This window comes from Setaria viridis, chromosome 9 (genome assembly GCF_005286985.2).
Source record: "Setaria viridis chromosome 9, Setaria_viridis_v4.0, whole genome shotgun sequence".
NCBI lineage: Eukaryota > Viridiplantae > Streptophyta > Magnoliopsida > Poales > Poaceae > Setaria > Setaria viridis.
The window spans coordinates 31717916-31789609 of NC_048271.2; the positions used below are offsets into that span (position 1 = coordinate 31717916).

At 49.2% G+C, this 71694-nt stretch overlaps 2 protein-coding genes and 1 pseudogene across 3 annotated transcripts; 2 read left to right on the forward strand and 1 right to left on the reverse strand.

Annotated features, from left to right (window-relative positions):
* Positions 1 to 33524: 33524 nt before the first annotated feature.
* LOC117835004 (psbP domain-containing protein 1, chloroplastic-like) lies at positions 33525 to 34519 on the forward strand (annotated as a pseudogene).
* A 5794-nt stretch (positions 34520 to 40313) lies between these two features.
* Positions 40314 to 47222, forward strand: LOC117837220 (uncharacterized; the record flags this gene model as incomplete). The annotated part of the gene is made up of 6 exons (XM_072290493.1): positions 40314 to 40992; positions 45787 to 45844; positions 45967 to 46126; positions 46728 to 46895; positions 47015 to 47051; positions 47203 to 47222. Coding segments are annotated over 6 exons (1122 nt in total), but the record flags the coding sequence as incomplete, so codon positions are not given.
* A 6358-nt stretch (positions 47223 to 53580) lies between these two features.
* Positions 53581 to 56867, reverse strand: LOC117837219 (WAT1-related protein At5g64700). 2 transcript variants are annotated; one of them, XM_034716806.2, is made up of 7 exons: positions 56484 to 56867; positions 55444 to 55506; positions 55201 to 55314; positions 54896 to 55136; positions 54517 to 54675; positions 54278 to 54429; positions 53581 to 53947 (listed from the first exon to the last, which is right to left on the reverse strand). In XM_034716806.2, the coding sequence occupies exons 1-7, from the start codon at positions 56669 to 56671 to the stop codon at positions 53797 to 53799; spliced, it is 1068 nt and encodes a 355-aa protein (XP_034572697.1). In that variant the 5' UTR covers positions 56672 to 56867; the 3' UTR covers positions 53581 to 53796. The 2 variants fall into 2 exon arrangements, with proteins under 2 accessions (XP_034572697.1, XP_072146953.1); XM_072290852.1 differs by lacking the exon at positions 56484 to 56867 and adding an exon at positions 55830 to 56118.
* Between the last annotated feature and the right edge of the window lie 14827 nt (positions 56868 to 71694).

Below are 71694 nucleotides of genomic sequence, written 5' to 3' on the forward strand. Positions count from 1 at the left end.
GACCCCCTCAACAACAACGCTAGTTCATCCAAGATCAATACAAATCAACACACAGGACGTAGGGTATTACACGATCTAGCAGCCTGAACCTGTCTAAATCGTGTTCCTTGCGTCACCATTGATTCCTTGATTCTCGATGACCCTTACCGCACAAAAGACCACCTAGGGTACCTCTAGGCGGGTTGCCGGTCTAAAACACCGACATGTGGTACCTTATAATCCAGCTTCTTATGAGGTATAACTGCCATATCAATGTTGAGATTTGTAGTAGCATCAAGTCAGTTAAATATCTTTACAAATACATATATAAAGGCCATGATCAAACTTCGTTCTCTGTTGATGCAAAAGGAAATGAGCGCAGGGTAATAAATGAGATAATCAGTACTGTGATGCAAGAATGATTACAGCTATAGAAGCGGTTTACAGGTAGTTTGGTTTCAAGTTGTATTCAATGTGGCTTGCTGTCCTGCAGATGCAGGTACACCTTCCTGGTTTCCACATGGTCGCCTACAAGGCAACAGATAATATTCAAGACATTGTGGACCATGCTATGTCCCAAAGGTCAATGCTAACTGAGTACTTGAAGATGAACGAACGAAGTGCTAAGGCTCACAACTACCTGAACAAAGAGTTTCCAGAGTACTTCACATGGAACAAGTCTGGAAAATACTGGAAACCTAGAGTTGCAAAACAAAGGCTACAGATTGGTAGATTGGTGTACGATAAATCCCAATGAAGGTGATAAATTCTACCTTCGGGTTCTGCTAAACCATGTTAGGGGTGCAACCTCATATGATAGCTTGAAAACATGGCGTGGTATTACATATGACACTTTTAGGGCAGGTGTAGAAGCAATGGGGTTTGTAGACATAGATAAGTCATTAGATGACTGTCTGATTGAATATGCCATGGTCAGGTTTACTTCTTCTCTCCGAAGGTTTTTTCCACTATTATGGTTTTTTGCCACAATTTGTATAAAAAGAATTAAACACTTATACAAAAAGAATTAAACACTTATAATAAGAATGACTAATATGTAACATTTTCTAGGTACTTCATATACTGCAGAAATAAAAAAGAAATAAAAAAGAATTGACAACAAAAATAGAATGAAACACTGCTAGACAATGACAATAAAAATAGAATGAAATACTTATACAATAATTGAGTGAACAAAAATATTTACAGTGATTTGCACTTTTCTATAATTGATTGAACTATTTGATGAATTTTGTTACAATAAATGACAACATCATAAAATTTCTCGGTAATTTCTAAGTATTTCAATTCAAGGGAGAAATCAATTCCAATTCATTTGCTAGATGAGAAGTACTAGGAATAAGATTACTAAGATCGATACATGGCTTTAAAACAATAATCGTTATATACAAAATACATTTAAAAGTTATTTCTATGCAAAAGGGCAATCATATGTAGCTACAAAATACTAGTGGCACAGGAAAATCAGCGTTATTGATGCGATAACATTATCGAAACACGTTGTCGCTCATTCCATCCAAACACCGTACTCTATAACCTCAAATCTATAATTTTCACGTATTTTCTATAATTCCTAGCTACTCCAACAATTTTCTATATTTTCTAGCTATTCTCTAGTACTACAGAAATAAAAAAATAAATGGCATGATTTCCAACACTTATACAAATTTTTTGCAATTTTTATATAATTTCCTACAATTTCTAGATAATTTCCTACTATTTCTAGATAATTTCTACAAATTTTCTACATTTTTTAATACTGCAAAAAGAATAATGACATTGGCGACCGGGTGGCGAAGTGAGAGCCCACGGTCGGCCATGCGTGGAGCCTTGGGCGCTGTGGGCGGTGGCGGCGCAGACGGAGGCGACCGGGTGGCATTGTCAGCGCGGCGCGATAAGAGGCGGCTGGCGATGGGGCCGGGGGCGACAGGGCTGGCCTGGATGGGAGCGCGGGGGGCGTAGGCCGACCGGGGCGATGGAGGGAGAGACGCGGCGAGGCGGCGGCGTGGATGGAGGCGCGCGGTCGGGATGGAGGCGACGAGGCTGGGGGCGGCGGCGACGGAGCCGGGGGCCGAGGGCGACGGGACCGGCCGGCGGGGGCGACGGGACCGGCCGGCGAGGGCGACGGACGCCATGGGCCACGGAGGCTGGGGCGACGGGAATGGCAGCGGTGATGATAATGGTGGCGACAACAGGGCCGGTGGCGGCGGTGACAGGGCCGGGGCCGATGGGGCCGACTGGGGGGTTATGGAGAGGTGAGGCTACGACGGGGTCGAGGGTGGCGGCGAAGATGGGGCCTCGCGTGCGGGAAAAAAAAAGGGCATGGAAAGGGCTTGCAAGCCCCTGTTTCAATTTCCTTCCTTCCTTTCTTTCTTTCTATTTTTTCTTTCTTTTACAATTGCTATTATATTAATTTATTGCATAGTAAACTAAATAACATTCATAAAAATTGTAAAAATAATTTGGTAGCTATGTTTATTAGATATACACTATAAAAATATCAGATGCGGTCAAATATCAAACATGGTAAAGTTATTAATTTTAACTTGGTAATAGGTTATAATGGACATAATGCTTATATTAACTTTAAAATTTGAAAAAATAGATTTTTTGGCCATGCAAAAATTTAGAAGAATATGCTTGTAGTGTTCTTAACATGTTTACCATGACTTAATTATGTACTTGTTTAATTGTATGTTAATTTATTATTTAATATTTATTGGTGCTTAAAAAATCGAAATATTTAATATTTTAACCATGCAAAAATCTGTTCTTTTTTAATAGGGTGAGATTTTTGCAAATAGTATTGTTGAATATTCTATTGCATCACACTAGCATTGTTTCCCTCCTATTTCTGATTCATGGTCCGATGGTATATTATCTTACAGGAAGACTTGTGTCCATTAAAGAGGGCAACTTATCAAGGTGTAGACTCAAAACATACAAAAGACAACCTCGTATTTGGAACTACAACAGAAGGATTGAGAAATCACCAAAATGGATAACCCATTTCCCAAGCAGTACTGCCACGAGGACTTCAAATGATTTGTTCCATGAGCTACCAGGACCTTTGCCCACAATGACATGAGTCAAATTTTTGTCGCACTCTTTCATCAACTTTCCGTTGGTCCAACATACAAACTCCTGCAAGGAATCCTGTGAATATAGCTGTGTTTTCACTCTTTAGCACATTAACCAACATTGGTAATCATAGCTTCACTGAAAATAGATGCAGGAAAAGGCATGCCCCTGTCCCCACGTTCCCCACTTTCGTCTTCCTCTCGCCTTGGCTACAAAACCTAGCTTTTGATTCTCCACCTTCCTCCCTCCACCTGATTCCCCCATCACAAACTGGATCTGTAAGCTCAGGATGCTCTCTCTGTCGACTGTGGCATTAACCTTGGCAACTAACCTTGGCAAGAAGCTCTATCAGATATTGTTTCCCCCCTATTTCAGAACCTGTGGCATGGTTTGGGGAGTTTTAGGCATGCTTTTGCTGCACTATAGATGTGGATGCCTGTCTATGCTAAGCTTTTGTAAAGAACAAGTTGCTCGCCGAGATGAACACGGTCTGCAAGTTTAGCAAGTACGGCTGCGGCGAGATCATCAAGTACATCAAGTACCCAAGGTGAGATCAGGTATCTATTCAGATATGTTGGATGTATACATGCATTGGTTTTTCTAAGTATATACACATGGATTGGTTTTGAAGTAAAAGCAAATGAATTGAAATACTTCATCTAATTTTTCTAAGTATATACACATGGATTGGTTTTTGAAGTAAAAGCAAATGAATTGAAATACTTAATCTAATTTTTCTAAGTATATACATATGGATCAGTTTTTGAAGTAAAAGCAAATGAATTGAAATAATTAATCTAATTTTTCTAAGTAAATTAGTATTTATACAAAGGAAGAAGGAGGGTATTTATACAAAGGAAATTAGTACCAGTTGGAGCAGCAATTGGTACTAGAGTTGCCCCTTTAGTACTTGTGGTTGCCCTCAATCGGTACTAGAGGGGGGTGCCACACTAGTACCGGATTGGAGCAGCAACCGGTACTAGAGGGTACCCCCTGTAGACCGGTTGTTGCCACCAACCGGTACTGGAGGGTGGGTGGTGCATTAGTACTAGCTGGGGGCAACAACCGGTAGTAATGTGCACCCTTTAGTACCGGTTGTTGCCCCAACAGGTACCAAAGGGGTTCTTGGGGCGCGCCTCCAGGCAGTATCCGTTGGAACCGGTACTAATGGTAGCATTAGTACCGGTTCCAAATGTGACCGGTACAAACGCTAGGGATGAGAGGTCATATTTCTAGTAGTGTAAGGGACGTCTTCCCGTGGAAGAAAATTAGGTGCAGACCGGATGCAAAACTCATCCGGTGCATACCCAATCCGCTCGGCCGACGCGTGGAGTCCGCTTCAATCCGTCGGTTGGCGTTGCTTCACATTTTCGGAGTTTTCGCGGCTCAAGAACTGTATGTGTACTCGGCTCCGTCGTTTGGCTTTTCACAGCTGCATGGCAACGCCATCGGACTGGACTCGGCTAGAACGCACAACGCCATCGAACTGCTCGTGTCATCAGAACCGTACTAGCTGTAGCTCTTGTTTCCTTCAACTTCCCCCTGAAGAAACCGTACCAGCTGTAGCTGCTGAACATTTGAGTCCCTCTGCTGCCACCCCCTACCTGTCCCCCAGGGTGTCGTCGAACCCCTTGCTTCATGTGTGAATCTGTACGGCTTTGCTTGTTCTTCAGGACCCTGATTGCGGTTGAATCCAGTTTGTAGTTCTATTTGTTCATCGAACCTGCTTGACTCTTTTGGTGCCGATGAACAGGCAGTTGCTGTCCCTTTATCTCCTCGTGTTGTCAGGATTGTGCCTTTTGTGTTGCCAGGTAAGGGTATGTTCTTGAAGGGCCATGCGGCTGGTGCCACTTGTCTCAAATGTTTTCTCGATGGTTATGCGGTCGAGTTGAGTGCTCGTGTTGGTCGACAACCGACAGATGGACGAAGCAAAATGGGAATGGCTACTTAGACCCTCGCCTCAATGAGGGCTCTTATCTAGCTTCCGGAAGTTAGATGGGAGCTGTAGTTTCCGGCTCATTCAAGGCTCATCTCCATCCTCTTCTTCTTCCTTCAGCAAGCTCCACCTCCACCCCTCCTCCACCACCCAGCCCGGCGGCAGCCGTGCCATTCGCCCACCATCTGCCACTGCCCCCTTGACCCTTCACTTCCTAGCCCCCGCCGCCGGGATCTAGCCCCACCCGACTGGTGGCGCTCCCACACTGCGCTGTGTCGTCTTTGTCACCGGCCAACCCGCCCCACCGTCGGGTCCCCACACCGCACCAAGTCCTCTTCTATGGCTGCCGGCCTTGGAGCCCCCACCCCCAGCAACCCCGAAGGGGCCAGCGACGACGGCTGCTGCTGCGGCGACAGGTTGGATGGGGAGCCCGCGGACGCCACCATGGCGCGGTGAGGCACGGCTACGGTGGCTGTGAAGGGGCGGAGGAAGAGGGGCATGGTGGCGGAGGTGGAGGGGAACATTCTGGAGGAGCGGATGAGAACGCGATTCTTCGAGATGGTTGGTCGGAGTTTGTCGTTGTCAAGATTTGCGAATCAAGACTACGACTAGTAAATTTCTTTTATGCGCGTAAGGCTTCGGATGGTGGCGTGGGAGGACACGGGGTTAGACTGGTTTGGGCAAGGAAAGCCCTACATCTAGTATGAGGAGCTGCTCGTGTTGCCCACACGGGGTCTGTAGTAGGGATTACAGGCGAGCGAGAGAGGGAGCTTGTCACAAGTCTCTTGGGTATGCACTAATGCTCTAGAGAAGAGTGTGTGTGAGTTCTGTTGGCTTCCGATTCCACTGTCTCACGACCCTCGGTTCTACTTTTATAGCGCAAGGAGAGCTCAGGGTTACAGGCGAGTCGGGTGTGAGGAGAAGTAAAAGAGATAAGCTAAGTAAAGTAAAGTACAAGGAGAAGGAACAAGTTCCCGGGTCGCCGCCTCCTGCTCCGGCCTTCGGCTCCTGTCAGCGTGTCCACCGGAGGAGGGCGGCTGCCCTGGGATCCTGTCGACGATCCTCCTGGCGACTGCTGCCGCCAAGCATGATGATGGTGTTCGGTTATGGTAACTGTGCGCGTCAGATCCGTGGCGCATTTATGGTAAGATCGTTGGAGGGCCCACGAGATCCGCGCCCTCGTCTGTCAGTCTGCGCCTGAGGCGGATTCTTGTCTTGTGGGCCCGGATGAGTCCGACCCCCTACGCCTGGGGTCGGGCGAGGTGGAACCTTGCGGCGAGGGGTCGGGCGCACCCGACCCCAGGACCGCGGGTCGGGCGAGGTGGAGTTTTGCCATCGAGGGGTCGAGGGCGTCCGACCCCAGGGCCCTAGGTCGAGCGAGATGGAGCGTGATGTTCCTTGCTCATGCTAGGCCGGCGACAATCGTCATTACCGCAGGTGGGCCTGGGCCTTCATGATTGTTGTTTTAAGGGTCATTTGGAGGTCGTTAATATTTCCCCCCAACAGTAGCCCCCAAGCCTGTGGTGGAGCATGAATGCTCCTCCAGAGGCTGCTTTCGTCGTTCGTCGGGGATCTTCACTTGTCATGCAGGCTGAAGTTAATCAGGGATAGGGAGTGTTGTTTGCTTCACTTGGCCAGCAGGATTGATTAGGTGAGGTGTCCTGTGGGTGACTTGGCGCGGGATGATTCTCCGTTGTTTCGTAGGGCACTCCCGCCTTGAGACCTCGAATCGCGACGACACGAGTGGTCATTAGTTGCGATGCTAGCCCCCGAGCCCCCACGCGTTGCAGGGGACCGGTCGGGTGGCTAGATCGACTTTTGAACGCTACCCCTCAAGCGCCCGTTCGCTGAGACGGAGGGGGTGAGCTGTGCCACGCTATCCTCGCCGGACGAACCGTGGTGCTCGTTGAGCTGCAAACGGGCGGATTCGAGTGAGGTCCCGGTCCCCGTTCGGGGGGGTTCGGCTTGGGCCATGCTGGTGGCATACCCCAGATTCCGGCCGGCCAGTTCATATAGTTCCCGAGTCTGTTCGATTGGACCCGAGGGCTCGTTGCCTTTCTTCGGGGAAAAACCATGAACTTTGATGCCAGTCCGGACTCGAACGTGAGGTCGGAACACCCTAGGCTGTCGTGCGCCTGGGTGATGGCCGCTAGCGGACCCATCCCTTCTCACCCCTCGCTCGGGGTTATCCTGGGGCGGCTGTTGAACTCGTAGTGGGCCAGCCTTCGAACCCTTGGACTGTAATGGGCCGTAGGGGTGTTTTCAGCCCCATATCCCTTTTTTACCTTTTGGTGGGCCTTGGGCCGGACGTGGAGGAGGTTGTGCGCGCGTGTTCTCCGGGAGGCGAAGTGGCGGAAGACGCCGGCCCGCGAAATGAGGGAGACGGGGATGTTTTGCTATAGTAGATCGTGTGCATGGATTCCGAGAAAAGCGGGCGTGACGGGGCGTACCTGGCGCTGCATTTACTGTGATGGGGCCGCCTTTTCCGCTTCCCTCGTGCCTCCCTATAAGACGGGGGGCCTGCCTCGCCGGTTCCACCCGCAACTGCTCCCAAATTCTCTCATCTTCTCGCGCGCCTCTTTGCCTTCTTGCGCGTCGTTCGCCTTCCTCCGCCTAGCGCCGCAGCTTCCCTCGCCCTCCGCCATCGAGCTTTCCACCTCCCAGCGATGGAGTCCCGGTCTCGCTCGAACTTCAGGTCCTTGCGTGCCGACGGCCTTGTGAGGAAGGGCCTCCTCTGCAAGAGGACCAAGAGGGGCGAATGGCGGTTCCCCAGGAATGAAGATGTGCGGAGCCCGGGCGACGGCTACGTTGTCTCCTTCGTGCACTTCCCCGAGAGAGGGTTCGCATCCCCACCGAGCCATTTCTTCCGCGGGCTGCTGCACTACTACGGGCTCGAGCTGGAGCACCTTAATCCTAATGGGAACCAACACATCGCGGCGTTCGTCGCGTTATCCGAGGGGTTCTTGGGCATCGAGCCCAACTTCTTGCTCTGGAAGTACTTCTTCGTGGTCAGCCTGTACTAGAAGAACGAGAGGAGGGGGAGCCAATAACGGACGATGCCGATGCCGATCGGGTGCGCCGCCATCCATCTCCGCCAGAACCGCGCCAAGGAGTATATGTCGATGAAGACCGCGGCGTCCCACCAGGGGTGGCATCAGCAGTGGTTCTATGTGAAGAACTACCCTAACTCCCCCTTGCCGGTGTTCACCGGCCGTGTCATCGAAGCGGCGCCAGAGCTGTGGTCGTACGGCCCGGTGGAGAAGGAGAAGAAGCGGATCGCCGGTTTGCTTTAGGCCATCGAGCACCTGAAGGGAAAGGGGCTGACCGGGGCTGGAGTTATCGGGGTGTACCATGCTTGGAGGGTGGCACCGCTGATGCTCCGGGTTTGCTCGCTCATCGAGATGGCTCCCGGCGCGCCGACGAGGGCACTATCCTTGCGACGGGTGCCCTTACTGCCACCGAGATCCGGCAGCAAGTTCGGGAGGCACTGGATGACAAGGACGCCGATTACCCGGTGCCTGGTCACCCTCCGATGTGCCCGAATGAGAATTTCGTCGATCTGGTGAGGACATCGCGCTCGCATTCTTTTTTCCTACATTTCTTGGTTCGCCGCTCTAACGCGGAGCTTTCGTGTCTGCAGGGCCACATGGCCAACGTCATCGACTCGTGCCCACTGGTGCCAGAGGATGCTGAGCAGCGGCAGTGGAACCGCCTCCTCGTAGAGGATCAGAAGAGGCGCAAAGGCAAGGAGACGGTGAGGAATAAAAGGAAGGCCATCAAGGAGTTCCAACGGTGACGGCGAGGCAATGTCGTGTCGGATGACGACGATGACGACGATGAAGAGGAGGAGGAGGAAGATGAGGAGGAGGAAGAGGAGGAGGAGTTCGTTCTGGTCCCCCGGCCGGGCACGCTCGTCATTCGGGAGCAACGCCCCCAAACGGCCACGGGGGACGAGCCGAGCGGACCGCCCGCCCAGGACTCGACCCCGCAGAGCTCTGGGGCCGTGCCCCAGGGGTCGGCGCAGGGCGCACTTTGGGAGTCGATGGAGCCGACCCCCAACCCTCTGCCTACGTCCCAAGAGCAGAGGGGTAGCGGTAAGCGGCCGCTGCCAGATGCCCCGGTTCAACGTCAGGCTCGGAGGCGAAACGCGCCCGCCATCCCCGCGCTGAGGGAGTGTAAGTGGAAATTCCTCGCGCATCTTGCTCCTTCCTAGGCGTCAAGCTGTTTTTTGACGATGTCGCTTTTTCTTCACAGCGCCCCTTGGGACTTTGTCCCGCCACTGGTGCCGAAGAAGGTGCTGCGAGTGTCGTCCGCCTTAGCGGGGCGAGCCGCGACCAAGCCGGCGGCTAGCGGCGGTGTCGCCGGAGAGACCACGGAACCTACCGCGGAGGGAGCCTCCGCGACGGCAACCGGAGGAAAGATGCCGCAGCCGGGCACGGGGCAGGGTCCGACCCCTGCTCCTCCTTCCTCCTCCGCGGCCGACCCTGCAGGGCAAGGTGTTGCCCCTGGGGTCCCTCCGACCCGCGAGGTGATAGACCTCGATGACGAGGCGGAGGAGGAGCTTGGGGCTCCAGCGGCGGCGGCGGAGATGGCGGCAGTGGAGGTGAGGACGGTGGCCCCAGCGACCGCGACGGAGGCACCGGCAGCGGCGGAGGTGGGGACGGTTGCCCCAGTGACCACGACGGAGGCGTCGGCGGCGGCGGAGGCAGGGATGCCTGCCCTAGTGGTCGCGACGGAGACGCTGGCGGTGGTGGGGGCGGGAACGCTTGCCCTGGAGATCGTGACGGAGGCGGGGACGCTTGCCCCGGCGGCCGTGACGGAGGCCGCGGCGGCGGTAGGGACGGGAACGCTCGCTCCGACAGCCGTGACAGAGACGGTGGCAGACGTGATGGGACCGTCGTCGAGGCCGGCGGCGTTAGTGGAGGTGGCGCCTGCCCCAGTGGTGGCGCCGGGGGCAGCCAGAGCGGCTCCCACCCTTGCCCCAGTTAATCCCGTTCCCAAGGCGTGGGGTGGGCCTACCCTGCGCTGGAGGGTACGCGATGACCCGCAGCGACCCTTCTTCGTTCTGGATGACGCCGAGTAGTGGGGCAAGTCGCAGGCGGTGCAGGATGGGCTCGCGAATGTCCGCGCTGCCCTGTCTTCCGCGATGGGGGAGCTGGACGGCGTCGTCGTTCCTGGTGGCCAGGTATGGTGTTTTCCCCGGTGGTTGTTTTCCTCTTATCTCTTCGTTGTTGAGCGTAAATTGTTTTGTAGGCCCTCCAGGACTGCAGCCGGGGGAAATCCGAGTTCCTCCGGCTAGAGCGGGGGCTCTGGGAACGCTTCTCTGCGGAGAGGAGGTGAACCGGGGAGCTGACTGCGCAAGTCGCCGCCGCTCAGCAAGTCATCGACGACCTGCACAGGCGTGAGCATGCGGCGCGGGAGGACGCGCGGCGGGCGGAGGACAAGTTCCAGGCCGTAGTTGAGAAGGCTCGCCTCGATCGTGAGGAGTTCTAGGCCGCTGCTGAGAAGGCCCGCCTTGATGCTGAGGAGCTCGCACGGCTGAAGGGGGAATATGAAGAAAACCGTCGAGCGCATCCGGCGCGAGCAGCAGAAAGCTTGGCGGGACCGGGACTTCGAGGCGACCCGGAGGAACGAGGCCGAGAAGATGGCAGCCGAGCTCGGGGCGGAGGTCAGTCAGCTCCACGTGCAAGTGCAGGGGTTCAGACCGCCGTGGCCCAGGGGCTCGACCGGGAGCGTGAGTTGAAGGCTCAGTCTGAGGGTAAGGCTCCTCTTGTCTCTTTGCCTTTGTGGTGTTGCGATGGTTTTTGATCTGGACTTCTGTGGACGGACCTTACAGACAAAATCGCCCAGCTGAGGGAGGTCCTCGACACGGAGTGCGCCGAGCACGGCAACCTGCGGGACGCGGTACGCGTTGTGTGCGATGGCCTCGACGTGGTCCAGGGGGAGGGGACGAGCTCGTTGGCGACTCGTGTCCTCGGGACGTATCGGTGGGCCCGTGAGATCTCTCTTGAGGCGCTCCACGTCGGCGTGAGGCGGGCCTTCGGCTCCCACTATTCTGGCATCAACTTCGCCGGGATGAGCGGGGGGGTACGCCTCCGGCTACTCCGAGGCTGAGCTGGACGAGATCGATGCGTCGGTGCTCAACCCAGCGGAGGCCTTGGCGAAGCTTCTGGAGGATGAAGCCGTCCCGCCCGAAGACCCGAGGACGAGTTAGCTGTTTCGAGCTTAGACGCCCCAAAATGTAAATATGTTAGTCAATTTTGGACTTGCTTTTGTTATGGCCGTAGAGGCCTTTTCTAAAACTTGTTGAAAAAAGTTTTTGACCCTCTTTCTTGTTTTTTGGGTTTGGAAAGTTTCGAGTGCGAGTCGGGCGCGTCAGCAAGCGCTGATGAGCGAAGGCACCGTAGCCGCTGGGGCGTAGGTATTTCGCAGTCCGATCAGTCTTGCCTGAGCGTCGTTCTTGCACTCTTTCCTTTTTACGCCCAAACGTTTAGGAAGAGAGTCGGCTCAGAGAAATAGTGTTTTGAGAAGACGTTAAGTGACTTGGGCCGGAGCCACTGATAGCCCCCGAGGGATATGCGACCCTAGGGCAGAGCCAGGGTTGGAGGTCCCTGAGTTGGCACGAAACTTGAACGAAATCGACTCATAACTGCCCTTTTCTGTGAATTAACAAGCTACAGGATTATGGATGTACAAAACTTGGAAACAGAAACTAAGGGTAGAAGCGTCTTAGCTGCTCTATGTTCCAAGCGTTGTTGAAGATCTGCCCGTCAGGGGTCGCCAGCTTGTATGTGCCCGGCTGCAGTACTTGCGCGATGATGAAGGGGCCTTCCCATGGAGGGGTCAGCTTTTGCCGGCCTCTGTTGTCCTGGACGAGGCGGAGCACCAGGTCGCCGACGTTGAAGGCTCGGCCTCGTACCTTACGGCTGTGGTATCGTCGTAAGGCCTGGTGGTACTTGGCCGAGTGCAGCAGGGCCACATCGCGTGCTTCGTCGAGCTGGTCTTGCGCGTCCTTGAGCGATGCCTGGTTCCCCTGTTCGTCGTATGCCTTAACCCTCGGCGATCCGTACTCCAGGTCGGTGGGGAGGATTGCCTCGGACCCGTAGACCATGAAGAACGGGGTGAAGCCGGTCGCCCTACTGGGGGTCGTCCTCAGACTCCAGAGGACCGCGGGAAGCTCTGCAACCCACTAGCCGCCGAACTTTTTGAGACGGTCGAAGATCCATGGCTTAAGACCCTGGAGTATCATGCCGTTGGCCCATTCAACCTGCCCGTTCGTGTGGGGATGCGCACGGCCGACCAGTCCACTCGGATGTGGTGGTCATCGCAGAACTGGAGGAATTTCTTCCCGGTGAACTGCGTGCCGTTGTCCGTGATGATGGTGTTGGGGACTTCGAAGCGATGGATGATGTCAGTGAAGAACTATACTGCTTGCTCGGACTTGATTTGAACGATCAGTCGTGCCTCGATCCACTTCGAGAACTTGTCGACGGCTACAAGCGGGTGGGTGAAGCCCCCGGGCGCTTTCTTGAAGGGCCCGATGAGGTCCAGACCCCAGACCGCGAAGGGCCACATGATGGGGATGGTCTGGAGCGCCTGTGCGGGCAGATGAGTTTGGCGCGCGAAGAATTGGCACCCTTCGCAGGTGCGTACCACGTGGGTGGCGTCGGCGACCTAAAAGCCCTGCCGGAAGGCGTTCCTAATGAGGGTTCTTGGCGCGGCGTGGTGGCCGCAGGCTCCAACATGGATGTCCTGAATCAACGCCTTTCCCTGCTCGATCGGGATGCAGCGCTGGAGGATGCCGGTGTGACTCCGCTTGTAGAGCTCCTGGTCAATGATGATGAAGGATTTGGCGCGACGCGCAATCCTACGTGCCTCCGTCTTGTTCGCCGGGAGCATCTCGCGGATGAGGTAGTCGAGGTATGGAGCTCTCCAGTCAGGCGGGGGGTCAGGCCCCTCTGCTGGGTTTGCATCGATCTCCATGACCTCGGGGTCGGAGGGGTCGGCCTCCGAGTTCCGGGCAAGTGGATCATCGCCGACCTCGCCTAGGTCGGCACCCGAGTCCGGGGCAGGTGGCGTGTTGCCGACCCTTCCCGGTTCCTGGTAATGGATCGAGGGCTTGTATTGGTCGCTGACGAAGACGCCATCGGGGATGGCCTTTCGGCTGGATGCCGCCTTCGCCAGTTCGTCAGCTGCCTCGTTGAAACGCCTTGCGACGTGGTTGAGCTCTAGTCCGTCGAACTTGTCTTCGTGCTTGTGGACTTCGTTGCAGTAGGCCGCCATCTTGGGCTCATGGCAACTCCATTCTTTCATGACTTGTTCGACGACTAGCTAGGAATCGTCTTGGATGTCCAGCCGCCGGATGCCCAGCTCGATGCCGATGCGAAGCCCGTTGAGGAGAGCCTCGTACTCAGCGACATTATTAGATGCAGGAAAGTGGAGGTGAATCATGTACCTCATGTGCATGCCTAGAGGAGAGACGAAGACTAGACCCGCTCCGGCGTGAGCCTTCATCAACGACCCGTCGAAGTACATCATCCAGTACTCCTGCTTCTCCGGCGCCGATGGCGTCTGGATCTCCATCCACTCTGCAACAAAGTCGGTGAGCACTTGGGACTTGATGGTCGTGCAGGGGGCGTAGGTGATGCCCTGGTCCATGAGCTCTAGCGCCCACTTCGCGATCCGTCCCGTGGAATCTTGATTCCGGATCACCTCACCGAGAGGAAATGACGAGACGACCGTCATGGGATGGGAGGTGAATTAGTGGCGCGGCTTCCTCTTCGTGATGAGGATGGCGTAGATGAGCTTCTGGATCTGCGGGTAGCGAGCCTTGGACTCGGACAAGACCTCGCTGACGAAGTACACCGGGCACTGCACCTTGAGGGCGTGTCCCTCTTCTTCGCGCTCCACTACCAGAGCCGCGCTGACCACCTGGGTGGTCGCCGCGATGTAGAGCAGGAGGGCTCCCCGTCGGTTGGCGGGACCAAGATCGGGGCCTTTGTTAGGAGGTTCTTGAGCCGGTCAAGCACCTCCTGGGCCTCGGCGGTCCACTCGAAGCGGTCGGTCTTCTTCAGGAGTCGGTAGAGAGGGAGCCCCCGTTCGCCGAGGCGCGAGATGAAGCGGCTCAGGGCCGCCAGGCATCCCGTGACGCGCTGAACTCCCTTTATGGTTCGGATCAGCCCCATGTCACTGATGGCCGCTATTTTCTCCGGATTGGCTTCGATGCCGCGCACGGAGACGATGAAACCCAGTAGCATGCCTCTCGGAACCCCGAAAATGCACTTTTCAGGGTTGAGCTTGATGCGCTTGTCTCTCAGCCTTTCAAAGGCTAGTTCGAGGTCGGGGATGAGCTGATCACCCTTCTTGGACTTGACTACAATATCATCGACGTAAGCCTCAACGGTTCGCCCGATGAGGTCCCCGAAACACTTAAGCATGGATCGCTGGAAAGTAGCCCCCACATTTTTGAGGCCGAACGACATCTTAACGTAGCAATAGGGGCCGAAGGGGGTAATGAAAGAGGTTGCGAGCTGGTCGGACTCTTTCAATGTGATTTGATGGTAGCCGGAATACGCGCCAAGGAAGCTAAGGGTTTCGCACCCGGCGGTTGAGTCGACTATCTGATCTATGCGTGGCAAAGGAAACATATCCTTTGGACACGCTTTGTTTAGACCGGTATAATCAACACACATCCTCCATTTCCCATTCTTTTTTTGTACAAGAACAGGATTAGCTAGCCACTCAGGGTGGTACACTTCCTTGATAAATCCAGCCGCCAAAAGCTTCTGAAGCTCCTCACCGATGGCCTTGCGCCTCTCCTCGTCGAAGCGGCGCAGACCTTGCTTCACCGGTTTGGAGCCGGCCTTGATGTTCAAGGAGTGCTCGGCGACTTCCCTCGGAATGTTGGGCATGTTCGAGGGTTTCCACGCGAAGACGTCGCTGTTCGCGCGGAGGAAGTCGACGAGCACGCTTTCCTATTTGGGAGATAGGGTAGCGCCGATCCATACGGTCCGGCCGTCGGAGCTGCTGGGGTCGAGGGGGACCTCCTTGACGCCTTCGGTGGCTTCGAAGGAGGTGTCAGACTGCTTGGAGTCGGGCTGGTCCTCGGCGCTCTCCGCGAGCTGGACCGCAGGATCCTCCGTGCAGGTGATGGCTGCAGCGTACTCGCAGCACTCTACGTCGTACTCGTACGCCTTCTGGAAGGACGTGCCGACGGTGATGACCCCGTTGGGCCCCGGCAGCTTGAGCTTGAGGTAGGTGTAGTTGGGGATGGCCATGAACTTGGTGTAGCACGGCCACCCCAAGATGGCATGGTAGGTTCCACGGAAACCCACCACCTCGAAGGTGAGGACCTCCTTCCTATAGTTGGAAGGAGTACCAAAAGTGATGGGCAGGTCGATCTGCCCAAGAGGCATCGCCTGTTTCCCCGGCACGATGCCGTGGAATGGCGCCTTGCTGGGGTGGAGGCGGGAGCGGTCGATCCCCTTGGCGTCGAGAGTCTCGGCGTAGAGGATGTTGAGGCTGCTGCCTCCGTCCATGAGCACCTTGGTGAGGCGCGTTGTGCCGATGATGGGGTCGACGACGAGCGGGTAGCATCCTGGCTGCAGGACGCGCCCTGGGTGGTCGGACCAGTCGAAGGTGATGGCGGATCCCGACCAGTCGAGGAAGGCCGGTGTTGCAGGCTCGGCCGCGTAGACCTCGCGACGCTCCAGCTTCCGGCGGCGCTTGGAGTCATAAGCCGCCGGTCCGCCGAAGATCATGAAGCAGCCGTCCACCTTGGGGAAACCGTCTTCCTTCTCTTCTCCGTCCTTTTTCTCCTTGTCAGGCTTCCGTCTCCGGTCGCCCTTCACCGGGTTGCCTACAATATAGCTCTTTATGAGGTTGCAGTCTTTGTAGGCGTGCTTTGCAGGGAACTCGTGGTTCGAACACGGCCCCTCGAGCAGCTTGTTGAGGAAACCGGGGGTGCCCTCTGGGGACGGCTGTCCCCGCTTTCGCTCAGCAACAGCCACGAGGGGAGCCTCACGCCGCTGCTTATTCTTCTTCTTCTATTGATGGTTGGAGGTGCCCTCGTCGGCGTCCTCCTCCCACTTCACCTTGCCCTTGGAGCGGTCGAAGATCGCCCCGATGGCTTCTTCGCCCGAGGCAAAGCTGGTGGCGATGTTGAGGAGCTCCTCCGTGGTCCGCGGGCCCCGACGTCCCAGCTCGTGGACAAGGGGCCGACAGGAGGTTCCTGCCAGGAAGGCCCCGATGATGTCAGCGTCCGCGACGTTGGAGAGCTCGGTGCGCTTCCTGGAGAAGCGCCGGATGTAGTCGCGGAGGGACTTGTCCGACCCCTAGCGGCAGCTCCGGAGGTCCCAGGAGTTGCCAGGGCGCGTGTACGTGCCCTGGAAGTTCCCAACGAAGATCTCCTTTAGGTCGTTCCAGCTACGGATATGACCCGAAGGGATGTGTTCCAGCCAGGATCGCGCCCAGTCGGCCAGAAAGAGTGGGAGGTTGCGGATGATGAATAGGTCATTGTCCGCCCCGCCGGCCTGGCATGCAAGCCGGTAGTCGCTGAGCCATAGCCCGGGGTTCATCTCCCCGGAGTACTTAGCCACGTTAGTAGGCTGCCTGAAGCGCGTCGGGAATGGCGCATTCAGGATGCGTGCGGAGAAGACCCTGGGCCCCGCTAGGTTGGGGCTCGGGTTGCGATCTTCTTCGTTGTTGTAGCGGCCAGCACGGTGGACGTGGTAGCCGCGGTCCACGCCCTCCTCCCTGTCCGCGCGAGAGTACCTCTGCGCGTCCAGAGTGTCACGCGCGTCGCAGACAGGGCCGACGCGCCGGTGAACGGACTGAGCCCCGCCTCCTACGGGCGGCGGGGTCCGTCAAGCGGGCGCAGCCTGGTTTGCCCTGTGGGGAGGCTGGTGGACAGACTCCCCCCACCTCTCGGGAGGTGCGGTGGGCGCTGCCCTGCTGGCGTTTTGCCCGCGTCGCCGGGACGCGGAGCTCTCCGCCTGCTGGACGGCGGCACACTCGAGCAGGTTGCGCACCTCCTGGTGCGCCTGACGCTCCTCGGGCGTCGCCGGCTCGGGGAGTCGTCAGAGTAGGGCTGCCGCTGCGGCGATGTTCTGGCTGGCACGGGCGAAGAGCTGAGGGCAATCTTCGTCTGCGCAAATGCGCTGTTGGACGTCGCGCTCCCGCTGTCGTGCCCCGCCTTCGTTGCGGGGGCGCTCAACCTCCTGGCGATACACCGCACGTGCCTCCGGCTGTCGTGGTCACACCGAGGCTCTGGCAAGAGCCCTAGTCGTAGCCGCAGTGCGCGGTGGGGGAGTCCGCTGCCTCCCTTCGGCGCCATCATCATTGGATCCCTCGGAGTGCACGTCGGCCATGAAGCACTCGCGCGAGGGGTGGTGGCTCCCGTTGTTGGAGCCGACGTCGGAGGCTGTCCTCGCCACACCCACGAGCTCATTGCTCGCAGGCGGCACGGTCATGGACCGCGCCAGGAGACGACCATAGGTCGCCGCGGTATTGCGCAGCCCAAAGGGCCGCTCCTCCGAAGGGGGCCCCTCGGCGCGCGCCCGGCCGCTCGCCACTATCCCAGCGGCGACGCCAGAGATGATGGGGCAAGCGGGCAAGACAAGGAGAGGGATCAGCTCGATCCCCTCCCCGGTGGTGAGGAAGTCCAAGCTCCCAAAGCGGACGAGGGAGCCCAGAGCGAAGCTGGTGTCGTGGCTAGCCATCTGAAGCCGGTGATGTACGTGCAAAGGTCCCCTACCTAGCGCGCCAACTGTTATTGTCAAGATTTGCGAATCAAGACTACGGCTAGTAAATTTCTTTTATGTGCGTAAGGCTTCAGATGGTGGCATGGGAGAACACGGGGTTAGACTGGTTCGGGCAAGGAAAGCCCTACATCTAGTATGAGGAGCTGCTCGTGTTGCCCACGCGGGGTCTGTAGTAGGGGTTACAGGCGAGCGAGAGAGGGAGCCGGTCCTAAGTCTCTTGGGTGTGCACTGATGCTCTAGAGGAGAGTTTGTGTGAGTTTTGTTGGCTTCCGAGTCCCCTGTCTCAGGGCCCCCGATTCTCCTTTTATAGCGCAAGGAGAGCTCAGGGTTACAGGCGAGCCGGGTGTGAGGAGAAGTAAAAGAGATAAGCTAAGTAAAGTAAAGTACAAGGAGAAGGAACAAGTTCCCGGGTCGCCGCCTCCTACTCTGGCCTTCGGCTCTTGTCAGCGCGTCCACCGGAGGAGGACGGCTGCCCTGGGATCCTGTCAATGATCCTCCTGGCGACCGCTGCCACCAAGCATGATGATGGTGTTCGGTTATGGCAACTGTGCGCGTCGGGGAAGACGGCTAACCATTGCTGTCCTGCTTGCGGCCCGTGGAACACGGACGTCGTGTCCCTGTCGCCAGATACGCGGGGCGCGAGAGCGGGTGGAACTCCCTCCTGTGCTAGGCAGCGCAGGCCATGAGTGCCTCTTGACAAAATAGGGGGAGCCGCGGCCACTGTAGCCCGTGCGGTCACGGCTACAGTGTCCCGCCCGGGTACTTGTGGCGGTCACGTCGAGGGGCGTGGGCGCCTTTCTATGTGTCAGAGACCCGGCGCATTTATGGCAAGATTGTTTGGGGGCCCACGAGATTCGCGCCCTCATCTGTCAGTCTGCGCCCGAGGCGGATTCTTGTCTTGTGGGCCCGGATGAGTCCGACCCCCTACGCCCGGGGTCGGGCGAGGCGGAACCTTGCGGCGAGGGGTCGGGCGCACCTGACCTCGGGACCGCGGGTCGGGCGAGGTGGAGTTTTGCCATCGAGGGGTCAGGGGCATCCGACCCCAGGGCCCTGGGTCGGGCAAGACGGAGCGTGATGTTCCTTGCTCATGCTGGGCCGGCGGCAATCATCATTACCGCAGGTGGGCCTGGGCCTTCGTGATTGTTGTTTAAGGGTCATTAGGAGGTCGTTAATATTTCCCCTCAACAGAGTTGGAACCTCCAAATCTCGAGTTCTCATTCTTATTTCTGGTACGGAGGTAGACCACTGGACCGCTGATTTCTGGTATGGAGGTAGACCACTGGACCGAATTAACAGGTGGGCTTTGGGCCTTGGGCCGAACCTGAATCAAATCATCTTGTAGCAGCATTAAAGTGAGAAAAGGCACACAGAATTTGGGAGCCATTGTTTTTTTTTTGCCAATTTCACAGCAACAGTCCTGCCTGATCCATCAACCAGCAGAAATAAGTAATCGGCTCTAATTACGATTTAAATCCAATCGGGTTGTCTGCATAGTGTTGCTTTACTTGTAATTAGCAGAAATGCCTGTACGTTGCTAAGGGTCCTTATTTACTCTTACATTATTATTTGCTTGTTGCTTATATGTTAGATTCGCTTCACAATATGGTGGTATGTTGCCCCTAGTAGTCATCCCTTTGCAAGTATAGTAGTAGAAGATATTTGTGGGTGGTTTGATGCTATTTGTTTATTACGTGGAACCCACACATGGAACTCGTGCATTCCAACGAAAGCGGGGGCGGGCACAGCTCTGAGTGGCGTACCGCTGTTCGGAGTCCCATTGCCGTGGTAGAAGGCGACCTATGATGGGAGCGGCATCAAGATGTATGATGATGATGCTAGCGCAATCGTTGTTGGGCTTCGTAAATAAAAACAAAGCTAAGGATGGAAATTATTAAGTTTGAAGGCTGTATTTTTTTAATACTGTTGACGCCAGATTTCGGCACAAGTAAAATCGGCGTTAGGAGAAGAAGAAATGAGAAGATACAGCAGGATGCAGGGGTGACAATTGGAAATCGACCGAGTGGCGCTACAGTTAAAGATCGGTTGGATGGTGCTACAGTCCAGGATTGGCCGATGCTACAGTCCAGGATCGGCCGATAAATCTTTAGAATTCCACCTCACTTAACCCTTGGGGTTTGGGATCGGACGCGCTTGGTTCCCGATCGGTTACCCTTTGCCGATAGGGAAATCGGCTGATTAGGAGGTTTGAATAGTTGGGCCGGTATGAGCTTAGAAAGGATTATAAGGGAATCAGCCCATGAAGCGCATAATAATATACCTAGTACGAATCGTACTTGTAAATATCCGTTTTCTATTTTAATTAGGGATAGAGTTCTAGTCAGATAAGGAGTCGTCTGTACGGGGTTATAAATAGCCACCTTTGTAGATCTGTAATCATGAACAACTCAATACAACAAATTACTATTTCCTCGTACTTACTTTCAAGCAGGCGACTTCGCCAAATACTTTCTTCTTTTTCATGAGTTCGTACGGGTTGGCGGGGCTGCATCAACTTGATCTCCGGCCGATCTTGTAAGTTCCGTTTACCGAGTAAATTCTAAGCTTTAACTTCGGGCGCATCGCTGTAGTTTCGTTTAGATTTATTCACTAGTTATCGATATTTGCTAGAATCATAGGTTTTACCTGTTTTTCTAGTTTTATCACCAGTTATCCAGCTAGGAATCGGCAGTTTTGGCTTTTCTCATGTTTTGCTGTTTAATTTACTTATTTTACACATAGCCGACTAGATCTATTCCTAGTGTTGTCACTGTAGCGTTGTATTGATTACTCCAGTAGTTTTTGATCCACGCTGCCCAGTAATCGGCTGCTTCATAGCCGATTTCTTTATTACGGCAAATCAGCCGATTCGCTGATAAGCTTTCTCGAGATCGGAAATTTAGCCGATCGAAGCCTCCGGATCTGACACGTATTCTTCCTTGCCAATCAACAGGTCAGATTGGCTGGCACGCCGCACCACACCAGGGCAATCACCCGAACAGGAGTTAAGCAGATTCTCCCGGGTCGTGTGTGAGACGCTGGGGATTCGGCTGACCGATTTCTAGCGCCAACACACTTTTGGCACGCTCGGTGGGACCAATACAACCGCCACCATGTCAAAAGCTGCTGAAGTCTCCGAAGATAATGTCATCGAAGTGACAGAGGCAGATCTCAGGGACGACCAGAAGGAAGAGCTAGAGAAGCAGACGGCACAATACCGGAAGGCTTGCCTGCAGTCCTTCAGTCGCACCAGAAGCGGGGAGACTATCAAGAAGTCTCCGTTTCCAACTCCCCGCCAGATCACAATCACCGAGGACTCGGACAAGATGGCCAAGATGGTCCAGCAGTCCGTGTATCAAGCCTTCATTGATCAATCCCCGGTACTTGCAAATACGGTATACAATGCCGTCATCAGCTCCTTGGCTAACGGAGTATCTCAAGGGTACAAGGGACTGGCATATACTCAGCCGATTCCACCAAACAAGGGTTATTTGAATTCGGCTTCTCAGCCGATCCAATTTCCTGTTGGGGGTTCAGGCGTTTCCTCATCATCAATTCCTATGGGGTACAATGGCACCCAACACCTCCAGCCACACCCCGTTCAGCTGTCCTCTGCGCCGTTCCCTCCAGTTAGCCCAGCACCTTGGGGGGCACCATCAGCTACGGCCGTTCAGGATCAATCGGCCAGTCAGGGAAGTCCCCAATTCCAGGCATCTTTCCAGGCAACCACTCGACCAACTATGCCGCCGTACCAGCCTGTCGCACCAGAGATGAGCAAAGCAGCAGAGCTCGTACTATATGATGAAACGGGTGGTTCATTCAAACAGCCGACCCTGAACACACAGCCGGCTATAACACATCAGATGCCACATACTTTCACTCAGCATCAAGCCGTCCCGCCTCCGATATACTAGCACGTGCCAGTCCCTCAGCCAACAGTTTACCAGCAACAGCCGGACTGGTCGGCACGTATAGCAGAAGTGATTCAGGAACAATTCGGCTTGAAGCCGAAGGTACAAACTTACACTTACAGGACACCGTACCCGTCTACATACGACCTGCTGCCGTTTCCCCATCGGTATAAAGTTCCTGACTTCACCAAGTTCTCGGGGATGGATGACACTTCAACCGTGGAACACGTGAATAGATTCATCATCCAATGCGGAGAGGCAGCGGCGCAAGATGCTCTACGGGTGCGGCTATTCTCGTCATCCTTATCTGGGTCGGCCTTCCAGTGGTTCACGACTTTACCGCCCAACTCGATTATTACATGGGCCGATTTGGAGAAACAGTTTCATAAATACTTCTACGCCGGGGTGCATGAGATGAAGCTGTCCGATTTGACCAGCCTCAAGCAAAGAAGCGACGAGCCGATATCCTCATATGTACAGAGGTTTCGGGAAATCAGGAACAAATGCTACTCTTTGACTCTAAACGACGCACAGCTGGCTGATATAGCCTTTCAAGGTCTCCTGCCCCATATCAAAGAAAAGTACGCCTCACAGGAGTTTGAGAGCTTAAGCCAAATCGTCCACCGATTGTCTGGACAGGAGGTACGTTCTTTCGATCCACGGAGGAACTTCCAGAAGAAGGTTGCATTCCTAGAAGAAGTTGAAGTCGAAGAAGATGCTGAGGTCGGTCTTGCGGAGTGGGTCAAGGGAAAGAAGCTGATATCATGCCCGTTCGGCAAGAAAGAGCCAGAAACGTTCGGCTTTGACACGTCGAAAGCCGATAAAATCTTCGACCTTCTCCTCCAGGAAGGACAGATCAAGCTCTCGCCATATCATACGATACCTTCTGCCGAACAATTGAAGAAGATGAAATATTGCAAGTGGCACAACGCTACATCCCATGATACTAATGAGTGCAAAATCTTCCGGCAGCAGATACAGTCGGCCATTGAGCAGGGCAGACTTAAATTCGAAGTACCAACAAAATCAGCCAAGCCGATGAAGATCGACCAGCACCCCTTCCCCACCAACATGGTTGATACAGGGAAGAGCTCGCTCCAAACCAATGTACTGACATCCGAATCGGCTAAAAAGAGTGGTGCCGTAAACCCCAGAAATCAAGCGACGCCTGAAGATGTCAAAGGGAAGCGGCGGATGGAAGACGATGATGGCGAATCAGGTGAGCCACACATTACTTCCCAATTCCTGCTCAATAAATATTAGCGGCAACACGAACGCTCAAGATCCCGAGAAGAAGCGATGCGGCGACATGAAGATCACTGGAGGTGCCCGTTCTTCATCCACTGTTGGGAAAGCAACCTCAGGCTACCTTCGGCCGATAATTGCCCTGAGCGCAACGGCCCGTATCAGAACAATCGGCCGTTCAACAGGTCTCGCTCCAGAGACGGGAGACCAGAACCGATCAACAGGAACTGGCGCGACCAAGACGACCAGCGCCCTCCCGTGCGTGATCGGCTGGGGGGCAAAAGTGACCGATATGACCAGTCGGAAGACAGACGCCATGATAGGCCGGGGGGCAGGTTTAATCAACATGACCGGCTAGAAAACAGGGCCAGCGTCCACAGTCGGCTTGAAGAGATGGCCGATGCTCGAGTGACAGACGAAAACCCTTTAGGGCGCGAATCGGAATGGGAACGCGCCAGGCCAAGAACCAAACCAGTAAACCCCGTGTCCCGACGGATTGACCAAATCTCAAAAACGAAGGATCCAACGTCTCCGCCAGTGGGAACAGCAGGAGGAAGAACAATGGTACACGATGGACAAGAGGAAAGGCAGGTCTCAGGTATGGCACCCCAAAAGAAACGACAGAGAAGGCGACGAATCGGCAGGCGATGAATCGGCAACCGACATCGGCATGGTTTTCATACTGCCGATGGAATTTATGACTCCTGCCGACCGACAAGATATATCGGCGATAAAAGAACAGATGGCACAATTGGCTTTGGAGCCAATGACAGCCACATTCGAGAAGCCCGAAGACGACAAGCGGCAACACCTGAAAGCGTTGTTCCTTAAAGGACATGTCAATGGCCGACCCCTCACCAGATTGATGGTAGACGGAGGAGCGGCAGTCAACATCATGCCATATGCCGTGCTCCGGAAGCTTGGGAAAAGCGATGATGACTTGACCAAGACAGACATGATGCTCAAGGACTTCGAGGGCAACGTATCCCCCGCTCGCGGCGCCCTCTGCGTCGACCTCACCATCGGCAGTAAGAGCCTTCCCACCACTTTCTTTATTATTAATGGCAAGGGATCCTACAACATGCTACTCGGCCGAGACTGGATACATGCAAATTGCTGCATCCGATCGACGATGCACCAATGTCTTGTACAATGGGTCGGCGACAACATCGAGGTGGTCAACGCCGACTCCACATACAGCATCGCAGCAGCCGACACGCAGCAGTGGAGCTGCGAAACCGTCAAGTGCATATCCGGTAGAGTATGGGATACTGACTTCTTGAAGGTCTCCGATTTTGGCCGACAGCCGATCCGAGCAGTCGGCTCCGAAGACTCAGATTAAATGGATCAGTTCGCCCGAGAAGATGGGAAGCTAGGGCACGGGTTCACGTCGGCCGATTCATTAGAGATGATAAACTTAGGCGATGGCACTAAACCAAGGCCGACTTATATTAGTGCAAATTTAGACCCAGAATACAAATGTAAACTGACAAGTTTGTTAAGAGAATTTAAGGATTGTTTTGCTTGGGAGTATCATGAGATGCTCAGATTAGATCGATCTATTGTTCAACATCGGCTACCCATAAAACCAGGATATCGGCCGTATCAACAGCCTGCACGGCGGTGCAATCCTAAAATTCTTCCAAACATAAAAGCCGAAATAACTCGACTAATCGAAGCAAAATTTATTCGGCAATGCCGTTATGCCGAGTGGATCTCCAACATTGTACCAGTATACAAGAAGAACGGAAAGCTATGCGTGTGCGTTGATTTCAGGAATCTTAATCAGGCCACACCGATGGACGGATACCCCATGCCAACAGCCGATGTGCTGATAGACGCTGCCGCAGGACACAAGATTATTAGCTTCATGGACGGAAATGCTGGGTACAATCAAATACTTATGGCCGAAGAAGACATACCCAAAACAGCCTTCAGATGCCCAGGCCACCTTGGTTTATTCGAGTGGGTGGTGATGACTTTTGGCTTGAAAAACGCCAGCGCCACATATCAGAGAGCCATGAACTACATATTTCACAAACTCATCGGCATACTGGTGGAAATCTACATCGACAACGTCGTAGTCAAGTCCAAAGGACACGAAGAGCATCTGGCCGATTTGCGAAAAGTGTTGGAATGCACTAAGAAACACGGGCTGAAGATGAACCTGAATAAATGCGCCTTCGGCGTGTCCACCGGACAGTTCTTAGGATTCATGGTGCATGAGCGAGGAATAGAAATCAATCGGAAGACCATAGCGGCTATCAACAAGGTCGTGGCCCCACAGAATAAAACTGAATTGCAATCTTTAATCGGCAAGGTGAATTTCATTAGAAGGTTCATATCTAATCTGTCTGGGCGAATCCAAGCCTTCACACCATTATTAAAGTTGAAGCCCGACCAGGAGTTTATATGGGGGGAAGAGCAACGAAAGGCACTAGAAGATATCAAGCAGTACTTGGTCTCACCACCGGTATTGGTCCCTCCTCAAACTGGTAAGCCTTTTAAATTATATTTATCAGCCGATGAAAAGGCCATTGGGTCGGCTCTAGTCCAGGAGTTCGAAGGAAAGGAACGAGTAATTTATTATGTCAGTAGAAGACTTCTGGACGCCGAAACAAGGTATCCGCCAGTGGAGCGGTTGTGCCTATGCCTTTACTTCTCATGCACCAAACTCAGGCACTATTTGCTGTCGGCGGAATGTGTGGTCGTATGCAAAGACGACGTGGTAAAAATACATGCTGTCTCTGGACGAATCGGCAAATGGATCTTAGCTTTGTCAGAGTTTGACCTACGCTCTGAATCGGCGAAAGCCGTCAAGGGTCAGGTCATGGCCGATTTCGTCGCCCAACACTGCGGACCAGAGACTGCCTTCGTGGAACCGGTACCTTGGACTTTATACTTTGATGGATCGTCATGTGGGGTCGGATCAGGAATCGGCATCATCCTCATATCGCCTCGGGGGGCAAGCTATGATTTTTCTCTGCCGATAGAAGCCACCGCCACTAACAATCAAGCAGAGTACCAAGCTGTATTGAAGGGATTACAATTACTAAGAGAAGTCAAGGCCGATTCTGTCGAAGTCTTCGGGGATTCCATGCTTATTGTGGATCAATTAACAGGGAGGTCCGAATGCAAGGACGACGTGTTGAGAATTTATTACGAGGATTGCCTGCAGCTTTTAAAAGAATTCAAATCGGCAGTAATCGAACACATCCCAAGGGATCACAGCGAGGATGCCAACAAACTCGCCCATCACGCATTTGGATATCGGCACATTCTAGGCGCTATGGCTCTGGAACTCGCGGCCGATGACTGGCGAAAAGAGATTGCCGACTACCTGAAAGATCCGTCTAAGAAAGTGGATCGGCGGGTGCGTTTCCATGCTACCAAATACGTACTGCTAGAAGACGACTTATTCTATCGAACAATTGACGGCGTCTTGCTCAAGTGTCTGGGAATAGAAGAGGCTAAGACTCTGATGGGAGAAATCCATGAGGGGGGGTGTGGAGCCCACCAGTCGGCCCATAAGATGAAATGGATGATCAGGAATAATGGGTATTACTAGCCAACGATCCTCGAAGATTGCTTCAAATATTATAAGAGATGCCAGGATTGTCAGAAATTCGGGAATGTCCAACGTGCGCCCGCGTCGGCCATGAATCCCATTATCAAACCATGGCCGTTCAGAGGATGGGGAATAGACCTTATCGGCCAAATTTATCCTCCATCAAGCAAAGGGCACAAATTTATTCTGGTGGCCACCGATTACTTTACCAAATGGGTGGAAGCAATTCCGTTAAGAGCCGTGACATCGGCTACCATGGTCGACTTCGTAAGGGACCATATCGTCTACCGATTCGGCATTCCCCAGACTATCACAACCGATCAGGGAACAATGTTCACATCAGGAGAATTCGAAGAATTCATAGCCGATATGGGAATCAAATTATTAAACTCCTCTCCATATTATGCCCAAGCTAACGGCCAGGCCGAATCCTCCAACAAGGGGATAATTAAGTTAATCAAGAGGAAGATAGAGGAGCAGCCGAAAAAATGGCATCTATGTCTAACTGAAGCCCTATGGGCATACAGGATGGCTTGCCATGGGGCCACCAAGTTATCCCCTTATTAGTTGGTGTACGGTCACGATGCAGTACTACCGTGGGAATCAAGGGCGGGTCGAGGCGCATTTCGCTCCAGGACCAGTTAACGGCCGATGACTACTCATCACTCATGAAAAGGAAACTTGATGACTTGGCTGGCTAACGATTGAGAGCTTTGATAAGCATTGAGGAAAACAAGAAGAAAGTGGCCAGGTGGTACGATAAGAAGGTCAAAGTCAAACAATTCTCTCCAGGGGACCTGGTTTGGAAGTTAGTGTTGCCGATTGGGTCGAAAGATCCTAAATTCGGAAAGTGGTCCCCTACATGGGAAGGGCCGTATAAAATCGGCAGATGTGCTCCAGGAAACGCTTATATTTTGGAAAAAATTGAAGGAGAAGAGTTTACTAGGGCTCTGAATGGGAGGTACTTGAAAAGATATTACCCTAGTATATGGGTCGGAGCATAAAGAATCGACCACGATAAAACAGCACACAGCCGATACAAAAAAGTTCGTCTAGAGAAAACATGTAATCGTCCAAACCGGTTGATGTATTCATTCGGTACGGACGGTGGGTTACACGACCGACAAGGTACAAGTCGCCCTTAGAACAAAACATAATTAACCACACCCTTTCTTAGATCTCTCTCAGCCCGACCTAATTCTATCATAAGACGGATGTACTCTTCTTCTATCTCTTTCATCGAAGCCTCCGCTTCGACTTGACGGGGGAGAGGGTGGCTCCGGTCCATGGCCGGGCGCGATGTCCCTGTTGCTGCATCTTCAAGGGTGACTCGTGGAGGGAGCGGATGACTTCTGTCGGCTTGAGGTCGCCGGCGGGCGTTGCCGTCCAGAAAATCCCAGATCCGTCGGATGTTAGCAGGGACATGCTCTTGAAGTTCGTCGCGATGAGCCTTGATTAAATCCTTGTCCTCTGACGACAACGGTTCATCAGAGTGCATGAGCTCGATGGCGCGTTCGAGTTCGGGGCTAAGGCGCCGTGGCTGAAGAAAAGAACGATTAAAAAGGTGATTCCCTTCAGAAGAGCTAAACTGAGAAGAAAGATCAAAGGCAAAATTTTCACCTGGTTAACAGAGGAAGAGGAAGAGGATGAAGAAGACATGACCGAAAATCGCACCGACGAAAGCAGGTTGAGAAGGTGAAACCGAGCTAAACTGGTACTCTCGGGAAGGGGGTCTAGGCCGGCATTTATAAGAAAAGGAGGCGTAGATATTTGGTAAGGCGCGTCCCGTCGGAAGTGAGAAAGGCAATAAATAAAAGGCGCCGCGAAGGGTGGTCAAAGGGGTCATTAAATGTTCGTACAAAAATAGCCAGTACTTTTACAGGCTACCTAGAAGGGAATCGATAGCCGAAATCGCTCGGCGCCGGATCTGATCGGCAGAGTCTAGGACCCGCTGATCATCATCTGCCGATCCAGGGACTTCTGGCATATTGCGGTGGAGTTTTAGGGCCTTGTGGGCCAGATGCTGCCTCTCCCGTTTCAGATCGGCGATGACGGATGGGAGTTCTTGAAGCCTCTTCTCTTCGGCGTTTATGGCTTTGGTCACCTCCTCCATTTCCTTGGCAAGCTCTGCTCTTCGGCGTTTGAGGTGGTCTATCGTGCCGACGATTCCTGGGCGAGAGTCTTCCAGAAAATGAATGCGTTGATGCACCTCTTGGGCTTGACGTTTGTACGTATCTTCTTCTTCACGAGTCTTGGCCAACTTGGCGCGATCGGCCATGTGACGCAGGGCCCTGAAAACTGGGATCCTCATCGACTCGATATACGCGGCCGGCGCCAAGGCTTCCTCCACTTCTTCTGGCACCTGTCCGCTGACGTCACCAAAAAGCTGCCGAATCGGCGAGGCATCTTCTACCAGTCGGCCGATGTCTTCTTGATTCTTGAAGAAGGGATCGGATGTTGGTAAGTTTGGCTCGGACGTCGTCAGGGATGGAGCTCAAAGTGACTTGGTGGGAGGCGACTTCTTCGTCATCAGAGAGGGTGACCGCAAATGAGAAGAGACTGTTGCCACGGGTGTCTTGTTCCTGGAAATAATAAGTCAAGAAAAAAAACAAATCAGCCGATGGTGATAGCAAATCGGCTAAATAAAGGTGAAAGGTCTCTTACCTCCTTGAATCGGATTTCCTCAAGCTGCATTTGGGGAACCGTTATCCTCGGTTCAGGGGCTGGTGCCATGGGTTCATCGGAAGAAGAGGACTCTACGATGATTGGTGCTATGCTTGGACCAGCTTCCCGGGAGGGGACCATTGGTTGAGGAGCGCTTGGCGTACCGATGACCTGTGTCAAAGGGTTGAATGAGCACGTCATTCAAATACTAAGGGAATCGGTGGAAGAGTGTTATACCTCGACGGATGGAAGCGGGGGCGCATCGGTGACCGATTGGGTTGCTGCCGATTGTTGTGGGTCCATAGGAGTGATCTGCGACGTCTAAGATAAGAGGAGTTAGTATTGAGACAACAATTGGAAGGATTAAACATGAGTTTGCCTGCGCGGCCTCTACCAGTAGTGATGCAGCGGCCGCCCCAGCTTGCGTGACAACTTGAGTGTCTATCTCTCTGGCAGCTTGAAGAGGCGGTGCGGCCAAAGTTTCTGCCGATACGATCGTGGGAGGATCCGCCGATTCTATACGGGCTCGAACTCGACGGCTGGTCTTCTTGGTAACCTTCTTCTGCGCCTGCTTCGATCGGCCAGCAATCACGTCCACGGAAGGGGCATCATAGCCGATAAGAGGGAAGGTGGTGTATGGATGATGATCTTCTATTGGCCGACCACTCTGGCTGCGTGTTGGGGGGACACGGTTCTCGGACTGAAGCAATAGCAAGATGTTAGTATTCAACCGCGTTGATAAAAGAGTAAAAATCGGCTAAGGAAAAATACCTCGGCGTTCGGGTCGATGTTGGTTGGATCCAGGAGATTGCAGTATGCCGACGCGGAGTTGCAGAAAAGGTATTGTTTCCATTCAGTCCACCAAAGCTTGAAAGGTTGGACAGCGAAGGGAGCTACTATCCAGTCGTTCAATTCAATAGTGGTGAAGTCTGGGATCCGGTCTCGCAGCCGACTATAGTCAAGACCTGTTGTAAGCCCATCTCTGAACTTAGCTCGGCCAGCAAAATACACTTGAATCGGCAGCTGACCCATGTCGAGTTGACGTGCTGCAGCAGAGGGATTGTAAAACTCATACGTAGGAGCATCTTTCCCTGAGAAGAAGTTGGCTAGCAGAATTCCCGGTTTAATTAACTCATCTGTGAGGTCCTCGTCGAATCGACCAGTAGTCGAGTCAAAGCAAGTTGGGAGCTCGAAGATTGGGTCATCTCGCCGATAAGGAAACCAGACGGTTGCATCTTCATTAAAACCGTTGTAAAAGCATCGGAAGTACTTGGCCACTTTTGTAGCAGAGTACAGACAATCGGGGAAGGCCGACGCTGCTTCACCAAAAGATGTGCATCGGCGTCGGGCAGTGGGATCATCTGCCGATTCGATGTTGGGGAACGTCATGTGTTCCACCCTCTGCTGAGAAATCTTGCTCATATACAGGTTCAGCCACAAATTAATGAACCACCAGGGTCCGCCTGGATTTCCAATTGGCTCCCCCTTGGAAAGTTTGATGCCAATTTGGTGAAGCATGTGGTATGCCGCTCCTAGCAAGTGTTTTCCAAGAGGAACAGGAGTTCCTACTGATAGTGCTTCGGCTAAAGCTTGGGTATTGGTTGATGGGCCAGCTGCTCTCCCACAAAAGAAGTGTTTCTCCAACCACATCATTAGGAAGGCCGTGTGCTCCCTGTTCTCAATGGATCCGGCCCTTTTGTTGCATCTAATAAAGCCTTTCCACCCGCCGATTCCCCTCGTGTCCAGTTGATGCGATGTTGCGGCTAAGAGGTGGAAATGGGTGTCCGGGGAGGAAATGTCTAGGCCGGTCAGCAGAACCACATCGGCCAGTGTGGGGGTCATAGGTCCATGTCCAAACAAGAATGCATTGAGAGCATCAGACCAAAAGTAAGAGGCTGCTATCACTAATGGTTCATTTCGCTCCATCTGGGACAGAGATAGGTTGATGCATTGGCCGATTTTGAGCTCGTCCCATTGGACCCTCTTGGGTTTGGCTATCCACTGGTATCACTCCCTCCAACTGGGAGTTTCATTCGGCCAAGACCTAAAGGTGCCCAGCCAGTGATCCAGGTCCATGGTGGATTGTTTGAAGGGGATTCTATGGGTTTCCAAATTAATGAGCTCGGTTGGATCTGAGTTCCCCATGGGTCCGAGGCAGACAAGACCGGGATTTCCCGTAAGATGGATAGTGATGCGATGTCTAACCGCCTAAAAAAGGAAAGGGGGTGCGAAAGTAAGAAATAGATCTAAAGTAAATGTATTGCCGATAGAGGAAGGATTCGGTAATGACCTCTGGGATGAAGTTCCTTGTAGTCGGCGTGACCGCCGGTGCAGCTGCGGAGGATGAGGCTGCTATTGGGATCACCATTGGGATCTCGGAAGAAGCTTCGGCTTTCAATGGAGCTCTTTCTTCCGACGATGGAGCCACCACTGTCGCTACTTCCGCCGGAGGCGCTATTTCTGGAGCATCGCGCGCGGGTGAGTTGCCTGAAGGTGCCGCCATTGGAGGGGAGGGAGAAAAGCGACAGGAAGATGGTGCCGGAAAGCTGTGGAACTAAGGGAAAGTGCTGGAGGAAGAAGAAGGCTCGCGCGCTGAGAAAGAAGGACGTGAGCTCGAAAAGAAGTGCGGGGTGTGCTGATATTTAAAGGGGGCCTGAGGAAGGGTAAAAATGGAATTTTTATCGCGCCGGCGTTTCGAGTTTTTCAGGAGTAGTGGTTGTCGTGGGCGCCCGTTTTGAAAAGATTGCAATCATCAGGTTGAAGACCACGAAACGGAAGGATATTTTCATTGCGGTTGTTTCGGAGGGGAAGTTGAAAAGAATTTCAAAGTAAAGACTATGTTTTACTCCGAAACTGGGGGGCATGTGTTGACGCCAGATTTCGGCACAAGTAAAATCGGCGTCAGGAGAAGAAGAAATGAGAAGATACAGCAGGATGCAGGGGTGACAGTTGGAAATCGGCCGAGTGGCGCTACAGTTAAAGATCGGTTGGATGGTGCTACAATCCAGGATCGGCCGATGCTACAGTCCAGGATCGGCCGATAAATCTTTAGAATTCCACCTCACTTAACCCTTGGGGTTTGGGATCGGACGCGCTTTGTTCCCGATCGGTTACCCTTTGCCGATAGGAAAATCGGCTGATTAGGAGGTTGGAATAGTTGGGCCGGTATGGGCTTAGAAAGGATTATAAGGGAATCAGCCCATGAAGCGCATAATAATCTACCTAGTACGAATCGTACTTGTAAATATTCGTTTTCTATTTGAATTAGGGATAGAGTTCTAGTCAGATAAGGAGTCGTCTGTACGGGGTTATAAATAGCCACCTTTGTAGATCTGTAATCATGAACAACTCAATACAACAAATTACTATTTCCTCGTACTTACTTTCAAGCAGGCGACTTCGCCAAATACTTTCTTCTTTTTCACGAGTTCGTACGGGTTGGCGGGGCTGCATCAACTTGATCTCCGGCCGATCTTGTAAGTTCCGTTTACCGAGTAAATTCTAAGCTTTAACTTCAGGCGCATCGCTGTAGTTTCGTTTAGATTTATTCACTAGTTATCGATATTTACTAGAATCATAGGTTTTACCTGTTTTTCTAGTTTTATCACTAGTTATCCAGCTAGGAATCGGCAGTTTCGGCTTTTCTCATGTTTTGCTGTTTAATTTACTTATTTTACACATAGCCGACTAGATCTATTCCTAGTGTTGTCACTGTAGCGTTGTATTGATTACTCCAGTAGTTTTTGATCCACGCTGCCCAGTAATCGGCTGCTTCATAGCCGATTTCTTTATTACGGCAAATCGGCCGATTCGCTGATAAGCTTTCTCGAGATCGGAAATTTAGCCGATCGAAGCCTCCGGATCTGACACGTATTCTTCCTTGCCAATCAACAGGTCAGATTGGCTGGCACGCCGCACCACACCAGGGCAATCACCCGAACAGGAGTTAAGCAGATTCTTCTGGGTCGTGTGTGAGACGCTGGGGATTCGGCTGACCGATTTCTAGCGCCAACAAATACAAACTACCCCAACGGCACGGGTGGTCGGCCAACTCCAGCTCCACGGCGGCGACAGAAGATCAGGCAAGGCCGGCCGGTACGGGCGGCTCGACCCCGACGCGGGTAGCCCTGACCCCGATGTTGAGGCTCGCCCGAGCACCTCTACCTCCACAATTGCAGAAAAGTTTAGGGACCTTTTTGCAAGGACTGTGGATTGATTATGAAAAAGTTGAGGAACTTTTTTGCAAAATAAATACAACAGTTGGAAAAAACAACTGCACTTCACAGATTATTGAAGAATCTTTTCATTGCTTGATTATTACTTGTCTTCAAATATGACACCTTCGCAAACTGCGAGCAACTAATATTTCTGCAGTTCCCAGGAGGAATGTGTTGTCAACAATGCCATCCACTTCAACAGGCCTAATCTTAGGACCAAAACAGATCACCCTAGCTGAGACAACCGGCGGCGCATTCAGGGAATACATTGACACATTCGACGGCTACACCTTCCTGTACCCCAAGAGCTGGATCCAAGTCAAGGGAGCTGGTGCGAACATATTCTTCAGAGACCCCTTCGTCCTTGATGAGAACATGTCAGTCGAGATAGATATCATCCCCTTCGTCGTCAAAATACACCAGCGTTGAGGATCTAGGCCCTCCGGAGAAGGCTGCGGAGAGAAAGTTCTGAAGAAGCAGTACCTGACGGAGTTCAGGTCGACCAGGCTGGTCGTTCGGCGCGAATCGAACGTCCTGTCGGTGTTGTCCAAGGTCGCTGACGATGGCAAACTCTACTACGAAGTTAAGGTGACTAAAGACAGAAAACTTGGATTGAAAACTTAGATGTGTGTGCTCATGGTTTCTTTCCTGCAGGTGAACATAAAATCCTATGCGAGTAACCACGAGCTGGCGGTGATGCCGCAGGACAGGGTGCAAAGCCTGGAGTGGGAAAGGCGCGCTACCTGTCGGTCCTCGGCGTCGAGAACAAGTGGCTGTACGAGCTGCGGTTGCAGACGCCGGAGCAGGTGTTCATGCAAGAAGAGGACCTCAGGAGAGTCATGGACTCCTTCAGGGTCACCAAGGCAGCGTAGTACGGTGTACTGGTGCTTTGCTTTACAGGGATCTCTATGCCACTTACATTGTCGAGGGCTTGAGAAGATGGGTGATCTGACTATTGCCTTGAACTGCCTTGTCACTAAAACTGGAGGATGTTGATGAAAAATGTGTTGCTGGAGACGCGGCAAGGAAAATGCAATTATGCATCTAAACCGGTAGTGTCAGATCGCCCACTGTCTGAGTACTGCACCCGAATGGTCCTTCCATGAAGCACCTGAAACAATTTCAGTGTGGAAATATGGGTTAGCAATAGAGAGGTGAGCGCATAGCCGCACATTGTTCCGAGAGAACTGGGCTTGAGAAATGTCGACGAAGATAGTGAGGAGCACTTGCCTCACCGTTCATCTTCTGCACTGCTGCAGCAGCTTCGTCTTCTGAAGAAAATGTAACGAAGCCAAATCCTTTCGACTTCCCCGTTGTCGGATGGCATATCATCTTCACTGCGGTGCATATTCAAAGAAATAAGAGGATGATTTGCGTTGTCCGACACAAGATACAGCTGCACACGTTTACATAGCAACAACATCATACATTCGTATTCATAAATTGGTAAGAATACCTGCAATAACATCGCCATGTTGAGAGAAAGCATCCTTGAGAGCTGTTTCATTTGTATCGTAACAAAGACCTGCACTTTATTATACAATAACAAGAAATAAAAGGCAATAATCAACATCAGCACGCCCCAAATTGAACCCATCACACCACTTAACATCCTTCCCATTGGAAATTAAAAAGGAAGAATTTGATCAGGTGCGATAATGCTCTCTTTCTAAATCTGACCACAGAAAAGCGATCCACTTAAATAAATCATATGGGAAAGGTTGAAAGGATTTACCACCGATGAATAACTTGGGTGTGCGTGCACATGAACATGCGGTGTTCCGATTGAACAGCTTCCCGAACGGAGTCACAACATTGCGCAGCATCCCTCCTCTCCCATTCAGCATCGTCTGCAAACTCTAGAAAACGATAACCCCCAAATCCAACGGGCGAGCGAGGAACGCACCAGTCTTGAGAGATGCCATTACCTACCCGCGCCTCGCACGTGCTCGCCAGCCGCCGCGGTGTCCCGTGCGCTGGTTTACGTCGCCGTTCGAGCGCAAGTAGAGATCGGCGGCGGTGCCAACGCGGACGGCCGGCACCGCGGCGGGTGGGGGCGTGAGCGATCGGGTCATGGAAGGGCCGGCGGCGGATCGGAAGAGGAGAAGGATGGGACACGGACGGTCGACCGAACCGTCTGCTTCGAGACGACGGAGATCGCCGGCGGCGTCACCGCAGACGGCCAGCACCGCAGCGGGCGGGGGCACGGGCGGCCGGGTCATGGAAGGCCTGGCGGTGGACTGGAAGAGGATAATCCACCGGTGACGGGGCGGATCGGATTGGCGAGCGAGCTCGGGGATTTCGGGTGGGATTGGCCACTCGCGTCTTTAATTTTTCGGTGGAGGGGACGGGTGGGACGCGCAAATCGTGGGAAACGGACGGGAGCCGGACAACAGACGAAAAAAATCGGCAGTGACATTACTCGTTATAGATTTTGTGGATCAGGACTTCCGGATGCGATCAACACGTGTACAACATTGATTTCAGACACAATCTTGGTGTTATCTGCGACATGGGACTACCTGTACAATGCACTTAAGCTTGACAGGATTGTCTGTACTCTGTACGTTCCATTTGCATCATTCGTAGAGGCACAAGGAACTACAGATAGAACCTCATGCTCCACGGACTCGTTGCCTACCTGAAGATAAACGACCAATGCAGAGTTCAAAAGCAGCAGTACTGAAGTCCAAACTTCATACAACAGCACGTTCAAATCCTCAATCTTGACACCAGGAGGACTATAAATTTCAGACCAACCCGCGCCTCCATCCATCCAACACGAAATCAACCACAAGCCCACGGCCATAGCATCCCAAGCACACCCCCAAGGCAAAAGACCAATGGCGTCCTGCAAGCTCGTCGCCCTCTTCTTCGCCTTTGCCGTGGTGGTGGCGACGACGGTGCAGCCGTCCGAAGCAAGAAGCAGGGGAGACCAACTGCTTTACCCCTCGACGTTCCACAATACCCCGCCGTAGTCACCGAGTTCGTCCAGGTCGACGTTCCACAATACCCCGCCGCAGTCGCCGAGTTCGTCCAGCAGTGCCGTCCCATCCCACCTTTCGTCGCCGCCACCATCGTCGCCGCCGGCTCAGCTGACGGAGTGCATGACGCCGCTGATCGGCATGATACCGTGCATGGACTACCTTACCAACCTCACCGTGCCGGCGCCTCCCACCGAGTGCTGCAACGGCCTCAAGTCGATCATCCGCGACGCCCCCATCTGCCTCTGCCACGGCATGACCGGTGACATGAACGACCTCATGCCCCTGCCCATCGACCCCGTCCGCATGATCATCCTCCCGCTCGCCTGCGGCGCCATGCTGCCACTCCAAACGCTCTTCTCCTGCAATAGTAAGTTTTTCGTAACCTTTCTCTTCATGCATATGTCGTCCATACATTATTTTGATCCATGGATCAGATAGGCCTGCAAGGAGATTGACAACAACATAGTGTGATGTGTTTTGAAAGCACAACAAGTGCCGCCGATAATGCCACCGATGGTGGCGCCGGCGCCTACCAATCCTTCAGCGTCACCAATCAGGTGATTTATCTCCTTTGACACACCTTATTCTGAATGATTTGTTGCAATTTGTGTTGTAATCGCCACCTAATATCCTTTGCTTTTCGTTTTGTCTTCAGGTAATATATGTCGTAGCAGTAGCAACTACCAAGAGGATCAGAGCATGGATGGTTTGCGTCAACGTTAGCACTAGAGTCTTGTTAGTTTTAAGTTGCTCTTAGGATAATAGCATTGTTTAGGTAGAGGGGAATTGTACTCATTGGTACGATCATGTAATGATTCCATTGATGGATGCAACCGTCAACTACGGATATATATTAGTAGATGTTAAATAAATATAATGGTGGTCTATGTTATGACACCTTGGATCAGACGATCTGATATTTGTTTCTGCTTGTTGCTACTTTGCATGGTCATAAAACTACATGCAATAAGTTGGGAATTCCTAGAGTAGTGGACCGAGACTAGAGTAAACCCAAGCTGATTGCAGACTTTTTTTCTTTTTTGAAACTTAGATTAGATATTACTGCTCTAAAAATACTTCCTCCATTCCAAATTGCAGGTCGTTTTGACTTTTCTAAGTGTATAAATTTTGCTATGCACCTAGATACAGTATATGTCTAGATGCATAATAATATCTACAATATGGAACGGAGGGGGTATTTGGATACTCATCCAATTCTGTTGCATAATCATAAGGCAGAGTTTTTTTTAAGTTTTCAAAGCGATCGCCAACAAGATCCATTGAGTGTCTCACTTCAACAAATCAAAATAATGTGTGTTAGAGCCATTCAAATACAATCACACATGTTCTCCGATGTTGTGAATCGAGGTACCGAGGAGTCTTGAATATCTATAGTCATTGTTGGCAATGAGATTGGTATGATCGCTAGTACTGAAGTAGTTTAACATCTCTAAATAGTGCGACATTTGCGTTAGAAAAAAGGTGTGACACCCAAGAGGAACAAATCAAAAGAGCGTTTACTTGTCTATAGAGAGACATTCGTATACAATCAAATATGTTCTCAGACTTTGTGAATTGAGAACTTGTGCGTGTACAAAGATAGTCTTCTCTATGTTGAAATCTGACAGTCCTGGATATCTGAATGATAACTCGGTAGAGTAGGCTTGCTCTTCCTGAGCGTGACTACTGCCCACACCCTCCAACAATCTCATCTGAATCCTATCATCTCTTCGTTGTTAAAAACTCACAGCTTGATACCTCGCTCAACTCGTAATCAGCTAGCTAGGCTCATTACATTATTTTCTAACGAGCTGAGCTTACGTTTCAGCTCGTAATCAGCTAGCTAGGCTCATTACATTATTTTCTAATGAGCTGAGCTTACGTTTCAGCTCGTTAGAGATAAGGAGTCAGCTTGAGGTAGCTCACATAACCATATTTCTCCAAAAAAAATAGTCTTCTCTATGTTGAAATCTGATAGCTCTGGACATCTGAATGACAACCCGGCAGAGCAGGCTTGCTCTACCTAAGCGTGATTACTGCCCACCTTCCAACAATATTATCTGAATCCAATCATCCTCTCTGTTGTTAAAAGCTCGTAGCTTGCTCAACTCATAATCAGCTAGGCTCATTACATTTTTCTAATGAGCTGAGCTTATCGTTTCAGCTTGTTAGAGATAACGAGTCAGCTTGAGCTAGCTCACGAGCCAGAAGAGCAGATCCTCTCCCAGGTCCCATCCTTGTCTCCTCAGCTCCTCCGTCCTCGTCGTCTCTCTATCATATTGTGCATCGTCCTATCGTCACTTGGACTCTGGCGCGGAGGGGCATCAGAAGCCGCGTAGGTGAGGCCGCAGGAGTTTAGATGCTCTAGCTTTGATTTGATTCGTTTTCTTTTGTGCAGCTTCGTTATCTCGGACGAGAGAGCACCTAATAATAGTAATAGGTGAGGGAGCCTGAATCATTTTTGTTGAAATAAATTTCTTTTGTAAATCTGCTAGATTCTGATTTGAGAGGCTCCGTTCAGTTTTCTGCGAAGAGATCTCATAGCTCACGGACTGACGCGCCGTCGGGTCATGCAGGATTGCAGGAGGAGCCGTGGATGACGAGGTGATCCAATTTCAACGCCCACAACTCCGATGAGCTCGAGCCCAAATCCGACGCGCCTAGCTCCTTCCTATCGTCTTGCGCCGCCGTGCCATCATTGAGGTGGCTTCACGCCCTCACCGTCGCTGACACTATCCAGTCGCTAAGAGGTCTCCAGCTCGTGAGCCAAAACGAGGTGGCTCGAGCTACTAATAACTAGCCAGGCAAAAACGAGGGTGCGTTCCCGATGGTGTTGTGCGTTCTAGCCAAGTTCGGTCCGACGGCGTTGCCATGCAGCTGTAAAAAGCCAAACGACGGAGCCGAGTACACGTACAGTCCTGAAGCCGAGTACAGGAGCCGCGAAAACTCCGAAAACGCGAAGCGATGCCAACCGACGGATTGAAGCGGACTCCACGCGTCGGCCGAGCGGATTGGGTATGCACCGGATGCGTTTTGCATCCGGCCTGCACCCAATTTTCTTCCGCTGCTGCACAGCCACGCCACCAACGCGGAGTTGTCGGTGGCCCAGGTCATCCATGACGGCCTGGAACACCATCTGGTGCCGCGCCTCACGCATGGAGGGCGCGCGGAGCTGGCAAAACTCAGCTTCTCCTTGCCCAGGTCATGCTCTCGGAGGGAGACGATGGCCTCTCCTCGACCCTCGTTGACGAGCACAACACACTGCGCGCGGGGTAGATCTACAAAACTCTTATGCGTGTCACTGGTGAGCCTTCCTCTGATTCCTTGCTTCTGTGCGTGCGCAAATTGTTCAGATATACTAGGAAGTACAGGTAAATGTTCAGATCAATGAGCTCAAGCGAGCGAGACGTGACTTACCTCTGTTGGAGCAACGGCAGGCTTGATGGTCAGCCACATCACATGCAGGTCTCGTCGCTTCATCCGCAAGCAGCGCTTTGCCAATTGCCACCAGCTCCGAATTGCCATCGCCGAAGCTGTATTACAAGACCTCGTCGGAGTTAATCTCGACGGACTATTCCTTGTCCAGTTCAAACTTGACCAACGCATATATATACTGCTGACTCCACGAACTGCCGCCGTGCCATCTGCGTCTTCTCCTCCAGGTCAAGCCGCCGTGGCGCCGCCGCCACCGAGACGTGGGTTCGAGATAGGAGATGGGTGATCAGCCTCAAGGACGGCTCTGCCGCCTCGACCCTCACGACCTATCCCGACGACTCCAGCGACCTCGACCCTCTCACCGGAGGATCTGCCGGCGCCGCACCCCTACCTCCCCTACAATGCGACGACGAGACCAAGTGGTGGCGGGATCACGCCGTCGGCATGGTCATCTCTCTGTATCTGATTGGTCCCGTCAACAGGTCGTACTATCTGCCCGCGTTAAACGTGGCCTTTCGGCATCCTGGTCGCGCGGCGTGGACGGTGGTGCGGGAACAACTCGCCGTCTCTTCCGGAGGAGAGGGCCGCTGCTGCGTCGCCTATCACGTACAACGGCAGGATCTTTGTGTGCGACAAAAGGGGCTCTCAGTGCATCACGGCGAGGCAGGTCGAAGACGACGATGCTACCGGCGGTCATGGCGATCGCCGTTCGTGGTTGATGCCACACGAATCCGGCAAAGTAGTTCACTCCAGCTACCTCTTGGAGTCCCGAGGCGAGCTCCTTTGGGCACTTGTTCATGTCAACAAGCACTACTGCACCTACAGCTACCGCGTCGAGGATGACCTGGAATATCATAGCGTCGGCAGATTTATTGGAGGGCTGTTGGTGTCAGTGTACGCGCTGCAGCAGGACGTAAGGTGGGTGAAGAGGGACGATCCGAGCTTGGTCGATCGGACCATGTTCCTTGGGCACCCGACCAGCTTCGCAGTGGATGCTGCACGGTTTGGCGCTAGCGGTGGCGGGTGCGCCTACTTCGTGATCAAGAGCAAGCTTTATGGAAGGACCTGGAGCAAGTCGGCCCTCGAGAGGTGCCGTGTGTTCAGGTACAACTTTAACAACAGCAAGGCGGAACTCGTCGAGCAGCTACCGGTGGAATGGAGCGATGAGGCCTGCATGTGGTTCAACCGAGGTAAATTAGGTGCAAACCCAATTATGCAATTTAATTATTTTCGATGGTTGTTTATATTTACTGTGCTTCCAGTAAAATACTAGAACAGTGTCTAATCTTTTGAGCGGTTTCGTGATACCAGCATTTCAAATTTTTTTTGAAAGGAACGGCAAAAGCTTTGCCGTAAATTTTATTAGAAGAGAAAAAAAAAAGAACAAGTCTGTACAACAGGCAGTATCTCATCTACTGCCGTCCAAACACAACAAAACAAAAACTCCCAAGCAAACTAGACAACTAAATTCCCTGAAAACTGAAGAACGAAAGCAAGAAACAGTGCTACAATTCCGGTGCTTCTTTCACCAGCTTTATATTTAGTTTGACGAGGGTGATCGAACCAGCGAGATGCTCGACTACTGATTTGTTGGTCCTTGTGTAGCGAAGCTAAATTGCTGGGCGTCTTCTTTGATTAAGTACGCTACCTCTTCAGTTGATTTGGATTCATGATTAAAGACTCTCCTGTTTCTTTCCTTCCATATGTTCCACCAGAAATAGATGATGAGGCCATCAAAGGTCGGTCTCGATTGCTTATCCAGTTTTGCTCTGCATTTCTTCCACCATCCACTTACCGAGGGGGTTGAATCACTTGCTGGTAGGCCTTGCAGGCTATACCAGGTTGTAAGCTTGGACCACACTGTCTTAGTGTATGGGCAATCTTTGCAAATGTGCGTTGGTGTTTCGGCTTCAGAGTTACATAGTTTGCATTGGGGGTCATGCGGCCAGCCTCTTTTTGCTAGGTTGTTAGCTGTGAGAATCTTCTTGTGTAGCAGGATCCATGCGAAAAAACGACATTTGGGTTCGGTCTTTGCCTTCCATATCGGGCATATATTTCGTGTCTTTGTCTTGCCCTGAAATTGTATGCGATAAGCACTCTTTGTTGTGTACTCTCCTGTCTGTGTCCATCTCCATGTGATTTGGTCCTCGCCCTCCGGGTCACGTTCCAGTAACTGAATTTCTTCCCATAGATTGACATATTCACAAATTTCATCCTCGGTTGTCAGCGAGCAGACCTGCGCGATCCAGAAATTGTTTCGTAGTGCTTGTTGTACGGTGAAATTTTTTCTTCTTGATTTAATGAAAAGTGACGGTGCCAAATTTTTTGGTGCTCTCCCATCGAGCCAGCTGGAATGCCAGAAATTCGTCCTTGCTCCCTTGCCCACTTTGACTATTGTTGACGCATTGAATAGGTCTTTATCAGTTTTGTCATAAGGGATCTCTAGTCCCGCCCATGGTTTATCGTTGTTTCTCCACTGGAACCAAAGCCATCTCATTCTGAGTGCCCTTGCTAGTCTTTCGAGATCTAGGATCCCTAGCCCTCCAAGGTCTTTAGGTGTACATACCGTCGGCCAATTGATTAGACAATGTCCTCCGCTTACTTTCTCTGGTTCCTCTCCTTTCCATAGGAAGCTTCTTCTTAGTCGATCTATTTGCTTGATGAGCCATTTGTGAGTAGGAAAAACGGTCAGGTGGTAAATTGGTTGAGCTGTGAGGACACTTTTAACTAGTGTTTCGCGCCTTGCTGATGATAGCAATTTTCCTTTCCATCCTGACAGTCTGGCACTGACCTTGTCAATGAGGGGCTGGATGTCCATTTTCCTTAGTTTACGTGTGTGCAATGGGAGTCCTAAATATTTTCCAGGGAAAGCCGCTACTTTGCCCGGGAAGTCCACCAAAGCCTCTGAGATTAATTCGTCATTGCAACGGATGGGGAAGATTTCTGTTTTGCTCAAGTTAACTTTTAGGCCCGAACAATTTCCAAAGGTTTGTAGCAGTTGTTGCATGCGATACAGTTCTTGTCGATCTGGGTTAGCAAAAAGTGCTGCGTCGTCTGCGTAGAGTGAGCATCTCAGCTTGGCTGCCCGCGGGAGGATTAGATGTATGATGTTTGTGTTTGCCGCAAGTTCTATTATCCTGTGGAGTGGATCTATGGCCAGGATGAACATCATCGGGGAAAGGGGGTCTCCTTGTCTCACTCCTCGCGCATGCCGGATTTTTTTCCCTGGAGTACCATTGAGTAGCACTCTAGAGGTTGAAGTGGCAAGTAGTATTGAGACCCAATCTCGCCATCGTTGTCCGAAACCCAGTGCCTCCAATACTTCAAGGAGAAAGGCCCAGCTCAATGAATCAAATGCTTTTGAGATATCCAACTTTATGAAGAATGCTGGCCTTTTAGCCTTGTGCAAGGCTTTGATTACACTTTGTACGTAGACAAAATTGTCGTGTATGCATCTTTTTTTGATGAAGGCGTTCTAGGAATCGGAGACAAGCTCATTTAGCCTCGGAGCCAGTCTGTCCGCTAGCAGTTTAGTTATGATTTTGGCGAGGCTGTTGATAAGACTAATTGGCCGAAAATCAGATAGGTTGGTGGCGTCCTCTTTTTTAGGCAGTAGCACAATGTTGGCTTCATTGATAAGGTCTAAACGTCGTGTGCGTAAGGAGTGGAAGGCCTGGAGTGCCGTGACTAGGTCCGCGCCTATGATGGGCCAGCATTTCTTATAAAATAGGCCGATGAATCCGTCCGGTCCTGGTGATTTCTCTGTCGGTAAGTGCTTGATCACATTTTTTATCTCATCCTCTTCAAAAGGATCTTCAAGTTCATTTAGATTATGTGGTTGGTATCCCAAATTGGTCCAGTTTAGACTCAACGTTCGTTCTTGCGCTTCCCCAATTAGGCTCGTGAAGTGTTCATACACTGCTTCTTCCTTTTGCTGATGATTAGTAGTTGGGCCCAGATTGGTATTTAACATGGGGATGTGTAGTCTTCTCTTCCTGTTATTTGCGTGTAACATGAACAATCTGGTGCATGCATCTCCTTTTCTTATCCATGTCAGTCTGGAGTGTTGTCGTGCCCTGGCTCTTTGGATGGCCACCAGTCCATCTGATTTTGCCTTTAGATATTTACGGAATTCAAGCTCCGCTAGTGTCAATTGTCGTTGTTCCTGTGCGGCGTCCAGGAGGAGGAGAGCCTCCTTTGCTATGGCTAATCGTAATGCTAGATTGCCCAGGTTTTGCCTTTTCCATAGCTTAAGTGCTTTTGATGCTCGGATGAGCTTAACATGCATTCGCAGAATGGCGTCCTGCGTGTTGACTGACTGATTCCAAACCCCCTGAATTATTTCCATGAATCCTGGCATGGACACCCAAAATGATTCAAATCAGAAACCAGTGTAGTGTTGCCGTGCCACGTCCCCTGTTAAAAATAATGGGCAATGATCTGATCCCATGGTCGGTAGAGCTTGCAGGTCGGAGTTTGGGAAGAGGGTATGCCATTTTGGTGTTCCGAAGAATCGGTCGATTCTGGTAAATGTCGGCGAATCTTGTTCGTTGCTCCACGTATATCTTCTGCCCCGTAGGTCTAATTCCATGAGTTGGTTTATGTCAAGCACTTGCTTGAATCTTCTCATGAGCCCTCTATTTAGTCTACCGTTGTTTTTGTCTTCGGCCTTGTATATCAGGTTGAAGTCTCCCACTATTAGCCAACGTTCAGGGACTTGGTCTTTTAGATTCTTTAATTCATCTAGGAAGTTCAATTTTTCCTGGTCGCTCTGTGGTCCGTAAACCCCCGTGATCTTCCAGGACGTATTGTCCGCTTTCATGGTAATGGTCACGGATAGTGTGTATGTCGTAGTGAGGGTGTCATGTAGACGGAAATGCCTATCCGCTGCTGCTAGGATGATGCCACCCCTTGTGTCGTTGGCTGGTAGGGCGACAAAATTTTTTGCAAAATCTTGTCCCAGCGTCTCATTGATAAGGCGTGTTGTCCAATGGGCTATTTTAGTTTCTTGAAGACAAATGATTGTTGCCCCTGATGAGATGATTGTATTGCGCACACTCGCTCTACGTGCGGCCGCGTTTAATCCTCTGACATTCCAGCATAGTATGTTACAATCTTTTTGCGACATAACAATGATTATCAACTTGCACAGCTTGAGTTGTTAATGGGTTTGTGCCGATGGGGCTAGGCGTAAGGGCCTGATACAAACCCACGGTGGGGCTATACGCAAAGGTCGGATACAAAGCCAGGCACCAACAAATCACCGTCGCGGGCAACTTGACGAGCTTCATGGACGTCGACTCTGGGCCCGTCGTGGCCCAAATACCGCTGAAGCCGCAGGGCCCCATTAAAATTACACACCGAGGGAAGTTCTGAGTTTTCAATTTAAACATGCTAATAAAAATATAACGACTAAGAGACTGGGAGGCCGAGACTGGGAGGCGATGGTCATGCCTCCATTGTCTCTACAGGCGCCGGCGTCACTTTGCCTTTCTTCTTGCTCCTAGGCTTGTTTCCTTGCTCCACCAGAGTCTGGATCGCAGCCATCTTCATGCTTGTCAAAGGCTTCGGGAGATGCTGCGTAAGATTATCAAAGTCAGGTTTATCTTGGTGCGGTGCTTTTGGTGATAATTCCCCCAATTTGCTAATCAGAATACTCTGTGCAAGCTGAATGCTATCTTTGCCTGAGTGTAGCTTAGCTTTGTCCGCTAGGCGTGAGCTCTTCCTGTGGCTAGGAGCTGGATTGTTTCCATGGCTTTCTTGCTGGATGGGATTTACTCTCGGTGGTGTGTGCAAAATGGGAGCAACTGGTACATGTGAGATGAAATTAAGGAAGCTGGTCATGTCGTCCACCTGGTCTGTCTCCCTATCAGCTAGCACATTTTCAGAGTTATTTGATCTGTTTGTGGAGGTGGAGGCGTCTGCTCTGCTTGGTTCCTGGGTTTGCACTCTCACAGTATTAGCCACTTGTAATGTGTGTTCAGGAGGTTCAGTGGTAGCAACTTCAGGTGAATCGGATGTAGTGGCAGTGCTGAATGTCAGGTTTGTGTTTACTTCAGTAGGTTCTAGGATCGTTGGAGATGGCTGTGTAGGAGACTCAAGAGTTTGTGCTTGATTTTCTAATTGAATTATGTTATCCCACAAACATAAATCATGACTTGCAGTGGAAAGTTCAGGTGTAGGATTGTGCACCTCAAATGGCTTGAAGCGGAGTGTGCTGCTGTCAGTGTTGATGCCGCCAACTGGGGATGGGACTGGAGTCCAACCTGGCGCCTCCAGCATATCCAGGATGCGCCGCTCCTTGGATGGGAACCCTGCATAACAGTGAGTGATGAGCATTTCTTCTCTCATTGGATCACTCCTTTCCATTCCTTCCTCTGCTCTGTCCTGGGGGATAAGGGCCTCATCTGTGTAGCATTTCAAATTTTAATAAACACGTTTTCCTTGGAGATTTCCACTGTAATGAAAGTAACATTCTTTTGGTGGAAATTATGGATCTTGCTAGTGCTCCTAAATCAGTTGTGGATCAGTTGACATATACAAATTGATACATACTTATGGACTATACTTGGTTAGAATGTGTTCATACGGTCATACATATATTGGGTTGAGCTTCTTTTCAAACAGAAGTGCATTATAGCTTGTTCCCGTTTTCTAAATTATTGGTCGGTCTTGTAATAATGTTCAAACAATTATTAATGGCAAGAGGTAGTTAAGGGTCACAGGTTATTTTTGCTGAATCCCGCAGTACTGCACATCTCTAGCTAGGAGATAGAATTACTTAAAAATATATATTCAATAGATAATACTCATTTGCATGTGCAAGCAGGAAACCAGAGAAAGGCTTGAGCCTTTACACAGTAAGGCAGGAGAGCCACAATTCGGACCCTATTTCAGGATTTATGTTGGTAATCTGCCACGGAAGGTTGATAGCTCCCAACTTAGACAGTTCTTCAGCAAGCATGGCAAGGTTGCAGACGTGAGGGTCATGTACCACATAAAAACCAAGCGATCACGGGGGTTCGGGTTCGTTACCATGGCAACCACAGTTGATGATGAACCAGCACATGTTATTGCTATGCTCGATGGACAGGTAGATTTACCGGTCCTTAGTTTTTGAATTCTTAACTATCCAATAATCGAATTCATGAATTATCGATCTGCTAATCATGCGTGCATGGTATAACTGTTCAAGTTGGATTCATTTTGCAGATTTTGGATGGGCGTCCCCTGCGAGTGAAATTTGCAGGTCAGAAGTAAGTAGCTAGAGCTAGGTGGTCTACCAAGCCATGTGTTGATGTCCTGCAATCAGGATTCTAGGATCATGATGTCTTGATCAAGCTTATGAGGACGGCGCAATGACGTTGATTTTGGTTTCATGATGCCTCTGCCTCTTCCAGGGGATTCAGAATCTGAGTGAATTAAAATTTTAATCTTCCACCTCTAGCCTAATTCTGTGGGCTAAAGATTTAGGTTGTAAAGAATTTCTCCCCTTCTTCATGAAAGGCAGTCCTCCGGCCATGTGTTCGTAAACAAAAATCTTCTCGTGATGTAATGTGTTTGTTACAAATGCTATCACGCACCATATATTTCACCTATCAGTTTTTTCTTCCAATTACTTTCCTTTTCCACGTGTCAAACATTTTAATTTGGATTGAGTAATAAATCAACTTATGCTGGATACAGAGTCACAGACATCCTTGTAACCATATTTCATTTCAGTCAATAATAACTATATGCGTGCATACAAAAAACAGTATACGGCTCTATTAATAACATGTATGTTTGAATTAGGAGGGAACACCTGGAATTTTTTATTATATTCAATTTGTAAAACAACTCTGTTTTTTTTTCCGTTCAAATGATACAACTCCCGTTTGTTACAATAAAAGGGGAGTGAGTCCTGCAGACAATCATAATCATTTTCCATTGGTGATATAAATATTTAGCTCTGAGCTGAGGGGTAAAGATAAAAACTGAAAATCACATCAATCCGTCAACAAACATGAGCTATAGAGGTAACATGGCATCCAAAACAAGGATCAAGTTCAACAAGAATCCCCCTGAACAAAGTTGTGAGCCAGAACAGACCTACCATGGCTGGAGTCGACAAAAAACACCCATAGAAAAACAATGGCAACGTTGTCGCAGCAATGTACAATACAATCCTACGATTCCAAAGATTGTTGATCCGCTTGCTGTCCAACTCTCTTCCGCCTACTTGAAAATGAAAGCTGCAGAACAAAGTAAAGGCGCAAAAAGATTAGAGGTAATCATGCAGCAATAAGAATATACAGTTGATCAACAAAGAAACTTAAATACTATAGGAGACTTCAATGGCATGAAGCTTAACCTAATTAATGATCATTTCAGGGTTATAATAGGCTCTGCTGACATGAAGCTGAACTGAACAACTAGCTGCTAGTCGACCAACTAGCCACTGACCAATCATTACCAATGTGACTTGACTCAACCTACTGGCGTGAAAACATACGTTGCAATTCTGATCACTAACTCCACAACTAATTGTGCACCAAACCATAACTGGCATATAGGGCTATAGATTTGCCAAGCTAGTAGCAAGGGGACGGGAGTGCAGTTCATATCTCTTAACGAACAAATTTCTATTCCGGTTAAAATCTAGACAACAAGCCACCATATTTTATAAATTGCTTGTAACAAACCCGTCTGGATATTTGCTTTTGTCGGAACTAAACAACATGTCAAATATTCTAATTTATTGAAACAAATAGATATGTCTCTCGCTAGAAATGATTTGTGCTGGCATATCTAAATTAGTATGCTGGCGGGTGGAATTGGCACCCGCCAGTACAAAGGTGACCGGAGCCACCGGGCGAGCGCTCGCCAGCACAGATGCCACCTAGATAAGGTTGCGGACAGCTTCTTCTCCAGCCAACTTTCCATTTGGAGCTTGCCTGAGAGGAGCTTAGGAAAATCTCCAAAAACACCAAATCTAAGAGGGAAGGTTTTGCTCTTGTTTTCTTTAGAGGAGGTGGCTATAAAAGGTGAGCTTGTGCCATTCCAACCTTCTTTTTCAACTTCTATCCATCATTTATTGCTTCATCAGGTTGTCATCTAGATCTAGATCTAAAAGCGAGAGAAGAAGAGAGAGAAAGAAATTAGAGATGGATTATTTATGAAATAAAATTCTATGATCATATTATAACCATTATTGTCATTTTACTGTAATATAGAATTGAGTTTGATTAGATTTTTCCCACGTATTAATTATTAGATCCATAGTTTTAATTAACGAGGTTGATTGAATTTAATATATAATTGAGTTTGATTTTTTTATTTCCACTTATTAATTATTACATCCATGGTTTAATTAAGTTTCATTTAGGGTAATATAGAATTTATTTTGATTATATTTCTTCCTACTTATTAGTTACTACAATAATTTAATTAAGTTTATAAAATTGAGTTTAATTGAGTTATTAATTATTGCACCCATAACTCATTAAATTAATTAATATAACATAGAATTGTTGTCATAGATTGTTAAAGATGGATTATAGACCATGGATGTATGGCATACAGTTCATGTCAGAGGTATCAAAGTTTGTCGAGACTGCGGAAAAGCACGCTCACAGTTGCAAGACAAAGCAAATACGTTGTCCGTATTTTGACTGCAACAACAACATTGTATGGGAGGATACTGATGTCATAGAGACATTCGATAAAGTGAGGTTTTGTGGATGGATACACAATTTGATCCCACCATGGTGAGGCAGGAGATACTTTCAACAACACAGACATCGACATTGGCTATGATGAAGTGGGTGGTGATGATGCAAACGAAAATGATCATGTTATGATGGATGATGATTATGACCGTGAAGATCAAAGTGGTGATCGATTAGAGTGCATGTGGAACCACAGGTGGATGAGGAATGTAATGTTGATATGAAGGACATGTTGCGCCACATTGAATCGGAAAGTGTTGCTAAGAAGTGCCAAAGGGTTAGAGAATTTTGAGATGCTCAAGAAGGCAGCAAAGGACGGTATGTATGAGGGCTATGGGAAGGAGTGGACAGCCTTGCATTTCGTCCTTCATCTTCTGACCCTAAAGTCTAAATTCAGTTGGTCAGTTTCAATGATCTCCTTACTCTGCTGAGCAAGTTACTCCTGAAGCCTAACTTTGTGCAAAAAAATATATATGAAGTAAAGAATCTTATCAATCCATTGAAGATGCATGTGCAAAGAATACACGCGTGCAGGAACCACTGCATATTGTACCGCGGTGAGTACACAGCATTGGAAAAGTGTCCAAATTGCGATGGCTTACAAAAGTAATGTTGATTTCTGTGAGGACCGTGCTGGTTCCTCCATCGAGAATAAGAGGAAGAAGGGTGCAAAGAAAACTGATGGTGCTAAGTGGAGGACGAGTCCTGTATAGGTACTGATACGACGACTTAGCGTAGAGTCCCTACCTTGCTGAGGTGGTACTTGCTGGTGGTGGACCGTTTGAAGCGTTTGTTCTCAAACCCAAAGACTGCTGAACCGATGACTTGGCATGTTGATCGCTTAGTAAAGGCTGACGGAAAGCTTCGACATCCTTTTAATGCTCGCCAGTGGAGGACCTCCGATGCCAATCATCCAGAATTTTCAGATGAAAAAAAGGAATGTATGAGTACAGACAACATGAATCCGTTTAGTGAAAGAAACAGCACGCATAGCACATGGCCAGTGCTGATGACCATATACAACCTTCCCCATGGCTATGTACAAGAGAAAGATCCTTTTGCTAATCATTCTCATACAAGACCCAAAGAAACGGTGCCTCCTCGGACATGTAGTGTCCCCTACCACCTACACGGCCACCACCATCAAGAGGAAAAGAACTTCCACTTGCCATAGTTAGTCCAAACTATCCAAATAAAATTGTAATAAGATAGATTATTCCACAAACATCAACTTCAATGATAATTACGCCGTAAAACATCATAATTTATGAAATGCTCAGAATAAAAGATTGTCCAAAATAATGGAATAAATTTACAATTGTTGCTTTAGATCTCACGTACATTGTTATAACTAATCATAAGATATTTATTATCATGTTGCAATTGCATGGAATAATAATGGAAAAAGGTAACAATTATATCCTTGAGCACAAAAAATAATATATATTGTACAAAAATAGAAAAATGTAACAATTATTGTGCAAAAAACGATAATAGAGAAGCACCAAATTTAAAAATCCAATACATATTTAAGGTTTGTCTAGTCAATCCATTTTCCTTAATGAATTTACTTAAAATAAAATGAAAAATAACAACCGCCGATCGGGGAGGAGGCGGTGCTCAAGGAGGAGGCGGCCCGACGCAAAGAGACACCGGCGGCCTGGCGGGGAGGAGGCGGCCCAGCGTGGAGGAGGCGGCACTCGGGAATGAGAGGCGGCCCGACGGGGAGGAGGCGGCCCTCGAGGAGGAGGAGGCGCCCGGGGAGGAGGCTCGGCAGGGAGGAGGTGGCCCGGCGGGGAGGAGGCGGTGCTCCGGGAGGAGGTCAACGGCGCTTGGGGGCCGCGGCAGAGGCGCGCAGCCTGACGGCGTTATTTTCGTTCAGACTGCTAGGACTTACAAAATTTCAAGCGCTTCCCCGGTCTTTGTAGGGAGCGATCAATGCTGGTAGGCACTACCTCATCTGGCTGGCATGTGGCATTAAGCACCCGCCAGCACAGTCTAGAAGCTCATCTAGACGGAATATATGGCACAATCTCACCTTACCTTCCCCCTTGAATTTGTTGTTTTCTTGTAAAGATACATCTGAGTTTTTATCTCAAATCATGGAATTTTCTTAAATATGGACATGTTTAATGTGTAATCCATTTAATTTTCGATTTTACTAAATTTTAATAAAATATAATTTGGTCCAACAATCATGATATTTGGCGTGTAACCACTTTACCAGTGAACTAACATGGATAAAAAAAATAACACAATTTTAAGATAGTATAACAGTACATCCTTCCCAAATGGATATCCATGTCATGATCATCCTATAACTCATGAGTTGTTTCAATCTATAGTGATATTGTCATAATCACCCTATAACTCATGAGCTGTTTCAACCTATAATGATATATGAACTTACGTATGAAAATATATTTTTACATATACTATAAAATATTTATGTTCAGGTGTAGAAGTTTGAAATATTTTTAAACTCATTTATCAAGTATTTTAAATTGTTTGAAATTTGGTGAAACCTCTGTGCTGGAAAGTTCTTAAGCATAGAGGATCTGAGCTGGCGGGCACTAATATCACCCGCCAGCACTGATCCCTCCCTATAAAGGACAAGGGAGCGTCTGAAATTTTCTAAGTCCCGGCGCGAAATTTGACACACACCATCAGGGTGTTAAGGTACCAAATTTCGCGTCGGATTTTCCACCGCACCACCGCGCTTCGTCTCCACTGCGGGCCTAAGACCTCGCGCTGCCGGCCCGACCCTCCGCTCCCCCCGAGCGTCGCCGTCCGCCACCACCCGTCTCCACTGCTGGCCGCGCCCCCATGTCCACCGTCGGCGTGCCTTCTTCCTCTCCACCACCGGCCCTCCCCCGTCCCATGAGCTCGCACTGCAGGCCCCGCCCCTCCGCTCCTCCTCGATGTCGCCGCACCACCTTCCCGACACCTGGCGCCGCCGTGCCTCCCTCCTCCCTAACGTCACCGGGGCCGCCAAGAGCCGCCACGCTGCCACTCCTCCCTGAGCCCCACCTCCTCCCCGACCGCCGGCGCGGTGCCTCCTCCCCCAGCACCGCCGGTCCTTCCCGAGCCCGCCGTGCCTCTTCCTCTCCCCGAGCCTGAGCAGTTGTTTTTTTTATTTTTTTCATGCAAATATAAGTACTGGATTGCAAATTATGGTAGAAAAGAAAATGTAATAATAAATTTGGTGTATAAATATTAGGATATTTTACAACAAAAGCATGGATGTCTTGCCAGATAGACTGAGTTTTTCTGTGATAGGGATCACCGTAAACACAAGCAAGGATAAACTTCGTAGCAGTCGGCTTATATTCACAAGAGTAGATTTTCTAGTTTTTTTTTCTTGGCTTTAGTAGACACAAACAAATGGGAGAGATGTTGCATCTTAAGGCTGCAGAGGCGCCCTCCTGTTCCTCTGTAGTTCCAGGACAATAGACTCATGGTGCCCGTGGCACCTTGCAGGCTGGTGCCGAAGCCTCTGCAGGACCTTTCTCTCTGATGCTAGGAGGATCACCTTTAAAGCCGGAGACATGGACGCTTTTTTGAGGTTCTGGAGTCAGCAGCGGTGGAGGAAACACAGAGCTCCGGGGAGAGCTCCCGCCGTCGCCTCCTGCTCTTAGAAGATTGTGGATCTGAGCCATCTGGGATCCTTCGATCCAGGCATCTTCCTGAAAGGTGCGAGTTGAAGTGCCAGGCCGGGAGCCAAGCGGAGGCTCCAAATCCATGAGCATAACCAGCACCAAGCGCCGGCGGAGGAAGAGGATAGGGTCCTCCATATCCGGCGAACCCGGAGGAAGGGAGGTACAGCCGCTGCATGACCTTGGGCATCTGGTGCTGAATCATCATGTCAAGAAAAACCGAGTGCATCGCCCAACAAAGCAGAGCGCATAGATCGGGGGATGGCAAAGAAATCGATGGATGAATAGGGGAGATTGTTTTGGTTGGAGCAGAGAAAGCGAAGAAGGGAGGAGAGGGTGGTGGGACCGGCATACCGCCTAACAGGTTCGAGATAAGTTGCCTTTTATGCCACTTGAGAGTTTGCACAGCATCGAGTTTAACCGTACCCAGGGCAACTGTGGAGAGTTTGCCTAAGGGAAGGTTGGATAAATGTTCTGTTTCTATTATTTTGTCGCTTGCATGTATAGACGACACTATCTTAATTCAAATTTAGTACAACGAGCTAAAGACTTCTTCACTCCGATATGAACTACGTATTTTGGACAGGTGTCTCATATCCTGGCACAACATTTTTGTTAGACGAAACAATCATACGTTCGATCCTGATTCTTTGATTTTATCTTCACTCTGAGCTTGCAGTTGATCCTTTTCTTTTTCTTCACTCCCAGGCGCCAATTCTTTTCTCTTTCCCAAGAGGAACAGGTAGAGCCCAGCAAGGATCATGATCATGCCAAGAATACTGCACTCATGCAAACAAACTAAGGTCTCAGGTCTGCATATGCCAGAATCATGAACATGATAAAGAATACTGCATTCATGCAAGAATCATGAACATGCCAAGAATACAGCAGTCCTCTCTTTTTTTTCAGTTCCCAAAAGTCATTATTGTTTGATCTTCTAAAGTTATTGTATGAAAAATGTTAATATTCAATTTTTAGATATATTTTTCATCATCATATCAGATATAAATTGGAAGAAACATTAACTTCCAATCACCCAGAGTTTGACGGGGTGCTTGTGAGTTTTAAGAATTACGACTGTGGGAAGGTTGTAACATAATCATAGATACCTTCCAACAGACAAATCATGGCCGAGAAGCAGCGAGTCAAGGACAGTGGTGAATAAGACAGATACTGCGCAAAACATCGACGGGTAGGTTGGGCCTCGCTGCGTGACAACCCATGAAATCATCACGAATTTTGCAGCAGTGTTCAGTATTGCCTGTGTGTGTACATATAAGCACTATTAAGATACAGTAAAAAAATGAAGCACTTGGCTAAATATGAAATAAGTGTCTATTTAATTTACCGAGTACACGATTGTGAGGAGGCTCATGTTCCATTTCAGCTGCCAAGTTGCCTTTTCTCTGTTCATTGCGACCCCTACAACAGCCATTTGGATGCAGCCCACGAAGCATGTGGCGACCGTGGACCAGTACTTGTAAGGGAACACTTTCAACATCTGGGCCTGTTAACAGAATACTAAATGTAAGTTTCTTCAAACTATATGTAAGTTTTCATTGTTGAATGATCAGCAGATTTAATCAAAGCATTCTTTTTTGTTTTTTTTCATTTTCTATTTACTCTGACTCTGATGGCAGGAACATTCTGAACAACAACAAATAGAAAAATATTGCGTGGCTAGTGTTCCTATATGACCATTAGCATGTGCACTTGCTTGCTCATACCTGCACTGTGTACCAGACTGCCAGGCTCAAGCAGCTGACAATGAGCAAAATGGTTCCACGCATATGGTGGTGCCCAAATGCAGCTCCTGAATGCTTGGTGTGGTACCCGATAATGTTGGTAGGCCACAGATGTAGCACTTTGCCTTTGTACAGGCTAATCACGAGCGTTCCCCCAACACAAACAATGGTTCCCATCACCTTGATGTTTCCTACCAGGCTCTTCATGTTCAAAGGCTCCTTCCTGAAACAGGTTAAGTTTAGGTGTTCTCTTTTAGGAAGTTTGACAAAGTTTTGTTCTTATTAACCTGAAAAGAACCGCAAGGATGAATGTCGCTATTGGGATGATGTTATAAAAATTGATCGCGTATCCAGGCGATGTATCTCCAAGGCCAATGTAGTAAAGACCAGGAATTGTGAACCTGTGAGTAACCAAGAATTAGAGAGTTTCTAATTAGAAAAATAATCCTTTACGTATGGAGGGTACTTCACAAGACTGCTAGCAATAATCAATGCATTTGATCAGATCAGATCTACAAGATGGCACTCACCCCACAAGTGCACTTGTGAAAATCCATATGAATGCCTTCAAATTAAGCTCCTTCAACTTCCCTCTACATCAGCACAATCAAAATCAACATTATCATATAGAAAAACTTAAACAACGTGTTCAGTATAGCATATTTAGATCAGAGGTATTCAAATGTAATATAAGAACAGCTGTATATCTTCTTTTGTTGATTATAACTGTATAAGCTGTAGTGATTGATCATACTGGATGCTAGCTCTAAGGCTTTGCAAATTTTTATTAGAAAACGTATTATAATTGAGTACATTTTTTCTTCTTTTATTTTTTGCTTCTATCAAACATATAACGGTGTTAACCACATGAAAGTAACAATCTATATGACATATTCTTGCAGAAGCTGGAGCTAACTTCTCAAAGATCATAGCTAAGGGGATGACCAAGATGGCACCCATGAAGAACCGGTAGGTGAGGAGGGTGCAGACGGACAACCCATCGTCGACGACCACCTTGGTGAACAACATCTGCCCGGTGGTGACAACTTGGATCAGCGCCATGAACGAGGCTGGCCACCATTCTTTCGTGCTTCTCCCCATCTCTCTCAGCACACAGGACAGTGGAGTAGCAGTTCTTAAGGAGAATATATAAAGCATTCGGTGTAGCATGAATGCGTGATGTGTGGAGGGCAAAAGGATTGAGTAACAGATCGACAAGATGACCCTTGCGTGCTTCTTAGCAGAGCTTTCAGTGGGTCACTCTATATGCGTGAAGCAAAGTCGACTCAGATATATTCGTTCCAATTTTTTTAGCAGTTTCACTTGGATTTCCTGATGACATATAATCAGACAGATCCAGATTGATTTAACCCGTTGAACAGGATAAAAAATAGGTTTATATGAAGGCACAGGAGATCTGGAAACAGAAAGGAACAGCCGGCCGGGGAGATGGCGTCATCATTGCACCGCTCAGCAGCAACTCGGTGGCTTCCGGCATCAGGGAAGAAGACAAAGATAGGCAAAGACGTGAAAAGGGAAGAAGACGATGCGAAACGGAATTGGCACGGACCTCTCGAAGATGATGGCAAGCGGGACGACAAGGACGGTGCCGATGAAGAAGCGGTAGGTGAGGAGGGCGAAGACGAAGAGCCCCGCGTCCACGACCACCTTGGTGAGCAGCATCTGCCCTGTCGTGAACAGCTCGATCAGCACCATGCAGATGGCCGGGCCCCACTCCGCCTTGAACGATGAACCCATCGTCTGTATGTCTCACTCTCAGCTGGGATTGACTGATTAATCAGTGAAGAAGAAGAAGCGCCGCAAGAACGAGCAGAGCGCCGGGAATCGAGAGAAAGGGGAACAGATGGATATACTACTCGAGTACGCAAGTAGCAGTAGCAAGTTGCAACGAGCTGGCTAGATTCTCGCGGGATCGGGAGGCAGAATTGCATGGCTTCCAAGCAGGCCCACCTGTCATATGCTGATAAAGAAACTGAACATCAACTGGACGCGTGTGGCCGAGTCGTCGCTCCAAGAATCACGCCATGCATTTTGAACGAACTGGCCTTGCACCCCGGGATCAGTTTTGTTTTTTGAGCACCATGGGATCAATTTGTTGAGCTGTTAGCTTACCGAAGAAAGGGAATTTACTTTCTAGATCGAGAAATGTGACCTGTGAACTGTGATAGACGCATAAACATATATAAAAACATTCACATGCAAGGTTGATTAATTCCTAGCAGACCAAAAAAACGGTGCTATTAAATTCATGGTATTAGCACACGCAAGGTGATTTCAGTTTTTTCAAAAACCACAGATTCGAAACCATGCATCTAAATTAAAAATCTAATTGTATAGTTATGTTTTTTAGCACAAGAATTTGAAAGAAAGACCCCAGGGTCGGACCCAGCTTCTGGTTAAGACTAGGCCAACTTCAGCACGTGGGGAGGATTGAGGAAGCGAGGAGCGTAGGGCTTCGCAAGGACTCTAACAGCCGGAGGCCGGCGCACCAAGCGGTGGCAGCACTAGTGGAGGCAGTCGCGACAGAAGCAAGACCAGGCAAGGATGCGTGGGACAGGATGGACTGACCTCTACTTCTTGGGCTAAAACGCCAAAGCTGAGATGGGGTAGTGGAGATTATTGGGTCATGGCTAGAGCCACGGCCTGGGTGGCCCTAGGTGTAGGTCCGCCTGTTGGGGATCGCCAAAAAAATTAAATACCCTCAAACATCGATAAGCAAGGTGTTCGAGTTTATGGCCTCGCATCTTTAAGCTAAATGCATATGCGGGAATGGTGTATACCCTCACTAGTTTTCTAACAATACTTGAATGCATCCCTCCTGGAGGGTTGTATATGTAACTAAAACATGGGGGTTTACTTACATCTAGCCTCGATGCATCGTATTTAACATCGGAGAGCCTGCTCCAATCATTTATTTTACAGGAATTAGGTGTGCAAAGAAGAGCTCTGATGTTGATGGCAAGGATCAATGTGTCTGGATGTAGCATGTACGCAACCTCGGGCGCCGAACGGGGTTCCGGGCCTCGGTACTCAAGGTTAATTCAAGACAAGCATCCATAGAAGAAGCTGTGAAGAAAGAGGGCAAGCGGTGTGTGAAATGTGATCACAAGGAGAAATCAACTTGTACACATGTACCTTATGTACAACATATTTTAGGAATGTAGTAGTTGAGTACTGTAAAAGTGGGACCATTTTCCCATTGTAATACTTTTTCTAAAGTGAGTTCTTTACTCATCGGTATCAAATTTATATGAGACCAACACCACCCCTGCACTCAATAATACTTGAAAAATATGTTCTTGAAAAGCTATACTTCATGGTAAAAAAAACCATAAAACCTCACTGTTTTACAACCGCTGACGGTTTTTTTAAAGAACTTGTTCTCATAACTCAGTTGAATAAATGGACTATCATGTTGTGAATCAAATACTAGAAAGTCTGTAGGGGTGATTCGCATTGCTACTCCTTCAGTCCGGCCCTCCTTCAAACCGACCCTCCCCCTCACTACCGAGTAGATCCTTGTAAAAATCATAAAAGTTTTAAGTAGACGCTATAAATCAATAGACACCCATTTTGCATGGATCTGGTACCATAGCAATCGTAGATGTGAAATAAAAATTCTTCTCTAAAACCCCATATTTGAGTTGTTTCCCTCAAGATGGTTTTCAAAAATATTGACCCATTTTAGAGTATTTTAAACCATTCTTGACCTATCTACTCTAAAAATACCATGACATGAGTCTTTTTTGAGTTTTCAGCTAAGGTGTTTACCCATATATGGGTTTTTCAAAAATCATGAAACTCTTCTAGTAGATGTTATAATCAATAGCGACCCATTTTTCATAGATCTGGTACCCTAGCATCTATTGTGGATTTACAATAAAAATTATTCCTAAAGACTTAAATTTGAGTTGTCAGCTGAGGTGTTTACGCTTCAGATGGTTTTCAAAAGTCTTCAAAAATGTTATGCATCAATGACAATTCATTTTTATTACATCTAACATCAGAGCTATGGTACATTTAAAATAATAATTCTTCATATAAAGCTATATTTGATTTTTTCACCTAAGTTGTTTACTAATCAAAAAAATATGAAACTTTTTGAGTATGTAGACTATATAAACAAATAGTGACCCACGGATCTGGTACCCACCTATTGAAGATTTGAAATAAAAATGTATTTGTTCTGCCATTTGGGCTGTTTACGCTTCGGATGGTATTCAAATATCTTGAAATCTTTTGAATAGATGATGTTTCTTAGTTCTGGCATCATAGCTACTGTAGGTTTAGGACAAAATTCTTCCTGAAAAGCTATATTTTGAATTTTTGCACCTAAGCTGTTTACGTAACATAATTTCCAAAACTCATGAAACTTTTTTAAGTATATGCTATAAAACAATGAGACGCGTAGCTATTCTAGAGTTGAAACAAAAATTCTTCATGGAAAACTATATCATAGTTTTTAGTAAAGTTGTTTACCTTTGAGATGGTTTCCAAAATAAAGTAAAAAATAACCTAAAGTCAAGGTCTTTACAGTAGTATTTTAATAAATTAACTCCCAGTATATGTGCTATGGTATTACTTGTGTTGTGCAAATTTAGACAGCTCAAATTTGGCTCACATAGAAATAAACTAGATATTTATGTATTCATAATGCTTAACTGGTTTATGAAGGTTCATGCACAGTGGTACCGTCAAGGATGTTCTTGTGTTGGACCAAAATAGATGATAGAAGGCACCGAAAACATCGAAGCCTACTGACTTTAATAGCCCAAATCATATTATTCCATAGTCAATCATGTTTTGTGATTCTCTTATTGCGCTGAAATTTTTTGGCACGGCAATCCACGGGCAAAATCCTAGTACAAAATAAAAACAATTAGGTATAGCCATGTGTTGACAACGTATTGAAACGGGTTGCTCACTGCTATATCCTACTTGGCTAAAGTATAACCGAAACTAGCCCACACCAAATCCAGCCTACACGGTCTAACCCATGACTAATTTTCTTCCACCATCATACCATCTCATGTCATCCCACTACCGTTAGCCACCCCTGTCCGATCACTAGCTCCTCCACTGCCGCTGCTGTTTCCCACTACGGCTCCTGTTTTTGCATCATACGACTGTCGATGAAGCGTCGCCTCACCACTCCACCCTCTACCACTTGCCTTCTAGTACTGCATGCACTAATTGAGGCAGTTGATCACTCCTACAGCTTACCCCTCCCATACTGGTTATCCTCCACTACCGACCAACAGTGCCCACCATCACATCTCGCTTGCTGCTGCTCACCACCTTTGCCAGCTTGATGATCAGTTGATCACCTAGTAAGCCGTCCTTTTCACAACCCTTCCTAACCTAACACTCAAACCAAACCCAATGACCGGGGTTTAAACTACTGGAGAGCAACTCATACATACTTGCTCTAAAACCTCATCCGTGACGGTTATCAGAATGTCTCAGTGAAGCTGACGCAGATACTCGTTGTATCTGTGTCGATGCTTATACAAGTCAGCAATAGTTGAAACAAGAAATTGCAAATGAAAAGAGCAAAACAAATAATTTTCAGGCCAGGAGGGCCACCCTAAGCTACCCTCACGTTCCCATTTTTCATGTTCGTACGGTACAAAGCCTTAGAACTCACAATTTTCGTATAAAGTTTATCTCCATCCAGATCCGTATGCAAAATTTACCAATTTATGAACACAACCTGAACTTCAAATTGCAAAGGTGGAAAATTGTCCGTGCTAGCTTTTAATAGAGCCAGTCGTGGATAATCAATTATTCGTTTTGACTCTATATAGACTTGGTGCGGATAATTGTGAGTATCCATGCCTGCTTAAAATAGAATCGGTGCGGATAATCCTGGAGGGTACGATGCCGGCTCTCAATAGAGCTAGCACGGATAATAAATTTTCCACTTCGGCTCATGGTCGCTCCAGCACGATTGATTTATCGTGCTGGCTCTCAAATGGCTGGGACGGATGAGACAATACCGGTAGTGTTTTAAAGGAAGAAGTATATCCGTATTGTGTGGGGTCTACATGTAGTGAAGGTAAAAGAGGGGTTTTTTTCATGGAGGGATGTTTTCCATGACCTAGGTGGAATCTCTGTTAGTATGGCTGGCAATCTCTGTTTGATTACTTAGAAAACTATGACATTATTAACATACGACCTATCACACAATGTAATCTGCAGATTTGGCCAGTTGTTTCTTTTGCGGAACACGAAACAGCTTGTAACTGTGAAGATTAACCATTGAATAGAGATAAGTTTCAGCACCCAAAGAATCTTGTGATTTTGTCTGTCAATCTTCAAATTCATCATATATGTGCATTCCTTCTAGCACATCAAGGAGAAAATCATATAGAGTATGAGTAGCGGCCCAATATACTGTAGGAAATTTAAAATAAGGCGCTGTGCTGGAGAAAGGTCGGCGACTGTCCAGCAGAAAGTTTAGTTTTTTTTCATTTTCGTTTGGAAACAATGAGTGCACGAAATTGTCGTTCATGATTCCATTTTTATTTTATGCATGCCGTGTGTGTCTGGCCTGAGCTTCCTGCCGATAACCCAATAGAAGCAAAGAAGATCCGGGACTACGCCACAAACAATTTTCGCTGCTGGTCAAAACCGATTTCTGTGGGCGGGTGTGGGGTTCCACACCCGCTAGCAACTCACTATCAGCACAAATGATCTTTGTACTAGCGGGTGTACTCGCCAGTACAATTTCAATTTACCCGTCAGCACAGATATTTTTGGGATTATAAAAAAAAGTTGGCTGTATCCGCTCCTGTTGCTGCTACCATGGCCGCGCCGCCGCTCGTCATTGGAGCTTGCCCTCGACGCCCGCCCTTGGGCACGCCGTCGGAGCTCGACCTTGGCGCCCGTCGCCCTCGGCACTCGCCCTTGGGCGCCGCTGGAGCACGCCTGGTCGCCCGCCGCTCCCGCGCCCGGTTACCCTGCATCCAACCATTTGTGCTTGTGGGTGCTTAGATCGCCCGCCAGCACAGACCCATCTGTGCTGGCGAATGCTAATTCCACCTGCCAGCACGCGACGTGCCAGCACAAATCGTTTCTGGTGTAAGAAGTCAGAATGTGTTGCTTCAGGGGTAAATCAGAGATAGAGAGAGAAAAAAGGGCGTCATAGGGGGCATTTGTGGAAAGTTCTATCTGATCTGCAATCAGTCGATGCCCAACACAGTCAACATTTCATTGATGTTGATTCTTTGCCCTAAAGCCACATTCCACTCCTACAACAGACGCTTCAGCAGCTGCCCCAGACACTGAGGATTTCCTCGTCGGCCCCAATTCCCCGATCCCATGGGTGCCACCATCAGTCACCGTCGATCCACCCAGCCGCCACCTTCCCCACCGCCGCCACCTCCACCACCGCCACCGCCACCGCCACCGCCGTCGGAATTGCTAGCGTCGCTACCGGAGAATGTCCTCGCCGAGATCTTCCTCAATCTGTCCCTACATCCAGCGCACCTCCGCAGCATCACCCTCGATAGCCACCAGTTCCTCGACATTATCACCAACCGCCTGTTCCTCCACCGGTTCTGCGCCCACCATGGGGACGTACCTCCCCTTGTCGGCTTCTTGCTCAACAAGAGGATCCCCCCGCTTCCTCCCGATGGCCTTCGAAATCTCCCGCTCCGAATCTGACCGTGCTGCTGGAGTGGATGCCCTGGAGCCATGCGACACCGACTAGCTCATCCTCAGCACCTGACACCGACTAGCTCATCCTCAGCACCCGCCACGGCCGCGTGCTGCTGCAAAGCCCAAATTGATTGTGTCTCCTCGTGCTGGATCCCATGGCAGGTGGCAGGTCACTGGAAGTACCACTACTACAGAAAGCCTCATCACCGCCCGCCCCAAACCATGCATCATCACCAGTTTGGGATCCGTCGTATCCAATTCAGCGGTGGTGGGGTACGCCATCCCCGCCGGTTCAGTTTTGGAACCGCCGGTGATGACTCCATCATCATTGCCAGTTTGTTTCTCAGGCCGGCGGTAATGATGGACTTATCACCACCGGTTAACTACATAGGCCAGCGGTGATGATCCCATCATCATAGTCGGTTCATGTCACAGGCTAGCGGTGATGAATCTATTTCACTACCGGTTCAAACCGGCTGTGATGAGATTTTCCAGAGCAAAAAAAAATCATAAATTTAATTAAAATCACCCATTTGGTAGCAATTTATATATAAATATATAGAGAGAGGGAGCAGAGTATACTCTGTGGCAGGCCATAGAGTAACTATTCTATAGCCAGTCCACCCGACGCACTGTGATTGGCCACAATTCCCACCAAGGTCCACACGCCCCTGCTGATTCGGCCTGCAGTTGACCTGGGCTCAAGCCCACCGAGCGAGCTGACCGTCCGGCTCCGGAAGCCAGGAAGCCAATCATCATTCCGTAACTAATCAACGCCAGATTTGGAGAGCGACGGTAATTACATAATTAGCGCCAGAAAAGAAACTTTCGATCAAAGAGGTCTCCGTCCAGAATACAATCAACTGCAGCGACATGCATGTAGTTTACGAGAATACCTGTACTAGGTTTGTCTACATGTGCATGCAAGTGTAGAATACGAGAATACAACAACCTGGATTTGCTGTCTAGTAAGGTTTTGGTTCCTCTGACTTATTTTTAGCACCCGTCACATCGAATGTTTGATACTAATTAGGAGTATTAAACGTAGACTATTTACAAAACCCATTACATAAGTGGAGGCTAAACGGCGAGACGAATCTATTAAGCCTAATTAGTCCATGATTTGACAATGTGTTGCTACAGTAAACATTTGCTAATGATGGATTAATTAGCCTTAATAGATTCGTCTCCGTTTATCCTCCACTTATGTAATGGGTTTTGTAAATAGTCTACGTTTAATACTCCTAATTAGTATCTAAACATTCGATGTGACACGTGCTAAAAATAAGCAAAGGGAACCTAATGCCTCCTGATCCAATGGTGTAACTACATGTGCACAGCAGTAGCGTACAATCATTACAACAATGATTGCAGTAGCGCTAGATCATAGGAGGAATCCTCAAGCGTGGCACCTGTTACGGCATTAGGGACATTAATCCACGATTGATTGCTTTCATGCCTGGCGACTCCATCTCCCGCCCCATATTGTCTCAGGCTCCTGCGTGTCCAATTCCATGGATGACGTAACTCCTGTAGCATCAAGAATCCTGCAGCGCCATCTGCTACACCGTTGGTGTTCCAGGGCTTGCTGACGGCACAATCGTAGGAATCAGCACAGGTCAGATTTTCAGCTCCGCTAGCAATGCTAATGACTCAGGGCACCGCAGCAAGGAACCATCCCACCACATCACCATGCCTAGCACCGTTGTTGTCCCCAACGCCAGCGGTAAATCCCGCACGGTTGGCCGAGGTGACTCCTCTCCAATCTGTGTCACCGGGGACCATGGCAACGCCCGATCCGGAGAGGGCCTACTTGCATGTGAGTATGTTGACATGTAGTCTTTTTTTCTGATATATCTGATTGGTTTATCCAACAACCCAACTATTCTATAGCCAGTCCATCCAGCAATAATCTGTAGCCAGCAATTGAATATACTAATCTACTATATCCATTCAGGCTTCTTGTGAGAGATCGATTGCACTGGAGTAACGTGGTTCCTTTCTAGCACTGCAATAATTTTTTTAATTGAGCAGTATACAACGGCGATGCAAATAACGAGAAATTATGTGTGCTAGACAGGTATCAATTGTTTTTGTTTCGTGTGGTAGTACCTTCTGAAATAGGTGTTTCTTTTTCTAGGATCCCTTGTTGCCGGACACAATTTGCCAAACAAGGAGCTACGTTTTGAGAGCAGAGATGAAGTCCAAGAATTTTACAAATTGGCAAAGCAGGGTTTGATGTGCGCATAACCAAGGCTAGTAGAAAGATGAGTTGTCGTGCAACAAACAAAGACACTGGGATTACTACAAGCCTGGTGAGGAGAGGATACGTGAAAAAATGTCAAGGAGGTGTGAGCGCAAGGCTTTTGTGAAGATTAAATGGAACCAGAAGAAGGACTATTGGTTCTTTGAGAGGATAAGGTTGGAGCACAATCATCCATTGCATCCCTCACCGACCGTAACACAGTTCTTGAGGATATAGAAGGACAAGGACCCTATAGTCATGAGGATTGTTGATTAGATGCATAGGTGTGATGCTTTCCACAACACTACAATAAATGTGCTGGCAGAATTATATGGTGGTCGGCAAAACTTCACGTTCAGTGAAATGGACTTGAGAAATAGGTAATGTCTTCAGATTTACTAGTGTCGATGATATGGTTCAATACATGAGAATTATTGTAATTCAAGTGATACATGTGTTCATGATTCCAGGAAAGCTGCAACTGCCAGGGAGGAGAGGGAAAATGATATACTAAAGCTGCTCGAGGAAAATGATATACTAAAGCTGCTCGAGGAAAATGATATACTAAAGCTGCTCGAGTTCTTCAGGGAGATGAAGGTCCAGAATGAATATTTCTACTACGAGGTGCAGGTAAACAGTAAAAATGTGATGAAGAATGTGTTTTGGAGTCCTGCAAGCCAGCATGCAAAATATAGAGATATTGGAGATGTGGTTACATTCGACACCACATACAAGACAAACATGTGTAGCATGCCTTTAGCTATGTTTGTTGGGTCAAACCATCAACTGCAGAACATCATTTTCAGGCAAGCACTGTTGCAGGATCAGCAAGCTAACACATTTGAGTAATTGTATGGGGCATTCCAAAACTGTATGTCCGGAAGTCGTAACCTAAGGTGTATACTTAGTTTATACATGAATGTCTTGAGTGATACATTGGGTAAATTATTTGGTAACTTTGTCACCTTTATGTGGTACAAATCAGGAAAGTTTAATGGCAGTAGCGATCAAGAAGGTGTTAAAAAAAATACAACACATGTTGTGCCATTGGCACATGCCGAAGAAGTATAAAGCAGAGTTGAAAAAACTGTACAAGATTTATGATGGTCTGAAGATAAAACTCCTCACCGTAATCAATCACCCACTGATACCTACAAAGTTTGAGTCTGCATGGAATGAGTTGGTAGATGAGTATAGAGCTGCTGCCCGAGTGACCGCGCTAACATCGAAGGTCCATTCACCTTGTGTGGTGTGGAACCCGAATGCTGTTAATCTTTCCTGAATTTGCTTCATCTGCCCTAATAAAAAAATAGTGTATTGTGTTTTATTTTGTGAACACAGGTAAATTTGAAGGAAATAAGCTCCCAGGCATAAACGCATAACATAATTTATCTGTCAAAAGTACAATAACAAAAACAACAATTTGATGTAACTTTCAGACTATAGCCAAGTGAAGTCAAGCATGATGTATCAGTCAAATTTGTAGTAACTGGTTGAAGTAGGAAATACACATAAGTCAGAAAAATAGTAAATTAAATAAATAACTTCCCGCAGGGCCAATGAGAGGCATAGTAAGTTTACAAGAATTACTATTATAGCAACATTCAACTCGTTTGTTGAACACCTAACCTTACTGCAGCGCAGGAGAATCATATAGATATGGGTTTTGGTGGCCTCCTATGTCTTTCAGCAGAGAGCTTAGAGAGCAGAGAACTATTAAAGTTCTTGTTCGATAGGCTAGACCCCAAACTATGGTAATCAATGTTACCAAAGACAAGGCAATCCATGTCACCCCATTTGTCGTCAAGCAAGTGCTTGACTTACCGGACAGAGGTGAAGTTCTACATTTGCATACACACACGTAAGCATCCAAGACATTGTCTGCTTTCAAGAGATCAGTGGGTCTAGAAGAATCCCAGGACCTCCACGTTAGTCATCTCCAGAAGATAGTGAAGGATGATCATGAGCTGGGGACTGCCCTCATTGATGATGACATGGCTATAAGATTTTTCTTTATCATTGCTTGCAGCAAACTGCTTTTCCCAAGCACTGATAATAACATCATATGCAAGGATGTTAACCTTACTAGGGACCTATCTTGCTTGCCAGGTTTTAACTGGTGCAAGGCATACAAGATGCTGCAGTCACTTGGCAGGTTGACAAAGCGAATAAATCACTCTCAGGATGTTCAATATTACTGATTGTGAGTATACATTTCTTTCATCTATATACATGCAGTGACTTGAGTAAAATAATTACTAAGAAATGTTGGTGCACACCCTTTTACCTATGCTGTTGAATATTTTTTGCAGATATTGTATTTGGACAACCTACAATGCAAAGACCGGATTGTGCAAAGTACTTTGATCAAAATATGATAAAAAAAAGTTAATTAGTGTCGATAGGACCAAAGATCAACAAGGGAAGTCTACATTTGGGCTGTTACCGGTATTGAAGTCTAGTTCATGTTATTACGTAAATTATTCTCTGGCATTTCCGACCTGTATTAATGCTTCCCCTATTTCATTTGGTCTGTGCAGCTTAGGAACAGCATCAATACTTGCTACCATATGCCTCAGCACCCATCTTCAAATGTCCCACCATCCATTGAACCGTTGGCAACACATTTTCCCAGCATGCAAGGAGAATTGGATGAATTAAATGATTAGGTTGGTAGCAGATCCAGGAAGATGCGGGCAATGCTAGCTGTCGTTGTCGAGATTAGCGGATCAAGACTACGGCAAGTAAATTTCTTTTATGCGCGTAAGGCTTCGGATGGTGGCGTGAGAGGACACGAGGTTAGACTGGTTCGGGCAAGGAAAGCCCTACGTCCAGTATGAGGAGCTGCTCGTGTTACTCACACGTGGTCTGTAGTAGGGGTTACAAACAAGTGAGAGAGGGAGTCGGTCCCAAGTCTCTTGGGTGTGCACTGATGCTCGTGAGGTGAGTGTGTGGGTTCTGTTAGCTTGAGAGTCCTCCCGGTCTCGGGCCCCTGGTTCTCCTTTTATTGTACAAGGAGGACATCGGGGTTACAGGTGAGAACGGGTGTGTGGAGAAGTAAAAGAGATAAGCTAAGCAAAGTAAAATACAAGGAGAAGGACCAAGTCCCCGGATCGCTGCCTCCTGCTCCGGCCTTCGGTTCCTGTCAGCGCGGCCACCGGAGGAGGGCAACTGTCGCCGGATCCTGTCATCGGTCCTCCGGGCGACCGTTGCCGCCGAGCATGATGATGATGTCTGGCCGCCATAACCGTGCATGTTGGGGGAGACAACTGACCCCTGTAGTCCTGCTTACCGCCCGTGTAACACGGACATCGCGTCCATGTCGCCGGATAGGCCGAGCACAAGAACGGGCGGCGCTCCCTCCTGTGCCGGGCGACGCATGCAATGAGTGCCCTGTGGCGAATCAGGGGGAGCCGCGACCACTGTAGCCTGTGCAGTCGTGGCTACAGTGTTCCGCCCGGGTACTTGTGGCGGGTCACGTCGAGGGGTGCGGGCGCCTTTCTGCGTGCCAGAGCCGCGGCGCATTTATGGCAAGATCGGTGGGGGGCTCATGAGATCCGTGCCCTCGTCTGCCGGTCTGCGCCCGAGAGGCGGACCCTTGTCTTGTGGGCCCGAATGAGTCCGACCCCTACGCCTGGGGTCGAGCGAGGCGAAGCCTTGCGGCGAGGGGTCAGGCGTGTCCGACCCCGGGGCCCAGGGTCGGGCGAGACGGAGTGGGATGCTCCCTGCCCTTGCCGGGTCGGTGGTGGTCGTCAATACCGCAGGTGGGCCTGGGCCTTCATGATTGTTGTTTTAAGGGGCATAAGGAGGTCGTTAATATTTCCCCCCAACACTAGCATTGGCAAATTTTGATGCTAATGCTAAGAAAGCATTGAGCTATATGAACATTGGGCAACAGATGCTACGGGATACGCATGAGGCAGTCATTCACACTCTTCGAACAATTTTGAATGATGAGGTGCATGGCAACAATACTGAAGAACATTATGATCAGCCCCACGCTTCTGATGCAGGTAGTGACACGGATACTGCCCCATAGCAATGCCATTGATTTACTATTTTTTTAGTTTTCATACTCTATTACTTCATGTATGCAGCTCAAGCTAATGACATTGACATGTATGATGGCCACAACAATGTGCATAATATAGGATCTGAACATGCATCTGATGTGCCAAATATTCGATCCGAAACAATGGAGAGTGATATGTCTTCTGGTAGTTCCCATGACTATTGTTTGTTGTCAGATCCAAAATATTAAACATGCATAGAATTTACGTTATCCCTCGTATCTTCACTTTTTTTCAGGTGCTCACACAAACCATGAGCTTCACCAGGGTGCACGTGTTGAATTGCAACAAAACAGGAGTCAAGAACAAGTTTTACCAACATCCAACACATTGCACAATACTGTTAATTATAGTTTTGCCTATCCCAATATAATTCACTAAACTTGACTACTTGATGACCACCCCAACCTTTATTTATCGTACACTACGGGAAACAGAAACATTACCGAGTGCCAGGGGCACTCGGCGAAGGGCTAAAAACACTCGGCGAACCATTTGCCGAGTGTTGCCGAGTGTAACACTCGGCAAACGGCACACGGAAAATTCTGAGTCGGCAAACACGGATTTGCGGAGTGTTTTGTGTCGCGCACTCAGCAAAGACTTTGCCGAGTGGCCAGAAAACACTCGGCAACATTTTTTGCGAAAAATTAAAAAAAAACAACCTCCGGCCAGCCACCACCACCGGCCGGCCGCTACACACCGCCGCCGCCTCGACCCGCCGCCGCCGCCTCGACCCGCCGCCGCCGCCTTGACCCGGCGCCACCGCCGCCACCCCACAGCCGGGGAAGAAAGGAGGGCGCCAGATCTGACGCGGCATACCTGGGGCACGGATTTGCGGACGGGGGCGTGGAAGAGGCAGGTGTGGATGAGGTGGCCCGTGTCGGAGGTGACGAGCATGCGGCAGGCGCGTTCGTTGATGGTGTAGTTGAACTCGACCCGCCGCCGCCGCTGCCCCAGTCGCCACGACCCGCCGCCGGGAGGGCGCCAGATCTGGCCGGGGAAGAAAGGGGAGCTAGAGGCGCCAGATCCGGCCGGGGGAGGGAGAGGGGAGGGGACGGGAGGGAAGGGAAGGGAAGGGGAGGAGGAGTGGAGGGTGTGCGCCGGGGGAGGGAGGGCCGCCGGGGGAGGGAGCTAGGGGAGGAGGAGGGGGCGGCATGAGGGGAGGCCAGGGGGAGGAGGGGGTGGTCCGGAGGCACGGGTGGGGGGGGCGGGGGCGGCGTGTGGAAGAAGGCGCCGGGGGGGGCGGGGGGGGGGGGGGGTTTGTGGGCCGGGCTCCGGCCGGCCGGTAGGGTTAAAAAAAGGGTCGCCGAGTGTCCTAGGTGGGCACTCGGTAAAGTTTTTCTTTGCCGAGTGTCTACCCTAGGACACTCGGCAAAGTTTTTTTTAAAATTTTTTTAAAAATATCCAACAGTTTCAAAAAATACCAAATTTTCACACGAAATAAGATATGTTCTCTATTGACTATACAAAAAGTTTTGTAGTCAAACCGAACTCGACCGTCACTTCGACTCTAAATTTTATCGAATCCTTCTCAAAGTTACTATTCTTCTTCTGAGATGTTTCGGTTTGTAATCATCGTACATGATGAAATGTGCAAAACGTTCCCAATTTTTTTCCACAGCTTCCACGTATTATATCATCACATAATTACAAATCTCATGATTTTCAGACTTTGCTTGTTTTTTTTACAATTTAAAAATACTACCGCCACACGTTCATTGTCGTGTTTCCGGAACAAGATGTTCGAAATTTCTTTTCATTTCATGGTTCAGGTCTCAAATTGAGCCAAATAACATGAATATCATTTTTCTACTCATTTTGTTCCATAATTTGAATCACTTGCAGTTCAAATTTGACTTATACCAAAAATTTCCTTGAAATGCAATTAATTAAATAAATATAGCAAATAAATCCAAAAATATACCAAATTTTAACATGGAGTACCACGTGTTGTATGTGGGGAGTAGAAAAAAGTTCAAGGTGAAAAGAGGAAAAAAAATTATTTTTTTGCCAAGTGTCAAAAAAAACACTCGTTAAACTACCCTCTTTGCCGAGTGTCTTTTTTGACACTCGGCAAAGAGGGTAGTTTGCCGAGTGTTTTTTATTTGACACTCGGCAAAGCCCCGATTTGCCGAGTGTATTTTTTTTGCCGAGTGTTTTTGGTTTGGCACTCGGCGAAGAGCTTGTTTGCCGAGTGCTCGAAAAAAAACACTCGGCAAAAAAAATACACTCGGCAATTTTTAGCTTTCCCGTAGTGGTAACTCATCCCCATCCCCCTCAGGAGAATGCTAACCTTGAAAAGGAAATGGATGTCGAACTTTCACCCGTCTGCACTCAAGTTACACATGCTGCTTTCAGTAAAAATCACTACTATTTTTTACTATCAGCTGTGGGCTCTCTTACATACACATTTGATTATTCATATGCAGGTTCACACAGATGTGACGATTGATCATGTTGTGCCTCCTGTTGCGGCTAAAGGAAACACTGCCACAGCCTCTCCAGTCGGCAGTATGCATTCTTCTTAATTCCTCTTTTCAATATCTAGGGTTACACAGATGTCACGATTGATCACATCGTGCCTCCTGTTCTGGCTAAAGGAGACCCTATCCCAGCCTCGCCAAATGGCAATATGCATTCTTCTTAATTCTTTTGATCATCATTTCACCTGCTACTTATTTTATATCAGCTGCAGGCACCCACAATATTGTTGGCGAAGCACCCCCACACCTGGATTCCCAAGTTGACCTCGTAGATGCATCTACTGCTAGTAATATCCACCC

Excerpts from the sequence above, each read along its gene's own strand:
- LOC117837219 (XM_072290852.1), bottom strand. The coding sequence starts at position 56,083 with ATGCTACACCGAATGCTTTATATATTCTCCTTAAGAACTGCTACTCCA. Across the intron at positions 55,315-55,443 it reads TTCACAAGTGCACTTGTGGG|GTTCACAATTCCTGGTCTTT; the intron begins GTGAGTGCCATC and ends GGTTACTCACAG. Across the intron at positions 54,676-54,895 it reads CAGTCTGGTACACAGTGCAG|GCCCAGATGTTGAAAGTGTT; the intron begins GTATGAGCAAGC and ends TTCTGTTAACAG.